General features: G+C 38.4%; 2 protein-coding genes and 2 pseudogenes across 2 annotated transcripts; 3 read left to right on the top strand and 1 right to left on the bottom strand.

Annotated features, from left to right (window-relative positions):
* The first annotated feature begins 45,456 nt into the window (after positions 1–45,456).
* On the top strand, positions 45,457–46,539 carry LOC132904172 (protein FAM200C-like; annotated as a pseudogene).
* Positions 46,540–47,050: 511 nt separating this feature from the next.
* On the top strand, positions 47,051–48,708 carry LOC132904171 (uncharacterized; annotated as a pseudogene).
* Positions 48,709–55,010: 6,302 nt separating this feature from the next.
* LOC132904170 (uncharacterized) lies at positions 55,011–55,667 on the top strand. The gene has a single exon (XM_060954086.1). The coding sequence runs from the start codon at positions 55,011–55,013 to the stop codon at positions 55,665–55,667; it is 657 nt and encodes a 218-aa protein (XP_060810069.1).
* A 4,765-nt stretch (positions 55,668–60,432) lies between these two features.
* Positions 60,433–61,296, bottom strand: LOC132904169 (uncharacterized). Its single transcript, XM_060954085.1, has one exon. It carries the CDS (start codon positions 61,294–61,296, stop codon positions 60,433–60,435), a length of 864 nt encoding a protein of 287 aa, XP_060810068.1.
* Between the last annotated feature and the right edge of the window lie 10,793 nt (positions 61,297–72,089).

The following is a 72,089-nucleotide window of genomic DNA, read 5'->3' as shown; positions in this document are numbered from 1 at the left end:
AAATACGATGAAATTTATAATTAAAATAATAATTAATCATTTTTAAAATAATATAATATATTGCATACTAGCTGTTGCCCGCGACGTCGTCCGCGTAAAGTTCGAGTTGAATCTTAATCATACAGTCTGATACAGACAGACAGACAAAAATGTAAAAAAAATTCTCTATTTGTTTCAGTCAAAATATTAAATGTACAGACAAAATATTTTTACCGTATGATTATATGTAGTATTTTGATTTTCAGTTTTTTTAATAAATACTCAAACAACACAAAAAAAAAATATTTTTAATAAAAATTAATATAGGTATATCTTGTTATTGTTGGGACTCGAACTCGGACCGCCAACTTCACAGTCTCACGCGCCAAGCACTGGACCATCGAAGCCGTTGCGGTGGTGTCGAAATTAAAGTAGACTACATACATGGTCACGTCTATATCCCTTGCGGGGTAGACAGAGCCAACAGTCTTGAAAAGACTAAATGGCCACGTTCAGCTATTTGGCTTAATGATAGAATTGAGATTCAAATAGTGATAGGTTGCTCGCCCATCGCCTAAAAAAGAATCCCAAGTTTGTAAGCCTATCCCTTAGTCGCCTTTCACTTATATTTATATGTTATAGGTTTACTATTACTATACTATTTTTTAATTGTTTATGATTTTATTTTTACGGAAAATTCTGCCAGCAACGACAATCTAACTGATGATAAAGATGATAAAGAGACAATAAAATAATTATTCAATTGATTAATCATAATTAATTATTTTTTTATTAAAATTATTATAATAGATATATTTTTTTAAATAAAATAAAAATCATTCTTTTTGAAAGGCTATTGCTACAAAAAAAATCATTTTCCCCTATTTATATGCAATATATTATATTATTTTAAAAATCATTAATTATTATTTTAATTATAAATTTCATCGTATTTGAATAGATATGCAAAAATATGAAATTGAAAACAGTAAGTACTTTTCAAATATTAGATATTTTACTCTGACGCGCATGCGCATTGTGCTATCGCGCTCATACTCGAGGCTGAGTAATTCTCGTGTTTAAGGGGTGTTTGGTCATTACAAACTGTCTGACTGATTTAATACAACTTTGTAATAAGTATCTGAATAACATATATGAAAGTAAGACATTTAAAAATAAATTAAGTTAATTTTTTTTTGATAGAGCTTTAAAGCGTCTGACAAAAGTTCTGGCGCATGGAAAGCGTCTGACTTCTCTGATATGACTTCAAAGTAATAGTCTATAAAATATATATAAAAATCAGTCATAAAAATTAAGTTAAGTAACTGTGATTTTTAGTTACCTTTCTCGCCTGGTACCTGCGCAGGTGTCACCGGGCAAGTCTCACAAACATGCAGGTATTAAAAGTACATGAAAGACTACTGAGAATCGAAAGAGCCATTCTTTAGAAAATAAGTTGTGTCTTACGGCTCTGGGATCTTACTCTATAAATATCATACAAAGCTTGTTGGTGTTTCGAAAAGTTTTGATTTTCTCTTGTTTTATTTAACTTGTGCCACGTCATATGTGTGAAAATTATTAAAATGAGTTCCTATAAATGTTGTGCAGTGCCTAAATGCACTAATACAACAATAAAATCTCCTACGAAATGGTTTTTTTCTATGCCGATGGATTTGAATATTCGCAAGAAGTGGTTTCAGATAATGATCTAAAATCAGTGGTTACCAAGATATACTTACATTGATGTTTTCACATTCCTCAGTTCGGCAGCATAGAAATCTGGATTGTCTTTGAAGAAGACGCCAACCATTATTGGGTCCACTTTTGCCAAAAGTGGACCTACCAAAACTCTTTTGGTAGGTTTCGACTGTCAGCTTTCGCGAAATTGGTTTCCATTATTAAATACCTATATTATCTGAGTAATCCTGAGCGATCAAACCCTTATAAAATCTTGAAAAATAACAGCGAACACTAAGGAACAGTACGATCCACAGTCTGTTTATGGATAATAATTGACGTCATAATAGAAATAGCCAATCACGTTCGTTTTTAGTCACGTGACAGCTGCTCTAAAAAAAAATTATATACTAACATTACTTTGGGTAAACTATTATCGATATTCTTGTAAGCGTCTTTTGGAGACTTCACCAAAAATGACTTTATAGTCCTGTTGATTGGTTCAAACGATAAAAATCCTCTGAGGTTTCAATCGCTCTTGTATTATTATCTGAGTAAAATGATGTTCACTAATGTATTGATAAGTGAAGTGGTATCGAATATTTTTTTAAACATAAATGAACTAAATGACATGATAAGTTATATATGTTTTAATTTAAATATCTCTACTCCTTTAAATATTTTTCATCATTCAGAGAATAATAATTACTACAAATTTGATAGACTGTATGCTTGCAGAAATATATTAAGAGAAATTTTACGATTACAATACAAACACAATTATCTGAGATACTCTAATTCCAAAAAAAAAGATGTAATTAAGAAAGTTTTTGCTAGCGTTGGTACACAGACAGATGAATTGTTAACGAGTGAACAGAGCAAACAGGTTAATGAAGAAAGTTTTTTTCGTTGATAATAATCTTACTAATTTGTATTTATTTCACCAAAACTTATGTGGTCTTAACAGTAAAAAATCTGAATTGAAAATGTATTTGTCATCTAAGGATAATAGAATTAACTAGCTGTTGCCCGCAACTTCGTCCGCGTAAATTTCGAGTTGAATCTTGATCATACAGTCAGATACAGGCAAAAAATGTAAAAAAAAATTATCTATCCGTTTCAGTCAAAATATTAAATGTACTATGTAATTTTGATTTCAGTTTTTTTAAATAAAATACTCAAACAGCACCAAAAAAAAAAAATATCTTGTGCCTGTTGGGGCTCGAACTTAGACCGCCAACTTCACAGTCTCACTCGCCAACCACTGAACCATAGTCTGCTTCGAGCGCTCGTCGAGTACAGACGTGCTCCGATGCGCTCCGGGAAAAATCGAATAAAAATTAGAGCAAAAAATTTGTAAAAATTAAAAATGTTTGTGCGTGTTGTGATCCAACAAATAGTGACCTGGACTTGAACAGCTTCCTTGACTGGACTGGATCAGGAAGATTTTTATGGATTTCAAGTGCATCGCTACTTCAGGTTTGCACGTGACACAAGTTTTAAGGTCCTAAAACAGTTTTAATCTATTGACCCTCGATTTTATCCATTTTATCCTTTTACATACATACATACATAAACTCACGCCTCTTTCCCGGAGGGGTAGGCAGAGACTACCTCTTTCCACTTGCCACGATCCCTGCATACTTCCTTTGCTTCATCCACATTCATAACTCTCTTCATGCAAGCTCGGCGGTTTCGGGCACTTTTGACCTGACCCTTCACCAGGACGTCCTTAATTTGATCAAGATATGTTCGTCTAGGTCTTCCCACCCCGACCTTTCCCTCCACACTCTCCTTGTATATCTGCTTAGTCAACCTGTTTTCATTCATCCTCTCCACATGACCGAACCATCTCAACATACCCTTTTCTATTCCTGTAACTACATCTTCTTTCACATCACAACATTCCCTTATCACGCTGTTCCTTATCCGGTCACTCAATTTCACACCCAACATACTCCTTAACGCTCTCATTTCCACTGCATTTATTCTGCTTTCGTGCTTCTTTTGCCATACCCAACTTTCACTCCCATACATTAATGTCGGGACCAACACGCCCCTGTGCACAGCCAGTCAAGCCTTTTTGGATAGTTTCTGACTGCTCATAAAGGCATGCAAAGCTCCATTCACCATGTTCCCCGCGTTCACTCTCCTTTCAATATCACTATCACACTTGCCATCTGATGTAAACTTTGATCCTAGATATACAAACTCTTTCACTTGCTCAACTTTTTCTCCTCCAATCAAAATATTACATGCTGTCATTTCTTTCTCCATTTCAAAAACCAGTGTTTTAGTTTTACTTACGTTCACTTTCATTCCTTTCTCTTTTAAAGCTTCATGCATACAGTTTACCATCTCCTGTAACTCCTCCGCTGATGACGCCAGTATAACCTGATCGTCGGCATAGAGCAGACATTTGACGAGTAATTCATTCATCCTTAATCCACTTTCAGACTCTTTCAAATCTGTCAAACAACTATCCATAAATAGGTTGAACAGCCACGGTGACGCAACACATCCCTGCCTAACACCTTTCTCAATCTTAAACCACTCAGTGTGCGCTCCGTTTATCCTGACACAAGCACTCGAATCCTCATATAAGGATTTCAGTGCTCGTATCAAGAGACTGCTCACCCCATGCATAGAAAGTGCTGACCACAATTCATTCCTCTCAACTCTGTCATAGGCCTTTTCCAAATCCACGAATGTGCAATAGACTTTTTGACTCTTGGCCAAAAACTTTTCGGCTATGCACCGCAAAGAAAAGACCTGATCAGTACATCCCATTCCCTTTCGAAATCCCGCTTGAGCATCCCATATTTTGTCATCAGTTTCTTCCTGACTCTATTTATCAATACCTTAGCATACAATTTGCCGACGACGCTAAGCAGGCTTATACGACGATAATTTTTGCAGTCCAGTTGTGACCCTTTTCCTTTGTAAAGTGGCACAATAACAGCCTTACACCAATCTTTTGGTACTCGGCCGCTTCTCCAACACAAATTGAAAAGGCAGTACAACTGTCTATCTACGACGCCTTTTTCCTGCTTTAAGCATCTCGACCGACACTCTATCATACCCGGCAGCCTTACCCGCTTTCATACTCTTAAGTGCTTCCACAATTTCAAACATTTCAATTTCGCCTTCCATCTCATTCTCCTTTTCTTCGCTATAGCAGAACTCTTTCTTATTTTCTTCCTTTTTTTCAAATAAACTCTCAAAAAAGTCCTTCCATATCTTTAGCACACATTCTTCTCCTTTCACAACGCTACCATCCTGGCATCTGATCCTAGTCAGCTCTTTGGTTATAGTTTTTCCTCGGGCTGACCTTACGGATTTCTAGAATACTTTCAGATTTGACTGAAAGTCTTCTGATAGCCTTTTATCAAAATCCTCTTTATACTCTTCTTTCTTTCTAATCACAGCTTTCTTAACCAAATCTTTCATTTTTTTATATTCCTTACGTGCTTCATTCACATCCTCATCTATAACCTCTTGCATTCTTAAGTTAGCTTTTGCTGCTAACAAATCCAGCCATGCTTTCTTCTTTAATCGCACAAGTTCTTGCACATCTTTACTCATCCACGCATTTTTGTGATTTTTCCCTTTCCTTCTTCTACTTACACCACACACTTCAACAGCTACTTTCACAATTCTTTCTTTAAATTCCTTCCATCCATCTTCAATATTGCTCCTCTCATCTAAATCTTCAATTTCATCCTTCAGTCTATTAATATACTTCTTACCTACATCCATATCTTGCAAATTTTCTACTTTCACTCTTTCCAAAGCGCTGGTTTGCTCCCTTACCCTGTGCCGCCAGCGATTGAAGATACCCCTTATCCGGGATATCACCAGTAAATGGTCCGAGTCAATGCCAACACCGCGATATGCACGGGTATCCAGCACTTTGTTCTTCAATCTTTCATCTACAATCACAAAGTCTATCATACTTTTTAAAATACCTTCCACTCTTGTATAGGTGTGGATCTCTTTATGTTGAAACATTGAGTTCGACACAAAAAGATCCCACTCTAGACAAATTTCTAATACACTTCTTCCATTATCATTCACCTTTTCGTCACCAAACGCACCAAGCACCTTTTCATATCCATCACGCTTTACACCCACCCATCCATTAAAATCACCTAACATAATAATCTTCTCATTTGGCTTGGTAACTTTCAATACTTCTCTTACACTATTCCAGAACTCCTCGTTTTCGCTTTTTGCTGATGTTGTACCCCTCGAACCCACATCCCACGGTGCATAAACACCTAAAACGAAGATCCGAGTGATTCCAACTTTCAGCCTAATCCATAGAAGACGAGGGCTGACACACTCATACTCATTCACACACTCAGCCATTCGTGCAGAAAGGATTAGACCGACCCCTTGACAGCCTCGGCTGGTACTGGAAATTCCAGACCAATACGCCGTGTAAGGGCCGTGCTGCGTCGCGTCGCATCCTTTCCGCTTCGTTTCATTCACGCACAACACATCCAACCGTCTTTCATCCATCATCTGACATACTTCCTCAATTTTATCCTTCATTCCTCCTCTTACATTCATCGTCGCAAAGCGGCTTTCAGCAGACCGCATACCGCTCCCGCCGGGAACGAGACGTGATGGGGTGCGGACACCATCGCCGCCATTTAGGTGCTCTTTCAAAAAATTTGCATCCATGCGATTCCCACGAGACGCAAGGGAACAATTTTGTCCGCCCCAGCAGAGCCCCGCATGCCAGGGTAAGGCTAGCCATTACCTGGGGGTCGCCCAACCCCATGGCAGAAGTGGCACGCTCGAGACTAGGCTCGCCCCTAGCCATGCATCCATCGGCAAGGCAGACCTTAGATTGGCGAGACTGGATTAGATTGGATTATCCTTTTACATTTTACTAAATCATCGTATCGTTTTAAATTGCTGACCACTCTCCCTTTTTATCAATTATACAACATTTTGTTGTCTACTACTTTTACAAACTTCACTTTTACTTTTATTTACAACTTACACAAATTTACTTTGAAATCTTGACAATGATCCGTACACTTAAAAAGGCACTGCAATATAACGAAAATACCCCATCACCCACCCAACAGCAGAGCGACTCGTCTCCATCGAACTCCCCCGTCAGTACATCATCAGAGCCTCCTCAATGGGCAACCCCTAATACTCGAAACCGGTACATCCATTATCACCCGAAAACGCCTCTTCTTAAAGAAGAGCACAGGCGCAAAATTTTAACAGATGAAGACAGGAACACGCTGTGTGGACAAATCAGAGATTTTCTGGATGCGGCAAAGGCGGAGATTGAGGCGGCGCCAAGGCTGAAGAGGGCCACTAAAGACTCCGTGATAAGAACACTACAGCAGGCGGACGACTTGACTTGTGACCTGGCCGCGTGTCAGGATCCTAAAAACTTGACGCCAGGGCAGAAACCTAGCGTACGAACGCAGACCTCCCCTCCTCCTCAGGAGGAAGAGAAAACAGGGGACATTAAGAACTGCCTCAAGATGTTGGTAGACAGATTGGAAGAACATTCGAGGACCCTGCAAGAACTAAAGGAGTCAATCAACCAACGGACCGAGCCAGATACAAGTTCAGATACGCAGCCCCTTACCTATTCTCAGGTTGTCGCCAAGCCGAAGGAACCACCCATCATCTACCACTCCGTTATTGTCAACGACAAGGCAGGAGTGGAAACAGGTGATGAGGTGCTGGACCAGATTAGAGAAGTGGCGGGAGAAGGCGGGGATTGGGTATGGATCGAAAAAGTAAGAAAAACAAGAGATAAGAAACTGATAATAAGCTGTAGGACAAAGGAGGGACGAGAGAGACTAAAGGAAAGAATAAATAATCTACACAAATTACAAGTAAGAGACGTTGAAAATAAAAATCCCCTCATTGTATTAAAAAACGTGATTACGAAAAACAAAAATGAAGAGATAATTGAGAAATTAGTGGAACAAAACAATAAACTATTCAGGGATTTCAAGAGAAGGAGGATATAGCAATAGAAATTAAATTTAGGAAAAAGGCGAGAAATCCACTTTTGGAGCACGTGGTCATGAGCGTCTCTCCGAGGATCTGGAAGACAATGGTCGAGGCCGGCTCAGTGCGCATCGATATGCAGCGGATCCATGCGGAGGACTACTTTCCGCTGGTCCAATGTTCGATGTGCCTGGGTTACGGCCACGGCAGGCGCCATTGTAGGGAGAAAGTTGAAAGGTGCAGCCATTGTGGTGGGGAGCACCAAAGGGCGGTGTGCCAGAGTTGGATGGCAGGAGCCGTCCCATCGTGCCTGAACTGCCGGGCAGACCGAAGTGCGGTAAGTGATAATCACAACGCCTTCAGCTCTGCTTGTCAGGTCAGGCAAAGGTGGGAGGCTCTCGCCAGGTCAAGGGTGGCATATGTGTGAGCATGGGATTATGGTCTCCCGAGCGTGCCGCGGCAATCCAATTGCAAAATTGATGAACATGAGCCATTAACCAAGCAATTATGTCAGGCATGCCGCGACACGTCCGTGATAACCAGAAGCTGAACCCTATTCTCACATAAACAACAGTGCAGAGGTGACTCCGCGTCAGCGAATAATTAATATTCGCTGGCACGAAGACACGCGAAGTGCAATCTATATATATAAAACTCTTCCGTTACTGAGTGACTGACTGACAGACAACGCACAGTCGAAACTACTGGTCGTAGACAGCTGAAATTTGGAATGTAGGTTCCTTGGGATATGTAGGGGAGCACTAAGAAAGGATTTTTGGAAATTCAACCCCCAAGGGGGGGAAAAGGGGTAAAAACGTTTCTATGAAAAATCTTATTCCTTGGGTTTATAAATTTGAAACTTGGCATGAACACGTACATAGGCAAGTAAATATGTTTGACATTATAAGTTTTTTCAAACTACCCTCCAATCGTGATTTAGGGGGTGCGATTGGGTGACTGATTTATTAACGCACGGCCGAAACCGCTCAGTATAGGAGTCTGAGATTTTGAACAGAGGTTCCTTTAGTAACATAAGTGAGCACTAAGAAGGGATTTTTGAAATGTCAACCCCCAAGGGGGGGAAACGGGATAAACTGAGCCGGGGCTGCGGGAAAGTTCTAACGAGATACCGTGGCCCCGGAACGCAAAGGGCAACTGAAGGAACGAGGTGGGTTTTAGTCAGTAAAAGTCTGACACTCCCTTCCGTTCCACCCAGAGCGGGAGAGGTCATTTGATGATTTCCCATTCTTAAAAAAAAAGGCTTTGTATGAATATTATATTAAGAATATATAGTATTGAATCATACCTTCTTAATAGGAGTCAATATGTAGAAGTAAATAGTTTATGTTCAAAATCAAAGAATGAAGAGGTTCACAGATCTGAATCTAGAATAAATAGATTCGGAGTACCTCAAGGAAGCGTACTGGGGCCACTGCTGTTTCTAATTTATATCAATGATCTTCCAAAATATATACGACATAAAATGGTTTTATTTGCTGACGACAGTACGGCCACAATCAAATGTGACAATACGAATGAATACGAATGTGACATAAATAAAGTTTTAAATGATATTATAATGTGGTTAGACTCAAACAATCTAAAAATTAATTTGCAAAAAACTAAATTAATGCAGTTTCATCAAAGAAAATTACCACCTAATCTGAATATAAATTATAATGGCTACAGGCTGGAGGAGGTACAAACAACAAAATTTCTAGGACTTTCGATTGACAGCAAATTAACATGGTCCTCTCACACTGAGCAAGTATGCAAAAAACTTTATAAAGCAGTATATGCTTTGTTCAAATTGTCAAAAAAAGTAAACATTGAAGTGGTATTAACTGCTTACCATGGTTTAGTTACACCTCATTTACGATACGGCGTTATTTTTTGGGGTAACTCGAGTGGTAATGACAAAGTTTTTAAGGCACAAAAAAGGTGTTTAAGATCGATGTGCAATTTGCAAAGTACAGACAGTTGTGTACCGATATTTAAATCACTGAAATTATTGACATTTCCATGTATTTTTATACTAGCTGTGCCCGCGACTTCGTCCGCGTGAAATAGTTATTTTGTGCATCATTGAAGCCCTGAAGGAGGAATAATTTTTCCCGTTTTTTTCACATTTTTCATTATTTCTTCGCTCCTAATAGTTGCAGCGTGATAATATCCATACATATAATAAAACTGTAACTGAAATTTGTCTGTACATTGAAGATATTTAAGAAAAAAAAATATAAGGGGTCTTTCTAGGGTCAATAGAAGTCAAAACAATTTTTTTTAGAATTTTTGTCTGTCTGTCTGTCTGTCTGTCTGTCCGTCTGTCTGTCTGTATGTTTGTACGCGCATCACGCAAAATCTACCGAACGGATTTGAACGAAATTCGGCACAGATATAGCTATTAACCTGGATTAGAATATAGGCTACTTTTTATCCTGAAATTCTATCCCAAGGGGATGAATTAGGGGGTGCAAGTTTGTATGGAACATCGTCATTTTTGAATCGATATAAAAAGCTATAAATAATTAATTATCATATTTATAATGATGATTAAAAAAATAGCATTTTATTGATTTAATTCATTATGCTTTGTTTTTTGATTAAGTTCCCGTGGTTTAGACATTTATTTTTTTCCCCACCCGATACGAGATGGCGCCTCATGAGAATTTAAGAAATAACACGATTGTAGCCGTTGGCAAAATTTTCAATTTATTAGAAATTCTTTTTTTCATTGATTTAGTTTCGCCAGTACTTACCGTTTCACCACATCTTTGAGAAGATTTTTTTTTATGTAGGTAGTTTGACGCGCCCCGCATCGGCGACAATGCATCGCTCAAGATTAATAACACACAATGTAGTAACGCCAATACTTACCGTTTCACCATTGATTTAGTTCCCGTGGTTTAGATATTTATTTTTTGACTACCCGATACGAGATGGCGCCACATGAGAATTAAAAGTATTATTATAGTTTACAAAAAAAAGGGCAATTCGAGCTATCTACGGCATAAAACAAACAGATTCACTTAGAGATTTTTTCAAAACCCTTAATATTTTAACATTGCCCTCACAATACATTTTCGCTTCATAACAATATTATAGAAGCTAAAATTCTTACTGGTTGTGCAGCTGGTGAAATTGTTTTTATACCACGCATTCCCCTCATTCACAACAACTTTCCATTTCAATTTAAGCGTGTTCAGCTTACAGTGGCTATATGTTTCGCGATGACAATTAACAAATTGCAAGGTCAAACGCTTGGAGCAGCCGGAGTCGACCTCAGGACGAATTGCTTCTCACACGGACAGCTCTACGTCGCTTTCCGCGGGTCACCAGCTGTGACAGGGCAAATAGCAAATGGGCAAGATAGCAAATGTTGTATACAAAGAGATACTTTAACTTTCCATTATTATAATTTCCTTTTTTTGTCTTTAGAATTTATTTGTTTTTTAACAGCTGCGCCCCCGGCAAAGTCCCGGGGACTTTTGTAAGAAAAATAAACTATGTTCTATTCCAGGAATTATTGTTCCCGTGTACGTAAGTTTCATCAAAATCCATCCAGTAGAATTTTCGTGATTGAATAGCATCCTCAAACACGCACTCACGTAGGTACATCAATTTTTTTGCATAATCTATACTAATATTATAAAGCTGAAGAATTTGTTTGTTTGTTTGAACGCGCTAATCTCAGGAATTACTGGTTCGAATTAAAAAATTATTTTTGTGTCTAATAGAGCATTTATCGAGGAAGACTTTAGGCTATATATTATCACGCTGCAACTATTAGGAGCGAAGAAATAATGAAAAATGTGAAAAAAACGGGAAAAATTATTCCTCCTTCAGGGCTTCAATGATGCACAAAATAACTATTTCACGCGGACGAAGTCACGGGCACAGCTAGTATCTAATAAAGGTACAGAACTAAAATGATTATTAATATCATTTAAAGTGAAATTGAGATTAGAGCAAGGTTTCTGCACTTTGCCTATGCCTCGTGAATTAAGAAACTTCCAAAGGTTAGCTGAAGAGACATTTTCAATGTTGACAGTGAAATATTGACGTTTAGCGTTTCTACACATTTGATTACAACGATTTCTTGCAGCCTTATACATACACCAATTTTCATCGGTGCGCTTACGTTTAAATCTACGAAAAGCACAGTTACGATGCCTCATAGCCATACGAACTCCGTTAGTAATCCAGGGAGCTGGTGGTCGTCTTACTTTGATGGCTCTAACTGGAGCATGTACATCGTACAGAGATAGAATTTTATTGTTAAACAGAGAGATTTTCTCATCAACTGTACTCGCCATTATGACAGAAGACCAATCAATACTAGAGGCGTCAGTTTTTAGGTTATCCGTATTCATTTTGGAGAAGCAACGGAGATGAAGAATCGTAGGCTTAATTTTTGGTATTCGAATTTTATATGAAACGTAAATTAGGTTGTGGTGTGAAAATCCTGGTGCTGGAGTCTGTCCGTGGCTGGCAACTAAATTAACTGCGGAAGTTATAATCAAGTCTAGTGTAGTGGGACCATGTTCTGTGAAGTGGGTAGGCCCAGACAGGAGAATCGAGAAGTTGACTGACTTGACTATATCTAACAGGTTAGAAGACCTGGAATCACCTTTTAAGAGGCAAGTATTGAAACCCCAGGATCAGATGATGAGCGTAATCCGAACAAACCCATTCGAGAAGAGACTCAAACGTTGAAAAGTAATTGACTTTAGAGGAGGGAGGGTAGAAAACACCGAGTACTGCTTTAACACTATTAATGGAGACTTCCAACAGAATGTATTCCATAGATGCAGAATATTCAGATGGAGACATGGAGAGGATGCGGTAGTTTATATTACTACGTAAGTATATGGCAACGCCACCCGATCTCGCACCAACACGATCATTTCGTATAAGTACGAAACCAGGTAGTGAAACACTAGTGGATGGTAAGCTAGGTTTAAGCCAGGTTTCTGAGACTAGGACAGCACTTATGTGCTCCGAAGAAAAGGCCTCCAGGAAGTCTGTATAATGCGCCGCAATGCGCCTTTGGGCATTAACGTGACAAATATTAAAATTTTTAGGGAAAGGCTGGAATGCGTTACAAACGAATGTACCCAGAGTATCAGAGGAGTCACAGGATGCAAAGCTAGAATGAAGTAAGTCACTAGCAGAGAAAAACGAGTCATTAAAACTTAAGTCGTTAAGTTGCTGCATTATATATATATATATATACATATATATATGTATATATATATATATTAAAATAAATAATTATATAATAAGAATAAGAATAATATATATACTTGCTAATTACGAACTATACAATATTAAACCCAAATATATAATAATATTATGCCATCTACATACTCTGCATAACCTGCCGGTTTTAACATGAAAAAGTTTAAAACACAAGACGAGATATAAAAAAAAAGAATTATAATTAAAAAGAAAGAGTTATTTCATATGGCTGTATGAGCAAGATATCAGTGCCAATGAGAAAAAGTCACATAAGTGACATTACTAATTATGACAGTGGTGACATATGACATACATCATTCATCAGACAGAACAGAACAAAGACAAACCTTATGAAAACTTTCTACCCGTTAAAGAGAAATTAAATTAAAGTAAATTTAAAACTAGGTTTGAAATTACAATTTGTAAAAATGTTTGAATTAGGGCGTGGCGTATATACAATGAGTAATCTACCTACAACCCAACGAATTAAAAAAAATAAAAAATAAATAACGATGCTTGAAAATAACTACTAGAAAATCAAGAAATTAAAGGACTGCTACACATATTAGCTTTTGTCGGCTTTTGCCCGTCGACGTGTGATGTTTTTTTGCGCCTGCGGACGGCGCCCAGCCTCAGACAAATGCCCCGAGGCACTGCTGGCCTCAGCCACAGCTGCTGGGAACTTAACAGTCAAGGCAGCCAATTCACTGGCTGCGGTCACCTTAACGCGGTCACCCGCCGGAGTTTTGATGTTAATGACACCATCGAAGGTCCAGCACTGCCTCATCCCAAAGTGCTTACGAGCAGCCATGAAGACATCCTGTCTGGCACGTGTGAGAAACTCGGACATATTGACCGCAGTGCCCTTTAACGCTGATTTCCTCTTCCATACATTGGCTTTAGCCTTTGAGGTGTGAAAGCGGACCACAACAGGACGCGCACGACCTGGCTTACTGACCCCTATGCGATGGCAGGACTTAATTTGCTCACTGCAGTCTGGAATATGGAGCTTATCTATGAGAAAGCTACTCACGAGCTGTGTAATGTTCTCATCCGTGGTCTCCTCCATACCATTGAGTAGTAATACCTTGCGCCGACTCCTCATCTCTAATGCGTCCACCCTGCTTGTAAGCTCAAGGATCTGCTGGTTCAAAAGCTGAAAGATGGTTTTGACGGAGACCCTAAAGCCAGAGTACTCCTGCTTCACCACATCGGACTCTCCTGGTGGAGGACAGGCAATCCTCTTTTCAAACTCTGCCATACGATCAGCCAGTGACTCTTCCAATTGCTTCTGTGTCTGCTGAACTTGCAGCAACTGTAGCATTTCCATAGTGTAGTTGTTTTGTGTTGTGAAAGTGATGTCCAATAGGCAGGTTAGTGCAGGTTTTTATTTATATAGGCATAAACAATGTTTATTTATATTTGGGAATAAGAATTGATTATAAAATAATACTATAAATAATTAAAATTAAATAAATAATGTAAGAGCAAATTATCTTAGTGTTTTGCCTGCAACTACCCACACAAAAAAAAAATGTGATATGTTTCCTGGTTTTGGGTAACAATGGGTACTCATACAAATCCCAGTTACGAAACGCTAAGGTTATCGCTCGATCTTTTTCTAAATGTTTAAGTAAATTGATTCTTTCACGGTCCGACACTCGAACATGAGGAACTCGCCAAACTATTTTATTTATAATTATATCTTCGACAATTTCTCCAGAACTTAGTAATAAGGAATTGAGATTTGTATTACTTCTCAATAGTACTAATTCATGTTTACAGTTCATTATGATTTTTTCATTATCTTCTGCAAAACCTAATATTTTATTTAACGGTATATACACAGAAAATCCTCCATCGGAGGTAATGCCTGAAGGAGACCAACCCCAAACTTTTACGCTTTTGGATTCATTTTCGTTCAATGATAGATAAGATTTAATTGTTGTGGTAATACCTGCATTTTTAATCTTATCTATTTCTATCCCATTTAGTTCATATCTTATATCTTATATCTTGAAATAGAAATAGTACAGGGTTGTTTACGAAATGCACACTCGGCACTTTTTCTTTGCCAGCGTTATTTTGTTTATATACATCGACTCTGCCCTCAATATACAAACAGCTGAGTGCAGGCAACACATACAAGTCTTGTTGATTAATCGGTATCCGTATTTCATCATTTTACATAAGGCTTATACGAATGATATTCAAAACTTTCTATGCTATTGTCGTAAGACGCGGGTTGGCATATATTTAAAATGTTCATATTGACAAACCTAGTAGCCTTAAAAAGTCTTAATTTTTTTTTTTGTTAGTTTTTTTTTTAAATCTGAGTCTTCTAATAGGAGTGAAGGTGTTTTTATGAAAATTTAACATTTTGGTTTAAAGTGCAAATACAACTGTACTTCTTCACCGCGTAAGTTAATTTCCTTGTTTTCTGCGTCTAATATATTTTTATTATATATTATTTATACAATTAATGATGTTTCCAAAATTCTTTTAAAAACTTTAAACAAAGGTGTCCACAGTTTAAAGTACCATAAGATTGATATTGCAAATAATTATAATTTATAGTTAAAGGACTTAAATAATTTACTAGTTCCAATGGTGGTTTTAAATCACCAAAACTATCAAAATATTCACAGTAATTAATATATTTAACGTAGGCTACCCAATGTGTTCCAGGATTGTCAGAACTATCTAAATTTAATATAGCACACTCAATTTTTTTTGGTTTCTGAGGAAGAGTATCTCTCATATACACTCCGCGAAAGTAAGGAATATCAATAGCATGTTCCATTATATCTAAATTGGTTAGTGCTCGTCTGGGTAGCCGCTTTTTCAGTTTTTTGAAGAATATAAGAATAATCCTGCTACCTTTTTATATGGTTTTATTTATTTACTAATTTATGTACACAGAAAACATCGAGACTGATAAACACAAGAAACAAAATTACAAAGGTTCTGTACAAGGCCTTTCCTAAGCAACAGATTCCATCATCTTGTTATGTCGTTTAGACTCTTCAAAGTTTTTCTGAGCTACTTTGTAATCATTAACAGCCTTTGCTATACCTGCCGCGCCACCAGCAAGTGAACCTAAAGCTGACAGACCGGCAAAGATGGGAATGAGCGGTAAAAAGCCTCCGCATTTAGAAATGGGTATACATCGTTGTAAACGTGTACGTGATCCGTTATTTTTAGAAAATAGTCTTTTTGCGGTTGCATATGCATAGTTTATAGTTGAACGCTTGTCCTTTGATTTAATATTTTTAAGCTTAGATTGTATATTTTTCACTACTTTCATAAATGAACGAACTCCAGCGCCAGCTTTGAGTTTTGCTTTCATTGCATTTTTTACAATCCATGAAGCCAATTTTCTCCTTTTCCAGCACTCTTCGATTTTATACTTTTCTTTGCCATATTCAAAAGGTCTAAATCTGCTTTATGTCGAATGTTTCAATCCTTATTATTGTATGCAATATCGTGGTACATACAAGCTTCATCCAATTTATTTATACCTCGCTCACCTCTTAATAATCATTTTTGAAGTTTAGTACCTGGTCCACAAAACTGATATCCAGGAATATGTAGTTCGAAAGGTAAATTATTGATGACGTTATTTAAAATACCTCTTCCCTTCTTCATAGATATTCTTAAAATGAAGATACATATTTATTATGACGCTCACTTTATATTACAATAGTAATGCATTCTTGTCCACCCAACTATTTTCTTTTTCACTTAAACCTAACCACTTTACATAAAGTTTATGACCTTTACGTTTAATAACTCTTTCAATAAGATAAAGTTCTGGAAATTTCATTTTTTGTAATTCATATTTGTGGCTACCAACATACTTACCATCAAGTACCAACATACTTACCAACAAGCTTACCTTACCGAATACCGAGCACAACAAGTTACCTTCATAATATTTACCATTACAATACCAAACCTGGATATAACAGATATAATACATATATATATAAGAGATGAATAAAACAAATCAAGCACTTTAATATCATGCCGACTTCGTTGCCCAGAAACCAGAAGAAGCTAGTTCTGAAAAGAACTGTTTGTGAGCGCGTGCATATTGACATGCCACACATCGTGCATCAGTTCTTCCAGGCAGCATCAGCATCTTCACACGCCAATTCTTCACACTGCATAACCGTCCATCGGATCTCCGTCCGAAACAACAAACTCAAGAGTTCGACGCACACACTGCACTTCGCGCGAGCTTCACGAGCGCGACCTCACGCCGCAAGTTCAAATTCACATTGAGGCGGGGATCCGTGGTTGTCATCTGATGTCTCGCACGACGTCGGGAATCAGCATCGAGGCGGGCGCCTCCTGGCTGAGAGATCAGGCGCTGTCCGTTAAAACGAACAGGTCCTTGGGACGTGTACTTACACAAAAGATGCGTAGGTTTGTTTTCATCTCGCGAGTCGACTCAGCGGGCTGTAGGGCCGGCGAGCGTTCTCAGCGACGTAGAGAAAACAAACCTAGTTGTCTGAGTCAGATGGGGTCTCTACGAGGTCTCTAGCGTACTGCTTGGCGTCGGGCGGTCTGGCGTGGAGGGGTGCCAACTCCTGCACGTATGGCAGAGTCGACTCTCCCGTTCGCTGGAACTGCCTAGTAGCTAGATGCCTAATAAAGGCGTCCAGGCTCTCCATCCGCAATCCCTTGTGAATCACGGTGTTTCGCACATAGCGCGAGGCGTCAGTAACTATTCTAAGTGAAATCGCCTGTTGTGACTGCAGTTGGTCTTTACGCGTCTTGTTAAGGAGCGCGTACCAAGCTGGGGCGGCGTAAGTTAAGCGGGGGCGTATGTAAGTTTTATACACACCGAGTTTCACGTGCAAGGGGAGTGCGGACTTAAGCACAGGATGCAAGAGAGCTCGCGCAGCGCGTGTAGAGTTCACAACATGCTTGACGTGTACCTGCATCGTCAAGTACCGGTCAATATGTACCGGTCAATTATACTATATATTTATTATTATTATTATTATTATTAATATGAACCCCCAAGTACTTGACGTTGGGGGCCCACTCGATTACCTGTCCTTGAAGATGCAGGGGGGGCGGGGGGCGGGCGCGGGTGACACAAATCGCCTGCGTCTTCGCTACGTTGACGGCTAGCCTCCAACGGGATAGCCACTTTGGTATCGCGTCTAGAGTCCTTTGAACGGCTCTCACGGCGTAATTCACGTTGACATACGACGCATAATACGCCGCGTCATCCGCGTAGAGCGCCAAATGAGTGCCTCGTTCGACGGGGATGTCATCCGTGTACCAAGAGTAGCAAATAGGAGAGAGACAGCTCCCTTGCGGGACGCCTGCCTCTACCTTACGTTCGCTTGATGTAGCGCCCTCGACTGCGACTCGGAATCGTCTATCTGAGAGGAAGCTGGCCACGGTCTTGACGACTCGACGAGGAGTCGTAGAGGTGGAGAGCTTGTAGACTAGACCTGGATGCCAAACGCGGTCAAACGCTCCTTCCATGTCAAGGAACACTCCTACGGTTTTCTCCCCTTTGTTGAAAGCAGCCGTCATGTGATGGAGCACCCTTGTGAGCTGGAGCGTGGTAGAGTGGCCGGCTCGAACGCCGAACTGCTCGTCTCTAGGAGTCAGATGAGTTGTGAGATGTTGCAATAGCAACCTCTCGAACAACTTAGAGATGGTAGCCAACAGCGTTATGGGACGGTAGCTTCCTGGAAGCAGAATGTTCTTGTTTGGTTTGGGAAGCATGATGACCTTACCGATCTTCCAGTTGGAAGGAAAATGGCCGGTACGTAGGATTCCATTGAATAGCCGCGTCAGTACCGCGATCGCTCGCGGTGGTAAGTGACGTACCGCTTCGTTGGGGATGCCGTCGATACCGGGGGCTTTGCGTAGCTTCAGTTTGAGAATCATTCTCGAGACTTGGTCGGGGGAAAAGACTATGGAGTCTTCGTCCGGGGTAATGGGACGCTCGAAGTATTCGTCCAGGAGCTTCTGAACCGTTTCAGCGTGTTCAGTGTCGGCTGAGGGATTCGGTCGAAAACGCTGTTCGAGATTATCTGCGAAAATGTCGGCTCTATCATCGGCGCGATAGCGGGGAGTGCCATCGGCGGCCAAGAGGGGGCGGATGGGTAGAGACTTGCTAGCGAATTGCCTGCAAAGTCTATGGATGGACGTCCAATCATCACTGGCCTGCTCTATCATGCGAAACCAACTGTCGCTGGACTCTGTTTCCAGGGCCCTAGCGATTCGCTCCGATAGAGAATTGACCTGTGTCTTGAGGGACGGGCATCGAGTTTGCTGCCATCGTTTACGCAGGACTCTCTTTTTGGTTATCATCTCTCTGATGTAGGACGGGAGGGGACGGCTCACGCGGGTACTCACTCTATCTGTCGTGGCGAGACGCAAGGCTTCTTGCAACACCTCACACGCGTGGGCGGCGAGTTGCTCTACATCTGCGATATCGCTGACCGGTCTGGATTCAAGATGTTGCTCTACATGCGCGCTGAACGAGTCCCAACAGATACGAAATCTGGGGGGAGGGGTAGGCCTTACGGTATGGGCTGCATCCACTGTGACGAGGACAGGATGGTGGTCAGACTCCATGTTGTCCTCTAGCACATCTGTAGTGATTACGGTGGCAGCTGGGAAGCCTGCGGCCTGCCTGCCGAAGGATGGCGCAGGCGTGGGTCCCTCTGCGACATCGGAAATTGTGCGGGAGCGGTGTCCTCGGCACTAAAAAACTCCTCTCCTCCCGAGTGGACAGGGGATGGCGAGGGCAGAACGGCGGCGGGGGAGGGGGCGTTGCCGGCTATAATCGCCTCCCGAATTAGTGAAACGGCTTGCGGCCGTTTCACGAATTCGAGGGGGTTGTGAACCCTCGTTGGCTTAGCGTGCATCTTAGCCGGACGCCTGGGGGATGCGGGTTGGGCGTGCGCTCGACCGGGCTTCACCGGGAGCGGCATCGTAAAATATCTCAAACACGAGGGTACTCGCGTGTGAAATAATTTTACGAGTACCCACCTCCTGGCAAGGCCACCTTCCGAGACCTAAGCCTCAAGGAAGGCAGCCCTGGAAGCAGAGGCTCTCCCGGTGGCACTAAAAGGGTGAGGCACTTACCGCGGAATACCGACGAAAATACCCCTGGGATCCGAAACGGGGCACCCGGTAATCAGTGCCCGGTGCGACCTCCGCTGCACGGGAGGGGCCGGGCAAAAGACACCGTGTCCCGGTTCCGGGGGGTAAGTGTCGCAGAGACAGGAACAAAAGTACTCCCCGCCGAGTTCCGCACTCACGCGATCCACTTCACACACGAGAAGGGCTACGCAGAACTCACCGAAACTCTCACCTGTCGCACTGAGACGTCCGGAGCGATCGACCGCGACCGCGGCGGGGAGCAAGCAGCAAGACAGTTTTATACGCAAGCAAGTTTCACCCAACAAACATCGCGTGCAGATCGCACGTAGCGCCCTCGGAGCGCCTGCGGCCGCACCGGGCGTCACAGAAACTCAAGCTCGACACGTGTAGTGGAAACGGGACGGAGCTATCCAGACTCAAGAGACAGCAATGCAAAATTCTCAGAAATCTATGCAAATTCATTTTGTTATCCTCAAAAACTTTTCGATAGATTTCTACTTGTAAATACAATCACACTATTAGCTTTAATTCGATATTTCTGATTTGTTAAAAATAATCTCTCTTTATCATTGGTTATAATTCCGTATTTCTGATTCGTCCTTGCCTTTTTCTTTGTAAATAATAAATAATTTTATATAAATATGTCCAACTTTTGTAAATAAATCATTCCATTCTCACCTTCTGAAACGGACTTTTACTAACCATGGAGAACCTCTCTCTCTCCAAATTGGTGTCCCGTCGGCCCAGCGGAAAAATTCCTGAAGAAAATTTCAACGCGGAATCTCTGCCCGACTGCAACAAAAGAAGGAATCAACATGGACGCCGAAAAATCTGCCGCAAATGCCGCCGCTGCCGCCGCATCGCAGACCACACAGCCCGATCCAGCCCACGTCCACAACCAGCCCGAAATCGCCAACATATCCCTCGCTCTGCGGATACCACCGTTCTGGCGCGACCGACCACGTCTATGGTTCTACAGTTTCGAGGCTGCCACCCACGACCAAAAGAAGGGTGAACAGAAGATGGCGCAGATGGTCATCGCTCGTCTGGAAAAGCAAGACATAGAGCAAATCAGCGACCTTCTCTACAATCCGCCAGAGACGAACCCATATCAGGCCATCAAGGAGCGTCTCATCACCGCCTACGAAGAATCGGACAGTCGGAAATTTCAGAAGCTTCTGTCTGAAATGGAACTAGGCGACCAGAAGCCGACCCACCTGCTACGACGAATGCGCGATCTCGCTCGAGACCGAATTCCCGACTCCACACTACGACTTTTATTTATATATTCATCAAAACAATCATACCATACTCTAGGACTTTCTTTAAGGCCATAGAGAGCTTTTAACAATTTGTAAACTTTATTATCTCCAGTTTCATAACCAACCGGTTGACTTACATAAACTTCTGACTTAACGTAGCCATTTAAAAATGCGGTCTCCACATCCATTTGTTCGATAAATAAATTATTTTTACAACTGTATGACAATAAAATTTTCAATGTTTGCATTTTTCCTACTGGCGAATAAACATTTTCAATAACTTCTTTTTGCTGAAATCCTCTTACAACTAATCTTGCTTTATATACATTATTACTTTTCTTTCTAAAAACCCACTTAACATCTAAAATTTTTTTATCTCTTGGTCTTTTAACTATTTTCCAAGTATTGTTCTTATTTAGGCTATCTATTTCAGAATCCATTACTTCTTGCCATTGTTTACATTCATTTGAGTCCATTGCCTCCTCAAATGTATTAGGTACATTTGCATCTACATTGTTTACATATATACATATACACATGTAACTGGATTACCATATTTGGACACTGGAGTTCTTTTCCTTTTCTGTGATTCTAAAATTACAAGATCATCACTATTATTATCTAAATTATCATTTTTATTCAGATCCTTATTATCAATATTAGTGTCATCTACATCATCAAAACTAGCATCACTTTTATAATCGGTTGTAAACATTTCATTTGACATGTCTGAATTTTGACCATCAAGTTTTTCTAAACAAATTAATTTAGTATTATCTTCTACTACCAAAACATGTCTAGCATTAATTATTTTGTTATTTAATAGAACTCTGTAACCATTTTTATTATAACCCACTAAAATTCCTAGTTGGGCTTTATTATCCCATTTACTTTTTCTTAAAACTTCAGGAACCCTGACAAAAACTCTACTACCATAAATTTTTAAATGCCCAACATTATGTTTTATTTCAAAAAATATCTCATAAGGAGTTTTATTTTCAGCTGTATTAGCAATAGTTCTATTTTTTAAGTGTGCAGCTGTTTTTAGAACTTCAGGCCAATACCTTCTATGAATTTTAGCTTCTCTCATTAAACATCTACCTATATCCATAACAGATCTATTATACCTTTCCGCTACTCCATTTAATTCATGGAGGTATGGTGGGCATGATAATAACTCTATACCCTTTTGCCGTATAAAATCATACATATCTTTATTTAAATATTCCTTGCCATTATCACACTGTATTTTTTTTACTTTTTTATTAAATTTATTTTCTATAATATCAATAATAATATCTTAACTTTTCAGATTCATCTAGTTTTCCTCCAGCCGTCTTAAAATCATTTCATGTTTTTTCAAACTCCACAAAAAAATCTTCTATTGTATTATAATTGTCGAGCCTAATCTCTTCAATTTTACCTCTGCATATGATTTGCATAGCTGTAGACTGTGTTAAATACATCTTGTCGAATTTTGAAATCATTTTATATGCCGTTTTACACTCGCTGACGAAATCAAGTTGTTTATCTGATATTGTGCTTATTATAATGGTTCTAGCTTTTAAATCTTTTTTCCTCCAGTTCATCCCGGCATTTTCATCTTTAATTATAGCATCATGGCAATGGCCGCCTCATGGCACTCTTTATATTCCAACGAAGTCAATAATCTTAATTTCCAACTGGAATAATTTGCTCCTTCAAAAATGGGTATTATAATATCTTCAATTCTTGCTTGTTTCGCCATTGTGTTACTTGCAACAATTTCTATTGCAGTTTTTCTTCACAAATTTGCAGGTCTATAACCTCAATCTTGTTTCACGAATAATATCTTGTTACATCTCCAATATTGTTTTTGTATCACACTGACTGCTTCAATCTTTTAAACCACTACCGAACTACGCTCTGCTACCATGTTGTATTTTAATAAAAAGAAATATATTTTATAACTTTTATTTGCTTTATTATTGCACGACAAAAGACAAGATACATTTTTATATTTAACAAAACCATAAAGTTATAGTGTTGCCGCATTCTATAATTTTAATAGACAAGAAAGAAGTTGTTGCGCACCGAAACCGCTAGGTGACGCTACTTATACAAGATTATAATATTTACTCTTATTACAACAATACGTGTTCCGGTTAACCAAAAATGCGAAGAAAGTGGTTAAAGCTGGCAAGGAGGGATGGTGTTCATTGTTTATCAACAACACCGAGAATGTATTTTTGTGAAGATCATTTCGATGTAAGTATGATAAAATATAAAGTAGTGACTACATATTCAACTTGTACATCTAAAGAAAAACCAAGCTATATTTGTCTTAAAACAACAATGCAATATTTGTTTTGAGAATGTCTCAAATTTGTATTATGTAAAACACAGCCTATATATTTAATACTAACCTCAAAATCTATTAATTGGCAATTAGTATACATTTCTTCAAATGATAATTAACTGCGTGTTAAAGTGAAATATAAGTGAAAAATATAATAAGCAGTATTTTAGTATTGTTTATACTTACATAGAAGTTTTAACATTACGAAATTCCGATGAACTTCGTAATGTTATGTATATATGTATTTATTTGATTTTAATTTGTAAAAATAACAATAATCATAAATTTTTATGTGGAATTATTTCGGTTTTCCTTGTTTAAATATTACAATTTACGCCTAGAAACATTCATCCATAGGTTTCATTGTTAGTTGACACAAGCCTATTTGAGGGTGTGTGTGTGCGCAGTCAACGGGTTTAATTGGTGCTAGTGCATTAAGCCCCGCCCACTGGCGGTACACCGCAAAACAGTTGATGTACACGTATCCTTCCTTCCACTTTAGGGTAAGTTAGGGTAAAATGATGATCCCACCTGATTATTTACGTTTGAGATTAGTAAACTTTTACTTTGTTTAATTTTATCGCCGCATTCATAAAAAAGTTGTCAACATTTAGTCAACCTAGGAAACACGTTTTGTACATGCCACTTTTTCGAAATGGTAAGAGTGGTAGTAAGTATGGTAAAATTTTGAAATAAAATAATACTGTTTTTAACCCGTTTATTACGAGTATGGTAAAATTAATAAGATTTGAATCAAAAGGACAAAACATATTTGTACTAAAATAATTTTATGTAACCTTTGTTTGCAAAAATATTTGCCGGTTAAAGTGACCATGGTCGTCATTTCCCGTGTTTTCTCTGTACTAGGATGCCATAGTCGGCAAGCGGAAATGTACAATTATTTTAGCAGTTAATCACTGTCAATCAGTCGTTAGCTATCAGTTTACGTGACGACATTGTTTGTGCTTGTATTTCTTCGTATCCGTGCTGTCTTTCGTGATGTCTTTGATTAATTCAGAATATTATGACAGGTGCAGGTGCAGCAGACGGCAGTCTGAGGGCCGCCCGAGAATTATACTGTCAGCGATTTGTCGATGGTCGACCACCTGCTAAAGCTAGGCGCCTGCCTTTAGTACGTTGCTTCGCCCGTATGGTCAACCGTCTCCACTCAACTGGGTCTTTCCACACACGAGTGCCGGTCGGTCGCGCTACCTCACAAGATGCAGAGTTTGAAGAAGCCGTGTTGCAACATTTCGAGAATAACCCGAGGAGCAGTACGCGTCATGCTGCCCAGCTGGGGGCTTCTAATTACATGCAGGTCTGGCGAGTGTTGCACGCAGACCATCAACACCCATATCATTTTAGGCGCACGCAGAAATTAACTCCAGCTGATTTTGGACCTCGCGTGACTTTTTGTGACTGGCATCGTCGTGAGGTCGAGACCTCATCGGAGTTTGTCTGTGGACAGATAAAGCTTCCTTCACAAGAGCTGAAATTAGCAACATCCACAACGAACATTATTGGTCGCATACCAATCCACATGTTTTTGGGAGTCATCTTTCCAGGACCAGTGGCAGATAAAAGTGTAGGCTGGAATAGTCGAAGATGTTGTCGTCGGACCATCGTTTTTGCCCAACAGTCTGAACGGCGAAAATTATTAAAATTTTTAGAAAATTACTTGAATGAGGAATTGACGGTAATGCCAGTGAGAAGTTACGTTGATCGCGTAATGGAAAACAACTTAATATTCCAACACCATGGCGCTCCTGCTCACTTCGCTCGTGATATGCGCAGCCACCTTAATGCCCGGTTCCCGCAATGGATTGGACGAGGACTACGAGGAGGACGTATCGCATTGCCTCCGCGGTCCCCAGATCTCACACCGCTTGACTTTTTTGTGGAGATACTTCCGAAATTCCGATAGAACACACGAACGCGAGCTCTAATGGATACGGAGCTATCCTAATACAAAGAGAAAATAATACACCACGGGTTGTAGCATATTTTAGCCCTCGCACCACGGATGTCATGTCGGTGAAGTTAGCATAACAACTTTCAGCATATCAAATTTTGTAAGAGTTCTATTCGCGTCAACAATAGTTCTATAGTTCCTGGTAGTTTTTAGAAAAAGTTCTAGTAAAATGAATTTTTCAAAAAATTTTGAAAAAATGATATGCCAACTTACGTTAGCATATCAGTTCGGACCAATTGCAATTTTATTGGTTGTAAATTATTCATAAGGATCACTTTTACAGGTACTTCTAACAAAAAGTTCTGGCTTATTTGCTTCGGAAAAAAATATTAATGGGAACATGTATGATCGCGTTTATATCTGCAGTCATAGTTTTAAAATACTTACAGGTTAAAATAGCATGCACTATGGCTCCATTAGATACACACACACACATGCATATTTAAAAAAGAATATTTATTCTATCAAATGAATACGGTCTTTAATACCAATGATAAATACATACATACAGTAAACGCCGCCTCTTTCCCAGAAGGGTAGGCAAAGACTGCCTCTTTCCACTTGCCACGATCTCTGCATACTTCCTTCGCTTCATCCACATTCATAACTCTCTACATGCAAGCTCGGCGGGTTCGGTTACTTTTGACCTGACCCTTTACCAGGACGACCTTAATTTGATCAAGATACGTTCGTCTAGGTCTTCCCAATCCGACCTTTCCCTCCACACTCTCCTTGTATTTCTGCTTAGTCAACCTGTTTTCATTCATCTTCTCCACATGACCGAACCATCTCAACATACCCTTTTCTATTCCTGTAACTACATCTTCTTTCACATCACAACATTCCCTTATCACACTGTTCCTTATCTGGTCACTCAACGCTCTCACTTCCACTGCATTTATTCTGCTTTCGTGCTTCTTTTGCCATACCCAACTTTCACTCCCATACATTAATGTCGGGACCAACACGCCCCTGTGCACAGCCAGTCGAGCCTTTTTGGATAGTTTCTGACTGCTCATAAAGGCATGCAAAGCTCCATTCACCATGTTCCCCGCGTTCACTCTCCTTTCAATATCACTATCACACTTGCCATCTGATGTAAACTTTGATCCTAGATATACAAACTCTTTCACTTGCTCAACTTTTTCTCCTCCAATCAAAATATTACATGCTGTCATTTCTTTCTCCATTTCAAAAACCAGTGTTTTAGTTTTACTTACGTTCACTTTCATTCCTTTCTCTTTTGAAGCTTCATGCATACAGTTTACCATCTCCTGTAACTCCTCCGCTGATGACTCCAGTATAACCTGATCGTCGGCATAGAGCAGACATTTGACGAGTAACTCATTCATCCTTAATCCACTTTCAGACTTTTTCAAATCTGTCAAACAACTATCTATAAATAGGTTGAACAGCCACGGTGACGCAACACATCCTTGCCTAACGCCTTTCTCAATCTTAAACCACTCAGTGTGCGCTCCGTTTATCCTGACACAAGCACTCGAATCCTCATATAAGGATTTCAGTGCTCGTATTAAGAGACTGCTCACCCCATGTATAGAAAGTGCTGACCACAATTCATTCCTCTCAACTCTGTCATAGGCCTTTTCCAAATCCACGAATGTGCAATAGACTTTTTGACTCTCGGCTAAAAACTTTTCGGCTATGCACCGCAAGGAAAAGACCTGATCAGTACATCCCATTCCCTTTCGCAATCCCGCTTGAGCATCCCATATTTTGTCATCAGTTTCATTCCTGACTCTATTAATCAATACCTTAGCATACAATTTGCCGACGACGTTAAGCAGGCTTATACCACGATAATTTTTGCAGTCCAGTTGTGACCCTTTTCCTTTGTAAAGTGGCACGATAACAGCCTTACACCAATCTTTTGGTACTCGGCCGCTTCTCCAACACAAATTGAATAGGCAGTACAACTGTCTAGCTACGATGCCTTTTCCTGCTTTTAGCATCTCGACCGACACTCTATCATACCCAGCAGCCTTACCCGCTTTCATACTCTTAAGTGCTTCCACAATTTCAAACATTTCAATTTCGCCTTCCATCTCATTCTCTTTTTCTTCGCTATAGCAGAAATCTTTGTTATTTCCTTCCGTTTTTTCAATTAAACTTTCAAAATAGTCCGTCCATATCTTTAGCACACATTCTTCTCCTTTCACAACGCTACCATCCTGGCATCTGATCCTAGTCAGCTCTCTAGTTATAGTTTTTCCTCGGGCTGACCTTACGGATTTCCAGAATACTTTCAGATTTGACTGAAAGTCTTCTGAATACCTTTAATCAAATCTCTCTCTCTTTATACTCTTCTTACTTTCTATTCACAGCTTTCCTAACCAAATCTTTCATTTTTTTATATTCCTTACGTGCTTCATTCACATCTTCATCCATAACCTCTTGCATTCTTAAGTTAGCCTTTGCTGCTAACAAATCCAGCCATGCTTTCTTCTTTAATCGCACAAGTTCTTGCACATCTTTACTCATCCACGCACTTTTGTGATTTTTTCCTTTTCTTCTTCTACTTACACCACACCCTTCAACAGCTACTTTCACAATTCTTTCATTAAATTCCTTCCATCCATCTTCAATATTGCTCATCTCATCTAAATCTTCAAATTCATCCTTCAGTCTATTAATATACTTCTAACCTACATCCATATCTTGCAAATTTTCTACTTTCACTCTTTCTAAAGCGCTGGTTTGCTCCCTAACCCTGTGCCGCCAGCGATTGAAGATACCCCTTATCCGGGATATCACCAGTAAATGGTCCGAGTCAATGCCAGCACCGCGATATGCACGGGTATCCAACACCTTGTTCTTCAATCTTTCATCTACAATCACAAAGTCTATCATACTTTTTAAAATACCTTCCACCCTTGTGTAGGTGTGGATCTTTTTATATCGAAACATTGAGTTCAACACAAAAAGATCCCACTCTAGACAAATGTCTAATACACTTCTTCCATTATCATTCAAGTTTCGTCACCAAACGCACCAAGGACCTTGAGCGCGCCGCTTTATTTTACTGTTCCTATCCCTTTTCATTCCGCACAATACGATAGTGACAGCATATGTGGTTTCTTCGGAGCTCGACAACACTCGACGGCTTACGAATGGAGCCATAGAACATTTCAATTCAAATTTGAAAACTAGTGATTGAAGAAAAAATATGGCCGCAAATTGACTGCTCCGCTCATATAATAAAAATAATAAAAGTGCGCATCTTTGAAACAAGAAGAACCCTGGCCAGGGCCCAAGAAGCCAAAATACAAGAAATTAAGGTACGTGTTGTGCGTTTACATTCCCGCTTCCCGCTTCTTCCTTTCGGTTTTTCAATTTTCACAATATTCACTCTTTACCAAAAATCCAGCGACCTAAATAATTGTTTTTCCGCTATCCCATTTTGTGGTCCTTCGAGCCGGATAAAACCCGCTTCAAACCCGCTTCATGCGTATTGTTATTGACGAGATTTGTTTAAAAACCGCGATTTTCTGTAGGTAATCATAACCGCATTGCGCCGACATTCGGCCGGCTTCTGTGTAGAATCTACCTACACAATTAAATAAAAACGTCCGCTCACAGTACTCTCACACCGCTCACCGCTTATTTTGAATAAGATTTTCCATCTTTTACCATGGAATCTAAACTCAAGTTGTTACAAAAGAAAAATAAGGTTCAATTTGAACGTCTTACTAAATTATACGAGGTAGGCAAACATTTGTCGCCATCTACTACCGAATTGCGCTCGATTGAGACTTTTATGTCCGATAATCAAACTGTAGACATATTGCGTAATGATTTCATGCAAACTTTGGATGAAATTAACCTATTACACATGGAATTAGATCCCAAATTCCAACCAAATTATAAGTCACTTTCATCATTTGAAGATATTTATGCTCGTGTTGTAAGGTTTCGTGTAAATCTAAAAGGTAAATCCGTTTCTACGAGTGCAGTTCCGCAAACAACGAATAAGGCTCCCTTCAAACTAGCTCCGCTTAATATTCCTAGCTTTGACGGAAAAATTGAAAATTGGCCCGTTTTCTATGAATCTTTTAAAGCTAATATACATTGTAATCCAGATTTAACAGACTCTCATAGAATTCAATATTTAGTTGGAAGGCTCACCGGAAATACATTAAAAATTATAGCAGGCGTGATTCCTTCTGGCGAAAATTATAAGTCCATTTGGGACAGTTTAACAAAGAAATATCAGGATAAGAGAGCCCTAGGTTCGTGCTATGTTTCCACGTTGCTTAATATTAAAGCCGCTTCAAATAACTCTGTCGCGTTAAATAATTTCATAGATACATTTGACGCTGCCGCCGCTGCACTAAATCAATTAAAAATAGAAGATACTTTTGATTTTATTTTATTTAATTTAGCATTCCGCAAATTAGATTCAAGTACCGCTCAGGCGTTTGAAATGACTGCTAGAGATAAAATGATTCCGGGTTATTCAGATTTAGTTGAATTTATTAAAAGTCAAGTAAAAATCTTAGATCGCACTACTAATAATAATAATTCATTCAACCGCACTACTCAAAATAACAATGCTACTATTAATAATTCAAACCGCTCCCGCCATACAGTCCATACGTTCGTAACCCGCAATAATAATAATATCGATAACCGCTCTGTATGTTCGATGTGTAATACGTCTGAACACTTTCAGCTTTATACTTGCCCCGCATTTAAATCTTTGTCATCGAAAAATCGCCTTGAATTTATTAAATCGAAAGTAGGGTGTGTAAACTGCCTTAGCTTGACACATTCCGTGTCAAAATGTAATTCGAAGTATAAATGTAGACAATGTGGAAAGAGTCATCATTCTTTGTTGCATTTAGATTCATCCTCAAATAAAAACTCACCTTCTGCGTCATTTCGAGATTCGTTCACTAGGACAACCATACAAGACAGCGCTGCTTCAGCTGAAACTGGTACAGAGAATTGCGCCACCACCTCCGCGGCATCGATGCCCGTTATTAGCAAAGATCGCGAACACGTATCGCTTTGCGCTCGCTCACCTGACCTAACGAATGTTCTTCCCTGTACCACGTTAACTTGTCATAACCGTACTGAAGTGCTTCTTTCTACCGCCAGTATTTACGCGTATAATAATGATAAGAATATAAAAGAAACTGTTCGATGTCTTATTGATAATGCTTCACAGAACAATTTAATTACTCTAAACTGTTGCAAAAAACTTAATTTGAAAATTATTCCGCTGTCAAATTCGACTTTAAAGGGTGTTGGTTTGACTTCCCGGCCTGTTATAGGGTATGCTAATTTTACGATTTCTGCAAAAAATAATAAACAAACATTTAACTTAACCGCATTAGTCATAGATTGTATTACCGATCGTCTTCCTATAGATTATATTGACACATTTATTGTTAGGCATCTAGTAAACATACCGCTTGCAGATCCATTCTGGCATATTCCTGGAGAAATCGAAATTGTCCTAGGAGCAAAGTTATTCCCATTCTTACTTCTTAGTGGAAAAGTCATTGCACCGCCAGCTCCGCCCGCTATTGAAACTGTTTTCGGATTTGTTTTCATGGGTGACGCCGCTGCTAATACCGCTTCGTCAGTCATTGGCGATATAACCGCAATTCAGTCTTCATCTTCTGCTTCATTTCTTACTTGTTTTGAAAAAGGTATAGATGCCTCTCTTTCTAAATTCTGGGAATTAGAGGAAGTTACGCTTCTACTGTCTCTCGCGACTCAACTGGTCGCTATTGCACCGTGTTACCATTTGCTAAGGATCCCAGTAGCTTACGGAACTCGTACACTGTTGCTCATCGCCGTTTATTGGCACTGGAACGCAGACTTAGCGACACAGATTTACGTGTGAGCTATAACGCCGCTATCATGGATTACATAAATAACAAATACTTAGATCCAGTGTTACCATCGGACGAGTCTGATGGAGGGTATATAATTCCTCACCACCCAGTTGTCAGATTGGACAAACAGACTACTAAAGTCAGGGTTGTTTTGGACGCGAGTGCTCAATGTCATAATGGTGTATCTCTCAATGATATTTTACACACTGGACCTAATCTTCAAGCTGATTTATTTTTATTATTACTTAATTTTCGTTTATTTCCAGTAGCTATAACTGCAGATATAAGGCAGATGTATCTTCAGATACTTGTAACTGAGGAACATCAAAAATACCAAAAAATACTCTTTCGATTTGACCCTTCTGAACCAATTCGTATGTTCAAGTTCAACAGAGTGACGTTTGGACTTAGGTCGAGCCCATTTGTTGCAATGCGCACAGTACGTCAACTTTGTAATGATGAACGTTCTAATTTTCCTGTAGCAGCAGCTATAGCTGAAAAGGAGCTCTATATGGATGATTTAGCTAGTTCAATTTTAAATGAATCAGATGCTGTCGATGCTTCCACACAGTTGATTAAAATGTTTAAATCAGGTGGTTTTGATTTAGTTAAATGGTCGAGTAACTCTAAAATGGTACTTGATAATATTCCGCTACCGCTAAGACTTTCACAACAAGTAGAATTAGGTAAATCCGCTTCTCTTAAAATATTAGGGCTGGAATGGCAGCCGGAGAGTGACACATTTGTTTTTAAAATAAATAACGATAATCGCTCTTGTACCAAACGTTCTATACTTTCTTCAATCGCCCGCTTATGGGACGTGTTAGGTTTTGCCGCGCCTGTAATTGTTTATGCTAAACTTCTAATTAAAGAACTTTGGCTTCAGAAGGTTGGATGGTATGAAGCACCTCCGACAAATATATCCGCTATGTATATTAAATTTAGAGAACAATTGCCACTTCTAGCTAATTTAAAAATTCCGCGTCATGTGGCTGTAGCTCAGAGTTCTAGGGTTAATATAGTTGCTTTCGCTGACGCTAGTATGAAAGCGTATGGCTGTGTTGTTTTCTTACATGTTACCGATCCAACTGGTGACATATGTGCCCGCTTGGTGTGTGCAAAGTCAAAGGTTGCGCCAGTCAAAGTAGTTTCACTTGCCCGCTTGGAGCTCTGTGCTGCCGTCATAATGTCTAAGCTAACCAAATTAATCTACGATACTTATTCAGCGCGCACGCCTATACATAATGTTTATGCTTTTTCAGACTCAAAAATAGCTCTTTCGTGGATTCATTCATCTCCACATCGGTGGAATATTTTTGTCAGCAATCGTGTTGCCAAATGTCACGAGAATCTAGAGCCTAAAAACTTCTACCACGTCGCCGGAGTTCAGAATCCCGCAGACTGTCTGTCGAGAGGTTTATTACCTGAACAATTACTCACGCACAAATTATGGTGGAACGGTCCTGAATGGTTAATTACGCCTGTACTTCAGTGGCCGATAGAATCTTTTCAGCCTGAAAAATGTGAAGACTTGCCAGAATTTAACAGTAAAACGCTTGTCGCAACCGCTTCTCATGGTGTAGAATTGTCTCCTCTTTGTTCTCTATCGTGCAAAGTTTCTTCATGGAATAAACTGTTAAGAATAATTGTATATATGTATTTTACGCTTTGTAAGATTATTGCCCCGCTCTAAAAGGTTAGAGACCTCTCATATAATTACCGCTGAAAACTATTTGCTTCGATCAGTTCAAATCGCTCATTTTACACATGTCATAAATGATTTGAAAAAGGGTAATATACCTTCTGCCCCGCTTAATAAATTAGACTTATTTATATCGGAAGATAAACTAATCAAAATAGGAGGTCGATTAGCTAATCCAAACTTACCGTTCGAAGCGAAACATCCTTTTATTTCCTAAACATGATAATGTTATCCATTTTAATGTTCATCCATTTTACTTCCTAAACGTGATAATGTTACTTACTTGATTATATGTAGACTATTTTCACCGCGTACATTGTCATACTGGTGCCGCTCTTCTTAGCTCTTTGATTCGCCAAAAATATTGGATAATATCGTCTCGATCTGTTGTACGGCAACGAGTACATAATTGTAATTTTTGTTTTAAAAATTCTCCTTCGCATCCAACTCCTAAAATGGCGAATTTACCCGCATTTGTTGTTCAAGAGACAAAAGCGTTCGTTCATACTGGCGTGGATTACGCTGGGCCTATTAACATTACTATTTGTCGACGTCGTGGTCAGCGAAGTCAAAAGGCATATATTTGCCTATTTATTTGTTTAGTGACGAAAGCCGTTCATATTGAACTTGCCTCGGATTTATCTTCTATTACATTTCTTTCTGCGTTTAAGAGATTTATATCCCGTAGGGGTCCAGTTTCTCATCTATATTCCGATAATGGAACTAATTTCGTTGGCGCTAAGTCTCATTTGAATGAGCTTTATAATTTTTTACTTTCTTCAGATTATAATGATTTACTTTCGAGCGAGCTTGTAAATCGCCGCATAGAATGGCATATGTCTCCTCCCCGCGCTCCGCATTTTGGAGGAATTTGGGAGTCAAATATAAAAAGTTTGAAAACTCATTTGTACCGCATTATTGGCAATCAATTACTTACATTTGAAGAGCTTTAACAGTATTAACACAGATTGAAACAATAATGAATTCACGACCCCTCTGCGTACTACAGGAAGAACCGCATCTTGAGCCTTTAACTCCCGCGCATTTTATTATGGCTTCTCCACTACAATACTTGCCACTTGCACCTGTTTCTTCTTCGCCGCTAGTTACACGTAAATCGCTTCTCGATCAAATGATTCGCTCATATTGGAAAAGATGGCATTTAGAGTACTTGAATAATTTACAGGTTCGTCAGAAATGGTTGAAAGATGTAACGAACGTCAAAATTGGTACTGTAGTGTTGATACATGAAGATAATGTTCCCCCATTACGATGGCCAATGGGAATCATTGAAAAGACTTATCCAGGTGCAGACGGTACTGTGAGAGTAGCTTTAGTTAAAACTCAAAATGGTTTTCTTAAAAGACCAATCGTTAAATTAAGTCCATTGCCGTCGCAATAACATTACCGCATTTTCTTAATAAATTCTTATTTTATGAATGTTATTATATTATTTTTTCCGCTTTAGTTAATATTAAAATCCACTACTATTTACGCTACTCTATGAGTGATTTCCTTTTATTTTTCTTTTGAGAAAGCGATGTTTCTCAAGGCGCCGGAGGATGAACGCGCCGCTTTATTTTACTGTTCCTATCCCTTTTCATTCCGCACAATACGATAGTGACAGCATATGTGGTTTCTTCGGAGCTCGACAACACTCGACGGCTTACGAATGGAGCCATAGAACATTTCAATTCAAATTTGAAAACTAGTGATTGAAGAAAAAATATGGCCGCAAATTGACTGCTCCGCTCATATAATAAAAATAATAAAAGTGCGCATCTTTGAAACAAGAAGAACCCTGGCCAGGGCCCAAGAAGCCAAAATACAAGAAATTAAGGTACGTGTTGTGCGTTTACATTCCCGCTTCCCGCTACTTCCTTTCGGTTTTTCAATTTTCACAATATTCACTCTTTACCAAAAATCCAGCGACCTAAATAATTGTTTTTCCGCTATCCCAGACCTTTTCATATCCATCATAATTTACACCTACCCATCCATTAAATTCACCTAGAATAATAATCTTCTCATTTGGCTTGGTAACTTTCAATACTTCTCTTACACTATTCCAGAACTCCTCGTTTTCGCTTTTTGCTGTTGTTGTACCCCCCGAACCCACATCCCACGGTGCATAAACACCTAGAACGAAGATCCAAGTGATTCCAACTTTCAGCCTAATCCATAGAAGACGAGGGCTGACACACTCATACTCATTCACACACTCAGCCATTCGTGCAGAAAGAATTAGACCGACCCCTTGACAGTCTCGGCTGGTACTGGAAATTCGAGACCAATAAGCCGTGTAAGAGCCGTGCTGCCTCGCATCGCATCCTTTCTGCTTCGTTTCATTCACGCACAACACATCCAAAGGTCTTTCATCCATCATCTGGCATACTTCCTCAATCTTATCCTTCATTTCTCCTCTTACATTCATCGTCGCAAAGCGGCTTTCAGCAGACCGCATACCGCTCCCGCCGGGAACGAGACGTGATGAGGTGCGGACACCTTCGCCGCCATTAAGGTGCTTTTTAAGAGTTTGCATCATGCGATTCCTACGAGGCGCAAGGGAAAAATAATGTCTGTCCCAGCAGAGCTCCGCATGCCAGGGTAAGGCTAGCCATTACCTGGGGGTCGCCCAACCCCATGGCGGAGGTGGCACGCTCGAGACTAGGCTCGCCCCTAGCCATGCATCCATCGGCGCGGCAGACCTTAGATTGGCAGGAATTGGCATTAAAAGAGGAATCCCAAGTCTATCACTTAGTCGGCTTTTACGACATCCGTGGGAAAGAGATGGAGTGGTCCTATTCTTTATTGTAATGGTGCCGGGAACCACACGGCACTAAACTACACGAATAACACACACAACAACAAAACATCGATAAAAAACACATCGCACTAGGGGTATTTATTGATTTAAAAAAGGCCTTTGACACCGTTAGCCACAAATTGCTTTTAAAAAAGTTGGAAGTCATTGGTATAACTGGCAAAGCGCTAAACATATTCAAGTCCTATCTTACAAACAGACTTCAGATTGTTAAAATTGACAATAACTATCAAAGTCCTCCAATAGCGATTGAGCATGGAGTCCCGCAAGGGTCAATACTAGGCCCACTTCTGTTCTTAGTTTATATCAATAACATGCATGAAATAGGCCTAAGCGGTAATATCACTTTATATGCTGATGACACATGCCTGTTTTACTTCGGATCATCAATCCAAAGCTTAATTTCTCAAGCCCAAAATGACCTAAATATCCTTCAGGATTGGTTTCAGTATAATTTACTGACCATAAACGTCTCCAAAACTAGCTTTATAGTTTATAAAGCTAAAAATAAACCAATACCCACTTTCACTCCTCTCAAAATAAATAACAAACCTTTACAACAAAAAAACTACAGAAAAATATCTTGGCCTCTCATGGATACTAATTTAACATGGAATAGTCACATAAAAAAAATAATAACTAAATTTATATCGCTCCATGCCTCCCTCCGGATAAATGTTCGATATATACCACGTAAACTACTATTAACAATGCTCTAATAAAACCACACCTATTATATCTCATTGAAGTTTGGGGAAGCGCCGCGAAAACAAGATTGGACAAATTACAAACACTACAAAATAAAATAATAAAAATGCTATTTAATTATAACTTTCGAACACCAACTACTAAAATTTATCGTGAAACAAAACTAATGACTATTAAACAATTATATACTTATCATACTTGCATTCTTATCTGCAAAATCATGAACAACAAGGTCCGCACTAACCTTAACTTTACGGAGCGAAAACAAGTTGGGCGCACCTGCACTCGACGCGCGAGCTTCATCATTTTGCCTAGAACACGAACCAAATACTACGGCCAGTCGAAAATAACGTGCGAAGGTGCGCGCCTTTTTAACAAGATACCCTCTGATATCAAAATAATTACCTCGTTCGATGTATTCAGGAGACAATTAGCCGAGCACATAATCTCAATTTACTGAACTTTTACGATTATATTTCGTTTATTAGTGTGACAACGAACTTATGTATTATTAGTTTTTGTATTATATGTTCTTATGTAAGTGATGTAAAATATGTCTTTATAAGAATAAAAGTCTATAAACCTAAACCTAAACCTAATACCAATGATTACTAAGTAAAACAGTTTATTATTCTATGACATATAATATAACAAAACAGAAAGAGACGGTAATCAACGATCGCCGAACTGGGTCCGATAATTGTCGATCGAGATATCGTCGTCTCTCATTATTTGCATAAGATTTGCCTATAGAGGGAAGTCTGCGACTGCCAGACTTATGTCATTTCAATAAGGTTGAAAGTTTGTCTGCACACGACCCTAACATAGGTAGTGGTTCCTTTGAAAGTTATTGGGTAGCAATTTTATTACTCGTGTGAGTGAGCAAGTGAGATCTAAGATATATTAGGTAATCGCGCTTGCTCACACTCGCTTGTTCTAGTTACTAGCGTTACTTGGATTCCGAAGTTATTCAAGGATTTCTTTTTCTATTTTAGTGTTACTGTGAATTTTTTATGTTTCAAGGTGCCATTTGAACTAAGTAACTGACTGACAAACTAACTAACTGATATCTAAGAATTACAATACCCGTGTCTTCAAACACGGAAATCAGCAAAAATATTAAACAAGAGGGAGCAAAATAAAACATTCAATAATTAAAATTAGTAAATTTTATTGAAACAGTATACCTATAGTTTTGTTTACATATTGATGATTATATAAAGCTATACATACAGTATATTACACTAATAATATCATCCACTTATCTCCTGTTATTAAGGTTACAGCTTAATTATTCGATTTCATAAAGAAAACATATTGAAGCTGTCCTTAAAATACTATCTAAGTAATTAGTACTTTTAATATAAACTGGCAGACCCTTTCACGCACTATATACTCGATGCACAGGGCAGTTGTCTTGCACAAATGATATTGTTGGCATATCATCAATCGGATAAATACACCGCACAGTTGGTAACATGGTTTCTTACAGCACTTGCACATAATGAACAGCTGTAGCGCGTCCTGCTATTCACACCTATTCTCCAGGTCCAGCAGCACTCATCCAGCCCCACATATTTACAGATGTGCATCCAGACTCCATATTTGGCACAAAATTTTTTGCTTCATACCGAGTTGCATTTCTTCGCCATAAATGAAGCCTATCGTGTTGCGATGACATAAACGAACTTTTCGTCCGTAAATATAGCTTTTTTCCAGTCAAAATCCAAATACTGCCGAGCAAATTCTAAACGTTTTTGCTTCTTTATTGAACATGAACATGAACATTGGTACCACACCCAGCCAAGCAAAGCCTGACCCAGTCTAGCTGGATACACCAGGGGGCACAGATTTTATAGGGAGTGACACGCTCAGGGATGGGAGAGGAAGGCCGACCAGCCGCAACCAGTCGACCTCAATCGACCGACTATACAGCCTATAGCCAATATAGGAATTAAGGAAGACGGGTATTTCGACGGAGGAGAGCGTTGATGTGTTGCGTGTTTCCTTCTTCCTTGTATCTAGTTCTTGTTTTAACGGTTCGTTATCAGTTTCATTTATTTCGTAGGAATCTCGTGCTGCTGTGATGATTTTTGTTATAAGTCGCGATGTCTGCCCATTCTAAAGAATTTGTAGTGTAGGATTTCATTAGGCCTTCGTTATTATGTAGGAATTTTATCCCCGTTTCGATGGTTTTTGTGATTGGTTAGTCGGCTGTTTCAGATCTTTATTCTTGTCATCCAAATTTGCCTTCAACCTGTGGCTTTCTCTCAAGTTGGCCGCGTTGTTTCCAATGTAAGTACTTCCAGTTTTAGATATTGATGTCACACGTTTCGTTTGTAGTGTTGTTTCTAAAGTGTCGTGTTTCTTGTACACTTCCAGTTGCAGCATTAGCCCTAATGCGTCGTGTTTCTCCAGTTCGTAGCATAGATTCCGATTTTATTTACTGTAGTTTTTCCAGATCTCATTTTCGCCTCCTATGCCCGTGTTTAATCAGGTTCTTAGTATTGATTCTATACGTCGTGATATCTTTAATTAGCAGCGTTTATTCCTATACGTCGTGTTTGATGATGATGATTTCCATCAGTTCGCAGCATTCATTCCTATACATAGTGTTTTCTCGGATCCAAACCTATGATTCCAATACATTGTGTTTTCTCAGGTTCGCAGCATTAATTCCAATACATCATGTTTTCTCTAATTCGTAGTCTTGATTCCAATACGCCCTGTTCTCTCAGGTTCGCAGCAATGATTCCAATATGACCTCTATCAGTTCGCAGCATTAATTCCAATCATGTTTTCTCTTTCTTTCCAATACATCATGTTCGCAACATTAATTCCAATACATCTTGTTTTCTCTAATTCGTAGTCTTGATTCCAATACATCGTGTTCTCTCAGGTGCGCAGCATTGATTGCAATATGACCTCTATCAGTTCGCAGCATTAATTCCGATGGGACCTCTATCAGTCCGCAGTATTAATTTAAATACATCACGTTTTCTCTTATTCGTTGTCTTGCTTCCAATACGTGATGTTACCTCAGGTTCGCAGCATTGATTCCAATAAGACCTCTCTCAGTTTGCAGCATTAATTCCAATACATCATGTTTTCTCTAATTCGTAGTCTTGATTCCAATATGTCGTGTTCTCCCAGGTTCGCAGCATTGATTGCAATATGACCTCTATCAGTTCGCAGAATTAATTCCTATCCATCATGTTTTCTTAAATTCGTAGTCTTGATTCCAATACGTCATGTTGTCTCAGGTTCACGGCATTGATTCCAATATGACCTCTATCAGTTCGCAGCATTAATTCCAATACATCATGTTTTCTCTAATTCGTAGTCTTGATTCCAATATGTTTTGTTCTCTCAGGTTCGCAGCATCGATTCCAATATGGCCTCTATCAGTTCGCAGCATTAATTCCAATATGACCTCTATCAGTTCGCAGCATTAATTCCGATGTGACCTCTATCAGTTCGCAGTATTGATTGCAATATAACCTCTATCAGTTCGCAGCATTGATTCCAGTCCATCAAGTTTTCTCAAATTCGTAGTCTTGATTCCAATACGTCATGTTGTCTCAGGTTCGCAGCATTGATTCCAATATGACATCTATCAGTTCGCAGCATTAATTCCAATACATCATGTTTTCTCGAATTTACAGCCTTAATTCAATACGTCGTGTTGTCTCAAATTCGCGGCATTGATTTTAATAAGTCATGTTTTTTGAGGTTCGCAGCATTAGTTCCAATATATCGGTTTTCAGTATTTCCTCCAGCTCGTAGCCTTGATTCCAATATGACTTCTCCAGTTCTTAGTACTTAGTTTTATTTAGCACTCAATTTTGATTCTAATATGTCGTATTTTTTCCAAATTCCAGCATTGATTTTATTGCCTGAGATCCACGTGGTTTTGCAGCTTGCTCTGCCGATTAATTTATTTAATCTAAGTTGTTCCATCGTTATAAGGTTTGTTAGAATTTCTCCCGTGGTATTTTTGTGTTTGTGGTGGAGGTTTTCCTCTATGCTCTTTAAGGTGCGTTGTTTTCTAGTGTCTTGGTTTACGGCATGTGCGTTGAAATCACCTAGAATTATCAGGTTGAAGTTGTTTGGCTGTACTCTTATGAGTTTTCGGATTCGTATGAGGTCGTTAGTTACTGCGGATGTTGAGTTTGATCAATGTTTTGTGATCACGAGTAGATTAGTTTTGCTTCCGACGTTGATTAATGCTGCCATGTTGTTAATGTTGGATTTCATCCAGTCAGTCGATATATTGTAGTTTTTCTTTGTCAGGATGACTAGTCTAGCCCTCGGCTACTATTGTTGCCGCTCAAAATCCAGTTATAGTGTTTAGATTCATAGGTGCCGGATTTTATGTGCGTTTCTTGAAGGCAGGCTATAGGCATTGCTTTGTCTTCCAGTGTTTGGTCGATGTCCAATTTCTTAGTTAGGGTTGCAGCGCCTCTTACATTCCATGTTGCTATGTTGAGGTTATTATTATCGATCTGGTCGTGGTTTAGTAGGGCCTGGGACGAATAAGTCTGTGGCCTGTCTCGTCTGGGCGGCATCCATCGGCGTGTAATCGTTAGAGCTTAGTGTGTCTTGAGTTATGATTGGGCCCATTGCGCCCATATGGTGTTCGAAACAATCGTAGTGGTTTTCTATGAAGATTAAACTCTGCTATTTCTTTTAAGAGGGTGCCGAGAAATACTTTGACGTGGATGATGTCGTATTCGGCGGCAGCTATTAGAATGTCGGTTCCACCTCATACTCCTTCCGTGAATTGTGATTTTGTGTATTTCTTGATTTGTGTTTCTAAATCTGAAATATCTGTTTGATGGTTCAGGTTGCTTATAATTTCTTGGCGTTTGTTTTTGTCGTGTTGGTTTTCTTCCGTATATTTTGCAAGGTCTCGACGAATCGCACGGTGATCGAATGTTAGGCCTAATAAGTCATTTATTTGGTGAGCTTTGCTTTTGAGTGATTGCTCTGTATATGCAGTTGCCATCTCGCATTATTTCCTTTATCGATATGATTTTTGTGTTTGTTCTTGCAATGTATTTTAGCTGTAAAAAGAACTTAATATCTAGAATGGCTGTGGAGAGAATGGTTCATTATTAAGTACTATAATGGTTTATGGTTTAGTATGTGTATTTGCAGGGTTTTGTTTTTTAGGTTGGTAATTTGTTTTGGCCAGATGTGCGTTCTTTGGCTTTTATTGTCGGATTCATTGAAATTGTTGTTTCTTTAGGGTCCCTCTTTTTGTTATTTCTTTTTAAAATTTTTGTTTATTGCGCAATGCTCGCACATGTTCGGCATTGACTTTCGAGAAAGTTTTGTAGGAGGATTATTTTATAGTGTTGCGCTGTCATTGACGCCGATGGTTTTATTTATTTATTACGGATGGCCCTGTTTAGGTTTTTTCTCTTTTTTAGAGTTTTTGTGTATTCTGAATATAGAATAATTGTTACATGGACAAGGTTTATTAAGTCTGGTGATTGAGGTTCCTTAATTTTGTTAACATATATGAATTACTATACTACATTAATTATTACATTAGCTGGTTCATATGGTTTGGTATATTAATTGGCTTTGAGATGTTTGACCTTTTTTGATAATAATAGCGGGAGCTACGATACTCGGGTGTTAGTGGTTGTTAAAGAAAACCTACGTGAATTTAATGATGTTATTTGTAACAACAAATAACATCATTAAATTATATATAGTTAAAAATGTAGTTGGGGTTGTTATTGGATTGATCTCGATGTGTTTAAATGTTTGAAGTTTCTTAGGCCCTATTGTGTTGTTTACTTGATTTGTGTCATTTAACTTTTACACAGAATTGAGCTTGCCATAGATTGTTGAAAAATTGTTAGCAGAATTGGTATTTACTTTTAATTTTATTAGTTATAAATAATTGAATGTAGGGACTGTTCTGTTTGGGTTAAAATGACGTATTCTTATCATAGTTTTCTTTCTTGGGAGCTCTGGTACCGCAGGTGTTAAAGTATATAGAAACGATCTCACCGGGTTTTCTGCAGCACGAGCCCATATAAATATCGCAATTGTTGCGCTGCACCAACACAAAACACTTGAAAACACGACACAATTTGCACTATGTATGGTTTAAGGAATCTAAAACTAAAAAAGTCTCTTAATTTCGCGACTAAACTTATTGTATGAGGCTCAGCCCGGGTGACGTTTAGGCGGTGCGAGTGGTCAACAGATGTGATGGGATCTATTGTGTTCGGCACGACCGTCTTCGTCCGATGTCCAAACGAGACTCCCAAAACGTTTTTGCTTCTTTATTTCGGATAAATACGGCTTTCTTGCTGGCTGTCTATGGTGTAGTCCCTCACGGTGCAAACTCGACGAACAGTAACCACTGAAGTGTCGAACTGTTCCGCAAATGTTCTGGTCGGTATGGAGCCATTATTTTCGTACTGTTCCACCATGGATCTCTGCTGTGTGGCGTGTTGCCGTGTTGATAAACGGACGACGACTTTTTACACTACCCTCTTCTTGATAGCGCGTTACCCAACGCATCACCGCTTGTTGTTTATTGCGTTATTTGTGTGAATGTGTGAGTGATAGCAGCGGTGCAAGCTATAAAGTTTTGCGAACTATGACTGCAATTATGAACGCGAGTGTACCTAGACGATATGATTTCACAAAATTGAATAATATATTTATTTTACTGTCACAGAAGAAAAAAAAACTTTCTTGTTTTAAATCTTGTACACCAAATCCAAACAAATAATGAAATAAAAAAATATGTGAGAATAAAAACAAGCCCAAGACGGACGAAAGTTCAATTTAACGGTATTATATGAAACTCTTTCGAAAGAGTAAACATTTTATTCTCCCAAAATACAAATTGTAATAAAAGTCTAGAATTTTAACTTATAAAAATCATAAATCATAATAAATAAAAACATTTTTAATTACAGAAACATCAATCTCTCACAATACTATCACCATACTCGTATCAATACTTTGATAAAATTATCGATATTAATAAAACATCTAGAAAAAAATATTTTGTCAGTCTAGGCAATCAGAACTCTTCTGTTTTACATAGAACAAGAATATACCTATACAAAACCAGCAAAACCTTGACCAGAACTCTCATTATACTATCAGCATATCAAGGGTGAACATCAATACTTTGAAGAAATTATCGATGTTATTAACACGTGTACAAAAAAGTACTGTATATTTTGTATAGGTATATTTCTGTTCTATGTAAAACAGAAGTGTTCTGATTGCCTAGACTTACAAAATATGTTTTTTCTAGATGTTTTAATAACATCGATAATTTTATCAAAGTATTGATGTTTACCGTTGACATGCTGATAGTATATTTTATTGCTATTTTTGTATAGGTAAATTCCTGTTCTTTGTAAATCAGAAGAGTTCTGATTGCCTAGACGTACAAAATATTTTTTTCTAGATGTATTAATAACATCGATTATTTCATCAAAGTATTGATGTTCACCCTTGATATGCTGATAGTATTTTTAGAGTTCTGGTCAAAGTTTTGCTATTTTTGTAAAGGTATATTCTTGTTCTATGTAAAACAGAAGAGTTCTGATTGCCTAGACTTACAAAATATTTTTTTTCTAGATGTTTTAATAACATCAATAATTTCATCAAAGTATTGATGTTCACCCTTGATATGCTGAGAGTATTGTAAGAGTTCTGGATCAGATTTTGCTGTTTTTGTATAGATCTGTTAATGTTCTATGTAAACCAGAAGAGTTCTGGTTGCCTAGACGTACAAAATATGTTTTTATTAGATGTTTTGATAACATCGATAATTTTATCAAAGTATTGATGTTTACCCTTGACATGCTGATAGTATATTTTATTGCTATTTTTGTATAGGTAAATTCCTGTTCTTTGTAAATCAGAAGAGTTCTGATTACCTAGACGTACAAAATATTTTTTTCTATATGTTTTAATAACATCGATATTTTCATCGAAGTATTGATGTTTATCCTTGACATGCTGATAGTAATAATGAGAGTTCTGGATCAGATTTTGCTGTTTTTGTATAGATCTGTCGATGTTCTATGTAAAACAGAAGAGTTCTGATTGCCTAGACCAGTCTTTCCCAAAGTGGGCGATAACGCCCCCTTGTGGGCGCTAGAAAGAAAATGGGGGCATTGTGTAGAGGCAGGGGGGAGTGATTTGTTATTTTATTTAGCTAGGAGGCCTCTTAAACAACGACTTCAAGAGCTCTCGACTCACAACAACTTGTGAACATCAACTAATATGAATTAAAAGATTGCTCAAACTCGGTTCTATATTTCTCTCCGCGTAGCGTAGTACATAAACTACGTAGTATATAGTTCATATACCTGTGCTATTTTATTGAATGTAGAAAAAATTAAAATCATGTCAATCGGTCGCTCCGTTTCTTAATGAAAGTAGACACAAACAAACAAATGAAAAGGCAACAGACACACAATTCGGGTTATTTAACAAAAACGTGCATTCCTGTATCAGTCGGCTGGTTCATTGAATACTTGTTCGGACTTGTTGAGTACCATTGAGCGTCGAATGAGATAAACGAGTTTATGCATGTTTGTTTTATTCCTGTCGGGGCGTGTTGCTTAAGCATTCCTATATAAACAATGTAATATTTATTTTATTTTCATTTGTGGTTTCGCGCGCAATAGATGAGTAGTACTTACGCCTCCTTTACACTACTCGCGAAGTTGAACGTATTTCTCAAAGCAAAACAATGTCGGAAGTAAAAAAGAAGAGACGGCAATACAGTGCGGAATATATCAAATTCGGATTTATTGAAAATCCCACAAACCCATCGTCGCCTTTGTGTCTTCTATGTCTAAAAACATTTTCGAATGAAGCAATGAAGCCTTCAAGGCTGCAAGATCATTTGAAGACCTAGAGAAGAAGCATAATACTCAGCCAAGTGTAGCGAAACTATTTTCGGCGGCTGCTAAGCAAGATGACGACGGACTTATAGCTTCGTACAATATCTCTTTGTTAATTGCTCAAAAAGGCAAACCACATAACATCGGAGAAGAGTTAATATTGCCAGCAATAAATGAAGTAATAATTACTGTGCTTCATAAACCGGCCGCAGATATTATCCGAAAAATTCCTTTGAGTAATAATTCTGTGCAAAGACGAATTGATGAAATGGCAGAAAACATTGAAGAATCATTGTGCGATCACCTGAGGACAAGTCAATTCTCAATTCAGCTCGATGAGTCCACTAATGAAGCATTGTTGTTGTCTTACGTGAGGTTTATTAAAGATGAGAAAATATGTGAAGAACTATTATTTGCTAGAAATTTAGAGACCGATACAATAGGTGAAACCATATTCAATACATTTGAAAAGTATTGCGATGAGAAAGGGATTCCTTTGAAAAATATTATTTCAGTTGCTACGGATGATGGCTCCGGCTATGACAGGGTACCATAAAGGCTTCATAGCGTACTTAAAAAATAAAATTTCAGATGTCCTTGCTGTACATTGCGTTATTCATAGACAACATTTAGTAGCTAGAAACTTAAGTGAAAAACTATTTCAATCACTGCAATATGTCATCAAAGCAGTCAATAAAATCCGCAACAGCTCTTTGAATGATAGATTATTTCATCAGCTTTGTGTTACTAATGACGAGGATTTCAACCGTTTGTTGTTTCATACTGAAGTTCGTTGGCTATCAAGAGGCAATTGTCTGACTCAATTTTACAACCTGTTTGACTCTGTTATAGAGTTCTTCGTGGCACACATTGAAATTTTGAGGAAAGCGGTGGAAGGCGTCCCTGACAAATTCTCCCAGTGTCCCTGAAGAGCCATGAGAGGCAAAACTGGAGGAACCAGAGTCCTCTGCAGTGCATAAGGAATCATTATTGTTAAATGAAAGTTGCTGTTGCTGCATAATTAATAAACACAATAAATATATATATGGTTCTTACAAACTAACTGTGTATTTAGTTTGACGAACTAAAGTAAAAGTTCTCGCCAAACCCGCCAGCCGGACCTTACAAACAAAGAAAATAAAAAAGTAAAAACAATTTATCACAAACCAAAGCAAGAACACCTTGTATGTAAGAAACAACTGTTGGCAATCGTGATATCCGGCGGCTGTTGACTTCGAAAAATTGAAAAAGATGGCGCCACTGCATCGAGCCGGAAGTCAAAAATACAACGGTGACGATTTACGAAGAGGCTGTGAACTTGCTCCTCACGAAATATTGTCATATAGTTGAATTAATAGTGATTTAATAAAGTTCTACTTACTCAGTTATCGCCCGTGTTATAATTTCCTAACATCAGAAGTGTGATGTGACCTGCGCATCATGGGAAGGCGAAGGAAGCAGAAAAAGCGGCAGTCTAGGAAAAGGGCACGCTCTACTTCGAGTTCTAGTACTACGAGCAGTGCCAGGACTCCGTTACCGCCACGAAAACAAAGGAAGAGGGTATCACGTAAGGCTGATACCCCAACTGTAAGCTCAAATAACAATTTCACTTTGAATAATATAATTCCCGAATTTGACCCCCTTAAAGATGATATAAATGCATGGCTTAGTATTATCCAGTCTTACTCTCAAACGTTTGCATGGTCGGAGGAAATGATTCGATATCAAGCTATAAATAAATTGAAAGGGTCGGCAAAAGTCTGGTATGATTCATTATTACGTACTGAAAATCAATGGCCTTCTTGGCTATGGGGAGATTGGAAAAATAAATTAGCATTAAGTTTTCAAATTCGTCGTAACATGTTCGAATTACTAAAAGAAATAATAGATAAGAAACCATCTGAACATCAGTCGTTATATGAGTTTTACTTTGACCAAAAATGCAAAATCGATCGCCTCTCATTAGGATTCTCGGAACAAGATATAATTTCTATAATTATTGGAAACTTAGGTGATAGCAGTTTAGGCGCGTCAGTCGAAGCGAGCAATTTTGCCACTAGCGATAGCTTAGCTAGCTTTTTTCATGGCCGTATTTATAAATCAAAAGTATTAAAGCAAACCAATATAAATATGCGAGATAATAATATAAATAAACCAACTAGCTTGTCCATGACACAAACACCCACTCCTTCAACGTCTACCCTACCTTCCGCGACGATTTCAAACCAAAATATACCCACTAAACATGACTCTAGCCAAACACAGTATCTATACACCTATTAAATGTTATTTGTGTGGTGGTAATCATAAAAGGAATCAATGTGAATCTAATAAATGTGCATTTTGTGGCAAACGCGGTCATTTAACAAAACGCATTAAAATCGGAAAAACAAGAAACTAAGGCAGTGTCAATGTCAAACTCACGAAACAAGTTTGTTAAAACTGTGTGCATTAACGACTTCAATTACGAAGCTTTTATTGATACGGGTAGTAGTTGCTCTTTAATATCGGATTCCTTAGCAAAAACAAAATCTTTACAGTACATAAAATTACCCTCCCCCGTTAATTTGCAAGGATTTTCAAAACAGAATGTAAAATCAGTTTGTCACAAGGTAACTGTTAATTTAAAAATTGATTCTGTTTCTTTGGAAAATGTGGACCTTTATATTATTGATGATTTAGTGGATTGTGAGATTCTCATAGGAAGGAATGTGACCGAACGGCCTGACCTAATGTACTCGCGTATAGGGAATGTTCTTAAATTCGATTATGCAAAAACATTTACTGAATTTTGTAACTTTTTAACCGACCTTGAAGTCGATTGCAATAATTATCAAAATGAGTTAATGAGCCTTCTCCATAAATATAGTGATTGCATTGCAACGAACGTAAAAGAGTTAGGCAGAGTTCGTGACCATGAAATGGTTATTAATTTGATTACTTCTCAACCGATTCAATGCAGACCCTATAGAGCCTCACATTCGGATAGGAAAGTCATACGCGAAATGGTAAATGAGCTGCTGGATAATAATATCATAAGAGAAAGCCATTCTCCGTATGCTAGTCCTGCGTTGCTTGTCAGCAAAAAAAAATGGTGAGAAAAGGCTCTGTATTGATTATCGGCAGCTAAATAAAATTACTGTTATGGATAAGTACCCGATGCCACACATCGAGGATTTGGTTGATAGGTTGCAGGGCTGTAAATATTTTACTTGCTTGGATTTAAAAAGTGGCTACTACCAAATTATGATGAGCGAAAAAGAACAATCTATCGAAAAAACTGCGTTTATTACTGAGGACGGGCATTATGAGTTTTTGAGGCTTCCGTTTGGTTTGGCAAATGCACCATCCTGTTTTCAACAAATGATGAATAAGGTTTTGGGCAATTTAAGATTCGAGAACGTTATTTTGTATTTGGATGACGTTTATTTAGTTACAAAAACGGTCGAAGAGAATATAAAATTATTAGAAAAGGTTATTTCAAAAACAACGGGTTAACACTTAATATAAAGAAATGCCATTTTTTCAAAACAGAAATAGAGTTTTTGGGGTATAAAATAAAACAGGATTGTGTTATGCCAAACGAAACCAAATTAGACGCTGTGAAAAATTTTCCAACTCCTAAGACAGTGCACAAACTCCGCCAATTTCTAGGCTTGACCAGTTATTTTAGAAAGTTTATTAAAAATTGCGCCATGATTTCTGCGCCTTTGACAAAATTATTAAAAAAAGACACTGAATGGGTTTGGGGCACTGCCGAAGAACAAGCTTTCCAATCACTAAAAGTCAAGTTGACTTCGGATAGTGTTTCGTCAATTTTTGATCCGAGCAAGGAAAACATTTTATATACGGATGCCAGTAGGGATGGTATTGCCGGAATACTTGTGCAAGTAACAAACGAAGGAGAGAAACCTGTGCATTATTATAGCAGGCAGACAACGGAAGACGAAAAAAAGTATCATTCTTTTGAATTAGAATTATTGGCCATTGTCTGTTCCCTGCAAAAGTTTAGGCTATACCTGTTAGGATCACCTTTCAAAATAATTACTGACTGTAATGCAGTCCGGTACGCGTTGACAAAAAAGGAGATTATTCCCCGGGTAGCACGGTGGGTATTATCTACTCAAGAATTCTCATATGATATTGTTCATCGCGAAGGGTCTCGAATGCAGCACGTGGACGCGCTAAGCAGAAACCCCGTGCCATCCGGAGAAAAATCCGAAAGCGAGATCATATTGTCAATAACTGAAGCAGACTGGTTCCTAACGGTTCAACTACAGGACCCTAAATACAACAAATTAAATCTATTTTAGAATCAGGAGATATTGATAATAACAAAGATATTTTTGATAAATATGAACTGCTAGGTAGTAAAATTTATAGAAGGACATCACGTGGTCGACGTTGGGTGGTCCCAAAAAAATGTATTTGGCAAGTTATAAGATGTAACCACGACGACTTAGGTCATTTTTCAGTAGATAAAACCATTGAACGAATAGGTCATCAGTATTGGTTTCCTAAAATGCGTCACGTTATAAAAAAGTACATAAAAAACTGCCTTAACTGCATCTATTATAAGAACAAAAGCGGTCCTAAGGAAGGTGAGCTGTACCCCTTGCCAAAGTATGCACAACCATTCCATACACTTCATCTTGATCATTTAGGGCCTTTTATTGAAACTAAAGACAAAAATAAATATTTGTTGGTAACTGTAGATGCCTTTACAAAATTTGTGTTTGTCTCTGCTGTACGAACAACTAAAAGTTCTTGCATTATAAAACAATTAGAAAATATTACAAAAATATTCGGAAACCCTAAAAGACTTATCACAGACGCAGGAACTGGGTTTACCTCCGATCAGTTTATTCATTATTGCAAAGACAAAAACATTCGCTTACATACTGTGGCCACGGGTATGCCTCGCTCCAATGGTCAAGTCGAGCGTTTCAATAAGACAATTTTAGAATCCTTAAAAGCTTTTGGGGCTAACACAACTGAAGACGGCTGGGATCAGTATATAAAGGTGTTACAGCAAGGTCTAAATAGTACAATTCATAAAATTACAAAAGCCGTCCCTAGTGAGGTATTTTTTGGATACCGATTACGCACAGACAGTGATAGTTTAGCTCCTCAACTTGATGATGAGAACATTTTCGATGTGACTAGCTTGCGAGAGAGAGTAGACGCTAACTTAAAAGCCAATGCCAAGGTACAGAAAGAAAGATTTGATAGGGGTCGAATAAATGCACGTACTTATGCCGAGGGAGACTTGGTACTTATCAAAATTCAAAGTCAGAGCAATGATGGTAAAAGTCGCAAACTGTTACCGGTCTTCAAAGGTCCATTCAAAGTCAAAAAACTCATGGGAAATGACAGATATGAGGTAACGGACCTTAAAGGCAGTGAAAGATCCTTTAAAAAGTATACTGGCGTGATAGCGGCTGAGAATATGAAGCCGTGGATAAAATAGATAACTGGAATGATTCTGAATAATTACGTGATTATATGTATATAATAGATATGCGTGTTGGCAAGGTAATATACTATTTTTCTATCTTACCTAATGAACAATTTATTAAAATAGTACAAATAAATAAAACAAAATCATTTATTTACATCATTTAAATATAATTATGTGTACAAGTAAAATATATCATCAGGCATAATAATTAAGTTTATTAAATATTAAAAAAAAAAAGAGGTACACGTAAGGTTTGCGAGTCAAGATAAAATGCTTTAACTTATATTTATGTCACACATTAAGAATTGTTGTAAATATATTGGAAGTTACATACATAGGCACAATTTTGAGTGAACTTGGTACGTTCAAGTGTGGTATATATCCCTTTGAGTGCAAGTGGTTCTATTGTGCAGGGTGGAAGACTAACTTGGTCTCTTAAGTGCGGCAGAATGGCCGTGTTGGCAATCGTGATATCCGGCGGCTGTTGACTTCGAAAAATTGAAAAAGATGGCGCCACTGCATCGAGCCGGAAGTCAAAAATACAACGGTGACGATTTACGAAGAGGGCGCTACTGTGGCGAGCTAACGAAGTGACCGCGCAGTCGCCCGAGATTCATTGCTTTGTCAGACTTCGTACTGTGAACTTGCTCCTCACGAAATATTGTCATATAGTTGAATTAATAGTGATTTAATAAAGTTCTACTTACTCAGTTATCGCCCGTGTTATAATTTCCTAACACAACCAAGCATACAATTAAATGAAGTTGACAGTTAAGTAGACATTGACATTCACGAAATGCACGGCGAACGATAATAGAAAAGAAAGAAAAACAAAGCAAAATATTTAAATAACGCCTGTGAAGTTCCATTTTTCAAAACAAATAACTTTAAATTTTAAAACTGTCTACCCGTTAGTAAATAAAATAAAACTATGTATTAAAAAGTTCTGAGTTTGTACGCTAGCTACCTACGTTTTACAATAAAAATAGCCTACAGGCGAATATAGCCTATATGGGGTGGAGCAAACAAAACTAAATTTCTCGAAGTAGAAAGAGGACAGCGTTGTTTGCTGAAAGTTATGTTTTTTAAACCTTTTAGATTCCCTACGAATGAACTGTATACCTATTGTGAGCTTTTAACTGTAAGACAACTTTATATTTTAAACACCTCCTTAAAAATACATAAAAATATGACATACATACCAAGCAGAACAAATAGAAGGAGAAGGAACAGGGTAGCTAAAGATAATAACACAAAATCTAAATTTGCTAAAAGGCAATTTAAGTACCAAGCAGCTAAAATATATAACAAAATTAATGAAATTCACAATGTATATCCTTTGAGACTACGCGAAGTGAAAAAAAGGATTGTCGATTGGTTAAAAACACTCAATTATATCAAACAGCCCTAATTACATGACACTATTCTTCTATTCTTCACACGAATACTAGTTTAAAATATTCTTACACTCTGCATATACACAAATTTTGTTTAATTATATCCGTATCTTCTTTAATTCATTTTATATTTTATTTTAACTTGTATTACCTACTTATTGTTATAACAAGTGTTCAATAGTGCATGTTAAGAAAGATCAGGATTTTCTGATACAGGCATACTTTGCTTAATAGAAAATCCTAACAATGTATAGTGTACACTTTGTAGGTAAAGAAATAAATGCATTTTCATTTTCATTTTCTTTGATGTTATGAGCTTGTCTTTCAATTCTGTATCTTTAATTTCGATGTGTGCCACATAAATGCACAGAGCATTCCCGCTCATTACTCTGACCTCGTTGAAGCTTTTTCTTCTGATGAACTGAGTGCAGTACTTGTCTCAGAAACCTGGTTTAAGCCTAGTCTACCTTCTACCAGCTACTCGCTGCCTGGATTCGTACTGATACGAAATGATCGTGTTGATAAGGGGTCGGGAGGTGTTGCTATATATTTGCGTAGTGACATTCCTTACCGCGTAATCTCCATGTCACCTTCTGAATATTCAGCTTCTATGGAGTATATCCTGTTAGAGGTCACACTTAAAGGTTGTAAATCTATTCTTGGCATTTTTATTCCCCTTCTTTAAGGATAGATTATTTTTCTACCTTTGAGTCGCTTCTGGAATCGGTTTGTTCAGACTATGCTCATCATCTGATCCTTGGGGATTTTAACACGTGCCTTTTGAAGGGAAATTCTAGAACTTCTAAATTACTAAATATTGTCAAGTCGGTTAATTTTTCTATTCTCCCATCTGGGCCAACTCACTTCACTGAACATGGACCTACCTTGCTTGACTTGATAATCACTTCTTCAGAAAAGCTTGTCGCCAGTCATGGTCAAATACCGGCCCCGGGGTTTTCCCATCATGACTTAATCTTTGTCTTTTACAAGCTTAGAGTTCCCAAAATAAAGCCTACAATCCTCCAACTGCGCTGCTTCTCAAAAATAGACCACAAGGCCTTAATAACTGACGCCTCTAATATTGACTGGTCTCCGGTGACTGCAGCGAATACAGTCGACGAGAAAATTTCTCTGTTTAACAATAAAATCTTGGCTCTGTATGATGCGCATGCTCCAGTGAGAGCAGTCAAAATAAGGCGTCCTCCCGCACCGTGGATAACTAATGCAGTTCGTATAGCCATGAGACGACGGAACAATGCTTTTCGTAGATTTAAACGGGAGCGCAGTGATGAAAATTAGTCATTGTATAAAGCTGCAAGGAATCGATGCAACCAATTTTGTAGAAACGCTAAACGCCGCTATTTCACTGACAACATCGAAAATGTTTCTACTGCCAATCTCTGGAAATTTCTCAATTCTCAGGGCATAGGCAAAATAAAAACTGAATCTTCAAAAATACCTTTTTCCTTAAATGCTCTCAACAATCATTTTACAACTGTCCCACTCTTGGATCACACAGTTAAAAACTGTACTATATCTTATATTTTTGATTTCCCTGTTCCTGATGGTAGTTTATTCGAATTTTCCACAGTCACCGAGGACGACGTTTCAAAAACCATCCAATCCATAACTTCTAATGCTGTCGGGCCGGATGAAATCAGTCGCGGGATGCTGATCCCAATTCTCAGTTTTATTCTCCCTGTCATCACGCACATTATAAATACCAGTTTTATAGAACATCGTTTTCCTACCTCATGGCTTAATGCCTATGTTCGTCCTCTCCCCAAGATTCCTGATCCTATCCGTTTAAATGATGTGCATCCCATTTCCATCCTTTCCTTCCTGTCTAAAATCCTCGAAGCCTCTGCCTTTAATCAGTTTTTAAAACACTTGATTGACAACAATCTTCTCAATCGATATCAGTCTGGTTTTAGGCCCGGACACAGCACAACTACTGCACTGCTTCGTGTTACTGATGACATAAGAAAGGGCATGGAAAACCAAAAAGTTACCATATTGGAAAATTAGAAGAAATTATAGGCCTATCTCGCTTGCAACTACAATAGCTAAGGTGTTGGACGGTGTGCTTAACTCTCATCTGAAAAATATTGCAAATATTCATGACGCTCAGTTCGGATTCCGACCGGGTCTGTCCACGGAAAGCGCAATCGCCAGCCTAAAGCACACTGTTCAATACTACACCGACCGTAAGACGCCGGTATATGCCTGTTTTCTAGATCTCTCTCGAGCTTTCGACCTAGTCTCGTACAATAAACTTTGGAAAAAGCTGAGTGACAGGGGTATGCCGGCTGGGCTGCTGAATGTGTTTAAATTCTGGTATCAGCACCAAAAGAATTTTGTTAAGTGGAATGGATCACTCTCTGAAGCGTATGTGTTGGAGAGTGGAGTGAGGCAGGGTGGGCTGACATCTCCTACACTCTTCAACATATATGTAAATGATCTAATCGTTGAGCTGAGCAGCATGCGTGTTGGTTGTCGCATAGATGACGTTAGTATAAATAGTATAAATTATGCTGACGACATGGTGCTGCTCAGTCCGTCAGTTGAGGGTCTAAATAAACTGCTGAGAGTTTGCGAGTCCTATGCTATTAAGCATGGGCTCCTATATAATGTCAAAAAGACGGAATATCTAGTCTTTAAGGCCGCCGGCAAAAGCACCGATCACGATCTCAATATCACCCTGAATGGCATGAACATAAAGCATGTTTCAAAATTTAAATATTTGGGACATATGATTGCTGACGACCTTAAGGACGATTCCGATATTGATAGGGAGCGTAGGGCTCTGGCGGTCAGAGGTAACATGTTGGCTCGCAGATTTGTGCGGTGTACTGAACAAGTTAAGATCACGCTTTTTAAAGCATACTGCCAAAACATGTACACCGGGAGTCTGTGGGTCAGCTATACCAAAAAATCGCTAGATGCTATGCGGGTCCTATATAATAATGTGTTTAGGATGTTGATGGGACTGCCTCGTTTCTGCAGCGCGTCGGCAATGTTTGCCGAATACCAAATTGATGGGTTTGCGGCCCTTATCCGTAAAAAAACAACATCGCTGATCTTCAGAGTGCGTGGCAGTTGTAATAGCATCCTGAACACCTTGGCGGACAGGTACACGTCCCCGCTGTGGAAGTCTCTGGTGAGGAGGGTGATCAAGGAAACTCACACAATAACATGATTGCCTAACTCGTTAGAAATAATCAAGTAAAATAAAAGTTTACTAACATAGTGTAAGTACCTACTACTAACTTTTATATGGATCTTGTTGTCTGAAAATAAAAGATTTTTATTTTTATTTTTTATTTATTTATTTATTGGTGTTAATTGATTTTAGTAATGCGTTTAATACTGTCGATATCGATATTTTACTAACTATTCTAACCCGTTGCAACGTCTCCCCTTCGGTGATTGATTGGTTCTCGAGTTATCTTCGCGGTCGTCGGCAGCAAGTTCGCAACGGCGCGGAGACATCCGACTGGTGTGATCTGAAAGCTGGCGTACCGCAAGGCGGCATTTTATCTCCTATCCTTTTTTCTATTTTTATTAATCTTCTCTCGTCTCATATTACATGCTCCTATCACTTTTATGCAGATGACTTGCAGCTTTATACACATACTAGTTTAGACGACATAGATAAGTCAATATCCATAATAAATAACAATTTAAACATTATACTGGGGTGGTCTAAAAACTTTGGGATCCAGGTTAATGTAAAAAAGTGTCAGGCGGTTGTAGTTGGAAGTACCTATCAAATAAATAACATAGACATCAATAGTACATTTGATGCTGCCTCTGATGTTCGACGGGGCTCCAATACCTTTTAGTCCTACTGTCAAAGACCTCGGTCTTCTCATCGATTCAAACCTTTGCTGGAACCCATAGTATGTCGTTGAGCTCAGTCGAAAGGGCTACGGGTCTCTACATTACCTTCAACGTCTGAAACATTTTCTTCCCATCAAAACTAAAGTAATGTTGGCTCAAGCACTTGTTATACCCATTATTGATTATGCTGATGTGTGTTGTCTGGATCTAACTGAAGAACAACTTAATAAGCTTGAACGTCTTCTCAATAATTGTATCAGATTTATTTTCTGTCTTCGTAAGTATGACCATGTCTCTGAATTCCGTTCTCAGCTTAAGTGGCTGCCCATCCGACAACGTAGGAATCTTCATATTCTTTGCCAACTTTATAATATACTTAATAATCCCCTAGCTCCAGATTATCTTAGATCCGAATTTCAACTTTTAAGTTCCACTCATGAAAGAATCCTACGTTCCTCTAACAGGTTGACCCTTGCAACACCTTTTCACCGTACAGGTTTTTATTTATTTATTTATTTATTTATTTATTTATCTGGAAGATTATCGACTAAATTTACAACACAAACCAAAAAATAGCAATATGAAGCCATTTACAAATCTTCACTTATAGAAGTAAAATAAGCAATGTAAAAACCGACTTAATAGAAAAATATTAAAAGCTAACTTATGAGTAAATTAACGTATGTACCTACAATACATGCTAATTGAAAAAGTAAAACTCAAGAAACAGAGAAAAAAGAAATAATAAGTGAGAGAAGGTTGCGCTAAACTAAATCAGAAAAAAACTTATTCATAATTGATGTCCTAAAAGATGTCAGTTTTTGTCCTAGAATATCCATGCCTAGCTCATGAGAAAGCTGATTGTACGCACGACATGCCCTATAAATAAAAGAATTTTGTCTGTAGTTAGTAGCTGCCACAGGCACTGAAAAAGTGGGGATGCTCCTGAACCTCCTTTGCGGAGCATATATTGCTACAGATTGAAGCAGTTCCGGACAGTCGACATGAGAACTCATAATACAATGCAAAAACACGAGATCCGATAGCTCACGACGATTTACCAGAGGCAATATGTGATGTTTTTTGCAAGATAAAATGTAGTCGGATATACTTGATTTGGAACGATAATTAATGTGCTTTAAAAACCTTTTTTGTATATTCTCCAAACGATCAATATAGTCACCGTACATTGGGTTCCATACCTGGGACGCGTATTCCAAGTGGGTCCTTACATATGTGCAGTAGAGTACTTTAAGCGACTTTATTTGTTTAAAATCCCTAGTATTTCTAAGAACAAATCCAAGACCTTTATAAGCTTTTTTAATAATGGAATCTATATGGTCTCTAAAAATTAATTTACCATCAAGTATAACTCCTAGATCTCGTAAGCTGTTACACTTTTTAAGTACTTGATTATTAAGAGTATAATTGAAGTCAACAGGAAAAAACTTCCTTGTAAAAGTAATACTAGAACATTTAGAAGCATTTAGGTCTAGTCTATTAGTCCTGCAATACGCTTCGAGGCGATACAAATCTTCCTGCAATTTTTTGGAATCATCTACCGAAGATATAGCTTTAAAAATTTTCATATCATCAGCGAAGCAAAGTACTGAAGAATGGTGAAAACATGAATCGATATCAGATACAAAGATTGTAAATAATAAAGGACCAAGCAAAGAACCCTGTGGTACACCACTTGGAATACACGACCACGAAGAACTATAATTACCCAGAACTACAACCTGCGACCTGTTTTGCAAGTAGGAAGTAAACCACCTGAATAAGTCACCTCTAATGCCCGACGCGAGAAGCTTTTTAAGAAGAATGTTGTGATCTATACGATCGAAAGCTTTGCTATAATCTGTATATATAACGTCTGTCTGTACACCATTCTCCATATTAGAAGTCAGATTTTCTTGTAATAAAACTAAATTAGAAACAGTTGACCGACCAGCGAGGAAACCATGTTGATTAGGTGAAAAAGAGTTTTTAAGGGACAAGTAAACTTGATCATAGACCAGTCTTTCCAGAATTTTCACAATAATACATAATTTTGAGATTTGTCGATAATTCTCAATATTGTCCTTTGCGCCTTTTTTATGCACAGGAGTGATAAAAGCACTTTTCCAGACTTCCGGTATTAGGCCTTCGCTGATTGATCTCTGAAAAATGTTTGCTAAGGGAGTAGAGAGTTCCCGCGCACACCTAGAAAGAAAAATGGCTGGTATATGGTCTGGTCCAGCAGACTTCATAAGGTCTAATTTACGTAATTTATCGTAGACTAAGTCTTCCGTAATTTCAATAGTGGACAAATCAGCATCCATAATTGAACAATTTACATCAGAGAAACTAATTGATGTGGTATTGACAAAATCTGATGGTTGCAAGAAATTTGATTGAAAGTACTGTGAGAAAGATTCGCAGATACCGTCACCTGTATTAAAAATCCGGCCATCATATTTCATAACTGAAGGCATAGTGGTCGATTTCTGTCGTTCCTTATGAAAAGACCAAAAAGCTTTGGGATTTAGCTTAATTGATTCCTCAACTTTATCAATGTAAGTAGCATAGCACTCACGTTCCAGTTTTTTAGCTCTTTCTGACAATACAATCAATGAAAGTTTGTCAGATAACCTAGAATAGGTTTGGTATTTCTTAAAAACTTTATATTTTTCTTTAAGAACTTTTTTAAGAGGGGCAGAATACCAAATGGGATATGATTTTTTAGAAAATTTAACTGCAATTTTTGGAACATGCTTATCCCGCAACTTGTAAATAATATCATAAAAATATGCGACGGACTCAAAAAATGGTCTACTGCTAAGCTCCGAACACCAGTCTACTGAGCTAAGCTCAGATTTAATGCTTTCGAATTTTGCTTTATTATAACAAAACTTAGTACGAGGCGCGGGTAGCAGATGAGTATACTCAGATAAGTCGGGAACTAAAACGACAGCCTCATGGTGCGGGTCAAGGGGAACAAGGGGATCTAAACATTGAGAAACGTGCACATTAATATTAGATAAAACCAAGTCTAAAAATCTTCCATACAAATTAGAGATACCGTTATATTGGTGCAAGTTTAAAAGGTCCATTGAGTCTATTAAAGTCTGTTCGTCATTACTCACGACATCATAAGGCTCAAAAAATAATTCTTCTTCTGAGAAGTACCAGTTAATTGAACTCATATTAAAATCTCCTAAAACAATAAAATGATCTTGATTATTATTTATAATAATTTCCTGTAGCTTGTCTACAAACGTATTAAGTTGTTGAGAAAAACTATATCCTAAATTTTGAGCACACAAATAAAGTATACAGACATGTACAGGCCTAGAATGCAAGTCATTCGGTATTAAAGTTATCCATAGGTCCTCAGCTGAAGATGACCAGTCGGGTCTCGGAGTCACCTTAAGATCCCTGCGCGTAGCCAGAAACACCCCCCCGCCCCTCTCCTGCTGCAGCATTGCATAGTTGCGATCGCGTCGCCATAGCACATAGTTACTGTTGAATAACTCAGAATCATTTATACCGTCTAATAACCAAGATTCGGTTATACCTATGACATGATATGAGTTAAGTTCTATATTGCGACGAAAAATAGTGGTTTTGGTTCGCAATCCACGCACATTTTGATAATAAATCTGCAAATTATCCGTAATCACTTTTAAAACAGTTACTACCTCTTAATAGCATCACTATAAGGCATAAGAAATAATATATTAAGTACGAAACCAAAGTAGATTGAGCGAAGTCATAGGCAATAAAAATAACAAAAGGCTCAATCAGCTCATTAGCCGGCTCCCGAGAGTGAACGGTAGCAGGTAGATAAATATTTCTCAATAACAATTGGTGCGTGGACGGTAATATGCAAATAAACGTACGCGCGACAAAGACGGATATAATTACTAATGGACACTCCTTAAAGACATCAGCGCAATTCAAAGGACTAGTTAATGCAAGTAGCATATAAAAAGTTGTGAATATGTATAGCAAAAAATCAGGGGTACGCAACATTCTCTCAGTTAAACATTCGATATTAAAGTATTGTATAATTAGGAACTTTTGACATAGGTGAAAGAAAACACTGCAATGTAACGTAAACAAAATGTAGAAACAGATTAGCGCAACTTGTTTAAATCAACACTTGAGTTTATAACAATAGTGTTAGATTTGTCGTTCCGTCGAACATGAATTTTAGCGAACTTGACCCAGACATACTGGAACCCTCTTTCCTTAGCAAGTGCTTTAGTGTCATTTAATAGCTTCTTGTACTCGGGGCACAGATGATCATTGACATACACCCTGCTGTCCCTGGAGGAGAACCCAATATCCTGGGCAGTCAGTACCTTTTTCAAACGTGCAGCAGCCACAAAGTCCTCCTTCGCATACCTATTTACGAAAGTAGCTATAACTGACTTCTCCTTGTTGTTCCGTGTTGGTATCCGAGACACATAGCTGAGAGAGCACTTCGGAACCGCATACCCGATGACGTCACCAATCTTTGCGACGATATCAAAAAGATTTTCGTTAGGCTTAACTGGAACCCCCTTTATTTCTACATTGCTGAGCCTCGTCCACTGGTCCCTAGATATAGCCTGCTCCAGGATGCTATCCACTTGAGACACCAAGCTGGATGTGGTACCTTCCAAGCCAGTAACCCGCAGATCAACTCCATCAAGTCTTGCTCCAAGTGATTCCAACTTCGTGTTGGTGACTTCACACGAACACTTGATGCCTTTAATATCTGATTGTATGGTATCAAGCTGGTTACCCAAACTATCAAGCTTGGAGATAAGACTATCAGTCACAGAGTCCTTTTTAGTACAACATGGGGAGCACTTCCAACTTGACTTTGACCGACCAGTACCTAAAGCTTTATAAGCAGTTTTGGTAATACCGGCACATTTGAAATCGTAGTACGACTTACATACAGTACATTGAGCACCGTCAAGTACAGGCTCATTGCAGTTTGCACAGTCCATTGTGACTAAGTACAAAAGGTTGGCGACACCCGATTGTTTACGTGCGGCGAGAACGCGACGATAATATTTTATATTAGAGGAGTACGTGCGGACTTCACCGGAGTTCGGTCGAGACTGACTTTTATTCAAATTCTTTCGCTGCTACAGCTGTTAGACTTTGGAATGCACTTCCCGATTCCGTTCAAGTTTCTCTGAGCCGCGCCAGTTTTAAGTCGCATGTGGTCCAGTTGTTTCTGACTCAGTCATGAGAGAGTAATCACTGTATGTAATCTGCTGCAAATATATGTATATATATATGTATTTATGTATATGTATGTTTACTGTAGTATATATATATATATAGGTATATATTATGTATAGGTTTTTAGTACATATCATATAGTAGGTAAGTATGTTTATTGTACATCATTATTATCACCCACACAAAGGTTCTCCGCTTAACCCAATGGTAGACTGTTAGATAATGCTATTAGCATTAAGTCCGCCTATTGTACTTTACCAATTGTAATTGTTACAATAAAGAATAAATAAATAAATAAAATAAATATAGTTATACAGTAATTATGTGGGCTACAACCGGAGGTCCCAAAAAAAAAGCAAAGTTATTTGAAAAGATTTAATTTTAAAGTAAAAATTACATTTAGTTAATTATTTCTAAGACAATGACAATGATCGAAGTGTGAATCAAAAGTAACATGATTTCCGTATTTCCGATATTGCGAAGCCACCGTTGACGTCATAGCGAGTCACGCGCTGCACGTTATGCCGACGCTGCACCGCGGGCCGTGTGCAGTGTTGTTTTAGGTCAACGCTGCATCGGCGATCTTCATAGATTAGCACCGCGTAACACCTCCCGCCGAAGAACAGCCACCACCGATGATTTTCGTAGTAAATTGAGGTGGGGGTTGGTTACATCTTGTCCTCTCGCTGGGTTCCGGGATGGTGTAAATCCTTTCAGGTTGATCTGGACAGCTTTGTGGATTGTCATCTGTAGTCCCCTTAGAATTTAGCACGTATTTGCGATAGGCAACGTAGCTAACGAGTGCGCATGCACCGAACAATGATAGGTATAGCGGGATCGTAGTGTGATAGATTCCGTAATCATTTGTAGCTTGTATAATATGTGGGGATTCTTGCATAATTTTTGTGTTGGTAGTATGTAAGTGTTCCAGATTTATTGAGTTAAGTTTCAGGGTTGGAGCTGGAGTCTGAATGTTCGTTTCTTTATGGGGTAGATCCATGATTTTGAGCACGTGGCCTTTCAAACGATCTTTCTTGTTAGTAATATGTAGTTGAGATGTTTCTATATAGCAATTCTGTGGTATAGTTAGTAGATAGCTGCCGTTAACTTCTTTGTAAAGGTCTTGTCCGCAGGATAGGTGAATCTTCGTAGGAGATGGGAAGTTTATGGTGTAATATCTGTCATCAAGTTCCTCGTAAGCTATTTGGTCCAAAGTGATCGCGATGGGCTGGCATGTTGGATTCCTTTTCTGTGTGGTGATAAGTTCAGGTATGCAGCTCTGTGATGGGCGGTTCTGCAAACTTCGTTTTTCCTCGCATATAAACCATTTACTAGACTTCGGGCATTCAGCCTCTATGTTCTTGAAATCTTTCTGGAAGATGGCTAGGAAAGGAGAAGGCGGTATAAGGACTTCATGAAATCTGTTAGGTATGATAGATAACTTGTATAAGTCATATATAGGAAGCTGGAAAATTGGGAATTTATATACTATTACTATATTATTTCCTACGTAATATGAACCTAATCTAACTAACTCATAATATTCTCTGATGTCTAAATCAATTATTCTATCTCGGCCATATATAGCTGTCAGTTTGTGTAATATATTCCGTATTTCATCTAAACTAATAGCTGAATGGTGCATAGTAGAGGTTCTTATGAATGCTAAGATGTTTTGTAAACGAGTTAATTCTTGTGAGATAGAATCTACGTTATCGCTAAGAATGATAAGCATCTGAGCTAGATGTGCATATTTTATTAAATCATAATCCCTACTTGCATCACTTTCGTTAATTCTATTAATTAAGTCCGCCATTTTGTTCTGGTTCTTTACTATATCATTGATAATTTTGGAATATTGGGAAGTGAGATCTTTTGTTAAACTAACATGTTGATTAAATTCGGTAGCAAGCCTATGTTCGTCTTCTTCGAGAGCTTTTATTGCGTGATTATAATGTAGCGCATCGGTGTAATCAAGGTTACCTGTAATGCTTTTTACGACACTGCCGAGACCATCTATGAGACCTCTCTTTACACGACCCGTCTCAAAAGATTTAAGTTGCTCAGACACGTTTTTAAGTTTATTTTTAAGATAGTCTATATGAGGCTGGAATAATAAATTAGTTTTATTGTGAAGATCGGGGCTGCTAGTTAATAACTGGTCATTTACGGAGTTAATTTTATCTTGTAAAAGGTCCAAGTTAACATTCTGAATGAAGGAGTGATGATGGGATATGATTTTAGCCTCGCCTAGTTTGAAAGGTAAGATGCCGGGTCCATTGTCTAGGCTCTCAAGTCTTATCTCTTGAGGTAGAGCCATGGGCAGGACCAGGTGAAGGATCAGGAGCGTTCTGTAACAATCGGGCGGTTTTAGGAACCCTTTTAAGTCTAGATTTTGCGATGGGACCACGTTTCTTCCTCGTATAAATATGAATAGGAAGATCCGCCATGACGATATCGTGAGTGTAACGGGGAGCTACTTTTTGCCTAGAAGCAAATGGATTTTTTATGAAAATCTGTTGCTCGGGCGAGTGATAGACTTCCGGCTCACGATTACGATTATGGTTATCCGTAAGCTCTTTGCGGGTTTCGTTACATAACTCGTGAATCGTTTTATATGCTTTGGTCATTTTATCTTTATGATTAGTCGCATATTGTTGCATTAAATGTGCGGATAAATCTAGATCAAAAGGATCGCGTGGGTCGAAATGTCCAGTGATAATTTCTATAGGTTTACACTTCGTGAAACTGTGAATACTACTGTTATAAGCCAAAAGGGCATAAGGCATGAGATTGATTACTGATTCTCCTTTTTGACTGAGCTTGAGAATACGAAGATGTTCTAAAATCGTGGCGTGAAATTTTTCAACAATACCATTTTCATTAGGGGTATTCGGTGCCACCCTATGATGCTGGATTTTATGTAATCTTATAAACTCAGAGAAAAGTTGATTTGTGAATTCCGGCCCGTTATCGGTAACTATAGTAATTGGTATTCCGTGGTGAGTGCAAAATATGAGCAAAGCTTGTACAACACTTATTGCAGTTCCATCCCTTAAGTGATATGCCTGAGCGTATTTAGAGAAGGAATCAACTATGGACAAAAACTTTTCACTCTGAATAGTTAGTAAATCGAGATGCACTGTCTCAAATGGTTTGCTAGAAGGTGGAACTAATTTAAATTGTTGTTTGATAGGGTTGCGATCGTACTTTGCTTGACCGCAAATAGTGCACTCGTTTATAAATTTTGTTATTTGTTCACGCATTTTCGGCCAGTAATACTTATGGGATAGAGCTAAGTAAGTCTCATTAATACCCCTATGATTAGTTTTACCGTCATGATATTTGTTAATGATTTCCTGCTGCCTTAGATATTCTCGTACATTGTCCAGTTCCTTTTTTGTTAGTACTAAGTTCATTGATGAGTTTTTAAAGTGCTTTTGAATGATAGGGATTATGCTGTACATACCTAATGTTGGGTTAATTAATAAGCCTGTCTTAATTTTTGGATGAACGTATTCTTTAATGGCATTAACAACATCCTCTTCTAAAGTAGATTCTGACACTTGTATAGTGATACGGGTGTGAGTATCAAAAGGTTTAGTAACGATCGTTCTGCCTTTGATATCACCTACTATGTTGAAAATTATTTGTTTTGTGAATTTGTTCAAAGGGTCATCAGAAATCGGGACTTCTAGAATGGGATTTTCGTTATCTGTGTGAGCTGTAGCGGTACCAGAGTTATCGATAGGTTCATTAGCTGTGATAGTTCTAGATTCGTCAAGTGAAGGTGTTTTTTCTGATGGGTTAGCTACGATGGACAAAAGCTCCTCATTATTGAGTTCCAATCGCGATAATGCATCTGCATTAGTATTGGATTTACCCTGTTTGTACTCTATGGTAAAATCGTACTCACTCAGCTTTAACCGCCATCTCGTTAATCTGGAGTTAGGCTCCTTCAAGTTCATGATCCATTGAAGGGGCTTATGGTCCGTGATAATTTTAAATTTCCTTCCGAACAAATACGGCCGGAAATATTTGGTGGCCCATACGATGGCTAAAAGCTCCTTCTCAATGGTGCTGTAATTTAATTCGCTAGAATTAAGGGTACGTGAAGCGTATGCTATAGGTTTGTCAGAACCTATTGGACCTTGAGATAAAACAGCTCCGATTGCCACATTAGAAGCGTCTGTTGTTAAAATGAAATCTTTATTAAAATCCGGATATTGTAAGATGGGATCGTTAGTAAGGAGTTTTTTACAATGTTCAAAGCAGTTTATGTATTTTTGATCTAACGTTATTTTACTACCCTTCTTTAAGCATTGTGTTAGAGGTTTGGTTAGTTTAGCGAAATCGGGGATAAATTTCCTGTAATATCCGATCAGGCCGAGAAAACGTTTGATTTCTGTAGGTGTTTTAGGAATAGGATAGTTTTCTATTGCCTTGATTTTGTCTGGGTTTGGCTTAACCCCTTCATTACATATAATATGACCTAGAAAGCTGGTTTCTAACTTTAAAAATTCGGACTTATCCATTTGAATTTTAAAGTTAGATTCCCTCAGTCTTTTGAATACCTTTTCTAGGTTTACTATATGCTCCTGCAGGGACGTGCTAAATACTACGATATCGTCCAAATAGACAAGACAGATGTTGTTAAGGTCTCTAAGGATATTATCCATAGCTCTTTGGAATGTGGATGGAGAATTCTTAAGACCCATGGGCATACGAAGAAATTCGTAATGGCCGCTTTCCACATTAAATGCTGTTTTGTGGATATCGTCAGGGTGCATCTCCACTTGGTAGAATCCACTAGCCAAATCCAGGGTGCTAAAATACTGACATTTACCAAGTTTGTCAAGTACGTCTGTTATATTCGGTATGGGGTATTTGTCGTCAATCGTTTTCTCGTTAACCTTGCGGAAGTCCACAACAAGACGCCATTTAACCTTGCCGGAGGCATCTGCCTTTTTGGGTACAATCCAAATAGGAGAGCTCCAAGCAGAGTCAGAAGGTCGTATAATGTTTTGCTCAAGCATCTTATTAATTTGGTCTCTGACCTCTTGTCTGTGGACGTAAGGATATCTGTAGGTTTTAGTATGTACTGGAATTTCATCAGTTGTTCGGATGCGATGTTTGACTTTATTGTTAAATGTTAATGTCTCTCCCTCAATATAAAATACGTCCGCGTACTTTGCGCAAAGATTTCGTAAATTAGCGAGTTCCTCTGGATTTAAATGATCCGTGCGGAGACGAGATAGTACGGCGTTAACTCGATCAGACGGAATCTCTATACCTTCACTTTCAATACAAAATAGTTCAGCTTCTACTGGACGATCCATTGAGAAAATAACGTCATTTGATGTAGGGTTAGTAACCTGTACCCAACCACGGTTACTTTTTACGGTAGTAAAGCAATTGGATACTAGGCAATTGCAAATAATTTGATCATTTATTAGCACTTCCCCATCTAGCGTATTAATAGGTACTCGGATCAACTTCGAAGAGTTAGCGGATATGATATCCTCGTATAGGTTAACATTACGAGAATCATACATCTCAATAGGTAACTGGGCATGCGGGGTTATTAACAATTTACGGTTAAGATCAATCTTACTAGCCCACTTCTCAAGTAAATCAAAACCTAGGAGTCCATCGAAGTAGTTGTGGAATTTATACACAAATAGATTTATATTACTATTTTCATTAAATTCAGAAAAACAAGGTAAAGTAATTGAATAATCATTCTTAGTAGTGCCGTGAACATTCGTTACTTCGAAGGGCTCGTAGTTTAGTGGTATATGATTATAAAATTTGCTAACTGCTTCCGGACTTATAAAAGACTGATTCGCCCCGGTGTCGATTAGAAACTTAAGTGGGGGATTTTTAATTTGTATGTATCCGAGTTGTCGCTGTATATGAAAATTTAATTCTATTTTGGTTTTTCTGATTTCGAAACCTTTTGAAAATTTTCGGCTTGCTCAGTGACTGTGTCATGGTCTACTTCCTCCACAACCGGAGTACTCTGATAAGAATATGGATCCTCGTAGTATCTTGGGTCCAGATACTGTTCATTATTATAATAGTATTCTTGTTCATAATCTGTGTAGTTATAATCATTGTAATCATTATAATAATCGAACTCGTTAAGGTTAACTTCGCGTGTTTTAAAATAATTACTCGGAGGAGGATTACCAAACTGTCTCCAATCACGACCCGAAGGTGGTAGAGGTTTTGACACAAAATGACTAACGCCGCTCATAGGCTTAGGTGTATTATTGGCATTAAATGAAGGTTGAAACTGAGGCCTAGGAGGTATTTTAAATACATTTCTATTTGGGTTATAACCATGCAAGGGAGCACGCATCATTTGTTGAGTACGTGTTAAGCCGCGGGGTGGCTGGTTCATAGGCATGTTAGACCTCCACCCTTGTGTCTGAGGCTGTATTGGTTGCGGTCTATAAGGACCAGCCATGTTAAAAGGTGTAGGTTTTGATGGTCCCGGTACATTAGGAGCGTTAAACAGTGTAAATTTAGGAGTAAAATTATTTAAAGGCAAGTTAAATTGATTACTAGAATGTGCATGAGACCAGTCCTTTCTAGCAGGTCCACCATCATTGCGGTGTTGTAAATATAAGGTATTTAATTCCTCTTGTACGAATTCTAGAGCCTTTTCCATAGACTCTGGGCGCATGCACCGAATTCTAGATCCAAGAGGGTCTTTAAGGCCTCTCAAATAGGCTTGAAGGGTTAATTTTTTGTAAAGCGTTCGTTTAGCCTCGATCGTGGTAGGGACCGTCTCGTGAAGCGAGATAAAAGTCATTATCGTACTAAAAAGATTTTGGCATCTTTCGTAAAACTCCTGAGGACTACTGGACCCTTGAGTCTGCATGGATAAGTCACTGTATAAAGCGGTCTCATCTCGATGGTCAGCGAAATTATTAATTAACGCAGCTCTAACACCATTCCAGGTATCCGGGATACCATTAGCATTTATGTACCTCGCGGCGGGTCCCGTGACCTTATTTAAAATTCCGTTAAGGAGAGCTAGATTAGTTAACTCGTGACCCGGTTCAGCTCTAAAGTAAGTAAGTACCAATTGGTCACATAAACTAATAAATCGAGTTAGTATGTGCGGATTGCCATCGAATTCCGGCACTAATCTAAGAGATTTATAGATCATATCAACTTCGTTATTCGACATTTCGTTTGATTCTAAATTCCTATTCTCGTCTATTACTGCTAGCCTACTTCTATCTCTATTGCTAATATTTAATCTACTGGAACGGGATTCACTTGGATGAAAAATTTTGAAAGCTAAAATAAAACACACACAAAGAAAAATTAAAAGGCAAATATATCATGCATAGAGATTGAACAAGATATGAAAACGATATATTAAAATATATTAAAAGGATAGGTTTAGGAATGAAAATATATTAGAGGATTACTTAAAAGGTTAAGTGAGCAAGGACTTGAAAGATTCAAGGACTTACAGCATAGCTTTTTCTTGGACGAATCGATAGCTGGATTCACCTCTGGACTGCAGCGCCCGTAGATTCTTGAAGTCTCGATGAAGGCTTGAAAGCTCAACCAGTAGCGATTGGGAGCAACGTTTCGTAAAAACCGATCGCGCACTGGCTCGAGTTATCCTACCGACTGCGCCAATTATGTGGGCTACAACCGGAGGTCCCAAAAAAAAGCAAAGTTATTTGAAAAGATTTAATTTTAAAGTAAAAATTACATTTAGTTAATTATTTCTAAGACAATGACAATGATCGAAGTGTGAATCAAAAGTAACATGATTTCCGTATTTCCGATATTGCGAAGCCACCGTTGACGTCATAGCGAGTCACGCGCTGCACGTTATGCCGACGCTGCACCGCGGGCCGTGTGCAGTGTTGTTTTAGGTCAACGCTGCATCGGCGATCTTCATAGATTAGCACCGCGTAACACAGTATCCTATCACAGACTGAACCAAAGCAATGTAAATTTGTGTTATTAGATTTTTGTTCGTAATGTGTCTTAAAAGTTTAAAAATCCAAATCAATTTTCTAACTCTCATATTAATAGCTTCTATTTGAGAATGCCAGGACAGATGTTCATCTATTAATATGCCCTAATATTTTGTATTAGTAACTTTATGTATTTCAGGGCAGTTGCAATATAAATAATTGATGTTGCGGTCTTTATATATTTTAAGTTTTAACTTAGTTGTTGGGCTGGATCTTTTAGTTATTGCAAAACAAATGTAATTCGTTTTAGATATGTTAAGGGTCAGAACATGGGAATTCAACCAATTTGATATCTTGGAAAGGCCCAATTCTGCAAGATTAAATGTTGAATTCCAGGTATTAAGCAGTGAAGACTAACGCAGTGTCATCTGCATAGGAAAATATTTGCCCTCCCTCAAGATTAAGATTTGTTAACTCATTAATGTATACGAGAAATAAGGTTGGTCCCAAAACACTTCCCTGGGGAACACCATAAGTGACATCCTAATCCTGGCTGACATAATTACCTATTTTTACTCTTTGTCGCCGATCTGACAAGTAACTATATACTACTCTGTCAAGAAAGTAGCAGGAAAAGATCAATAATACACAAACTGTTTGTTATTCATCCAAATTTATTTTATCACCTTCAAAATATGCTCCTTTAGAAATGATACACTTACGCCAACGAATAATCCAATCATCAAAACATTTTTTAAACGCTGTTTCCGGAATTGAGGTCAGTTCTCGCCGCGAATTCTCTTTTATGTCTTCTACCGATTGAAAACGGGTGCCACGAAGTGGTAATTTGAGTTTAGGAAAAAGAAAAAAGTCGGCTGGAGCCATATCTGGTGAATATGGTGGTTGCTCGATGGTATTTGTTGAGTGTTTGGTTAAAAATTCGTTCACAATGATGGCCTTGTGCGAAGGTGCATTATCATGGTGCAAAATCCAAGAATTTTCTTTCCACAAATCTGGCCTTTTTCGTCGGATTTGCTCTCTTAAACGCCGCATAACACTCAAATAATATTCCTTATTTACCGTTTGACCTTCCGGCAAGAATTCCGAGTGCACAACACCGCGATAGTCAAAGAAAACAGTCAACATGACTTTGACTTTTGAACGACTTTGGCGTGGTTTTTTCGGTTTCGGTTCAGTTGGAAGGCGCCACTCCGAAGCTTGTTGACTAGTTTGCATGTCAAACTCGTAAACCCACGTCTCGTCACCAGTAACAATGCGTTTCATGAATGTTGGGTCGGAATTGACTCGTTCTAGCATGTCCTCAGCGACTCTCATGCGATTGAGTTTTTGAAAAAAATTCAGGTCTTTTGGGACTAGCCGAGCGGCAACATGTTTCATACCCAAATTATTAGTTAAAATGGTACGGATCGACTCGTGAGATACAGAAAGTTCGGTGGCTATCTCTCTTAAAGTTGAATGAGGATTTTCAGTCACTATTTCCTTCACTTTTGCGATGTTAACTTCAGTTGCAGACGTTGATGGCCTACCAGAGCGAGGCAAATCTTCCATCACATCTCGACCGCTTTTGAACGCTTTGCACCACTCATAAGCACGAGTTTTTGATAAAGTCGATTCACCATAAGCCTTCTGTAACATTTTCAGTGACTCCGAACACGGTATTCCATTGGCAATGCAAAATTTAAGACAAACTCTTTGTTCGATGTTTTTATCCATTATGAAATTAGCAATACACACTAGATATGATATAACTAAAAATAGCACTGTATTTAATGTAAACAACAGATGCAACTCAAACTCCGCGCCAAAATGGAAAACAGTTGTGCCAATCTAACAACAACAAAAAAAACAAAAATTTGAATTTGGAACCATAAATAAATAATCCATTCCCGATACTTTTCTGACTGAATGTATTTATATATTTGTTGTCTTTTTTCACCTTTTTTCCTTTAAACAAACGATATCTATGTAATTTAGAAGTTTGATTAATGTCTTGTATAGCATGTAACTATTAACTCCTGTAAACTTATTGTCGGCTACTTTTAACGTTATATATATGTTCTATAACATTGGTTACCATAGGACAGGCATGTTGCCTAGTGTGGGACCAATTGTATAACCAATTGTAGCAAACCTAAATGTTAATAAAAAATAAATTTCATTTCATTTCAAATTTCATTTCATTTCAACAGTTCCAGAGCAATACCTCTAATACCCACCCGTTCCAACTTTCGTAATAGGGTAGGAATAGAGACGGTGTCAAAAGCCTTTTTTATGTCCAGAAATATGGTTAAACATTTCTTACCCTTATCCAGTTCTTCTGTAATGAGAGATGTAAGAGCTAATATAGCATCTTCGGTTGATTTGCCTTGACGGAAACCAAATTGTGACTTTGAAAGTACGTTAAATTTCTCAAAGAAGCTGATTAAACGAACATTGATAAGTTTTTCAACAACTTTAGAAACAACAGGTAAAAGGGATATTGGCCTATAATTATTTACATCATCTCTATTGCCTCCCTTATGTATTGGTATTACAACCGAAAGCTTCAGAAGATTAGGAAAAATTCCTTGTTGAAAGCA

Source organism: Amyelois transitella, chromosome W, assembly GCF_032362555.1.
Source record: "Amyelois transitella isolate CPQ chromosome W, ilAmyTran1.1, whole genome shotgun sequence".
Taxonomy (NCBI): Eukaryota; Metazoa; Arthropoda; class Insecta; order Lepidoptera; family Pyralidae; genus Amyelois; species Amyelois transitella.
Note: the sequence above shows the minus strand (reverse complement) of the source record. Positions and strands in the feature narration are given on the sequence as shown.

What these genes read in the sequence shown, in the direction of transcription:
- LOC132904170 (XM_060954086.1), top strand. Translation starts at nt 55,011, where the DNA reads ATGGTGCTGCTCAGTCCGTCAGTTGAGGGTCTAAATAAACTGCTGAGA.
- LOC132904169 (XM_060954085.1), bottom strand. Translation starts at nt 61,296, where the DNA reads ATGGACTGTGCAAACTGCAATGAGCCTGTACTTGACGGTGCTCAATGT.